Source organism: Dama dama, chromosome 12 (assembly GCF_033118175.1).
Source record: "Dama dama isolate Ldn47 chromosome 12, ASM3311817v1, whole genome shotgun sequence".
NCBI classification, from domain to species: Eukaryota; Metazoa; Chordata; class Mammalia; order Artiodactyla; family Cervidae; genus Dama; species Dama dama.
The window spans coordinates 79,051,887-79,123,975 of NC_083692.1; the positions used below are offsets into that span (position 1 = coordinate 79,051,887).

At 38.3% G+C, this 72,089-nt stretch overlaps 3 gene segments (V, D, J or C); all 3 read left to right on the forward strand.

The window, feature by feature from the left end:
- The first annotated feature begins 12,141 nt into the window (after window positions 1-12,141).
- LOC133066552 (T cell receptor alpha variable 22-like) lies at window positions 12,142-15,630 on the forward strand. The segment is given in 2 exon segments: window positions 12,142-12,296; window positions 12,495-15,630. Coding segments are annotated over 2 exon segments (459 nt in total).
- Window positions 15,631-27,014: 11,384 nt separating this feature from the next.
- LOC133067093 (T cell receptor delta variable 1-like) lies at window positions 27,015-27,741 on the forward strand. The segment is given in 2 exon segments: window positions 27,015-27,136; window positions 27,353-27,741. Coding segments are annotated over 2 exon segments (438 nt in total).
- Window positions 27,742-48,993: 21,252 nt separating this feature from the next.
- On the forward strand, window positions 48,994-49,701 carry LOC133067095 (T cell receptor alpha variable 22-like). The segment is given in 2 exon segments: window positions 48,994-49,134; window positions 49,364-49,701. Coding segments are annotated over 2 exon segments (390 nt in total).
- The last annotated feature ends 22,388 nt before the right edge of the window (window positions 49,702-72,089 follow it).

Here is a 72,089-nt window from a genome sequence, read left to right on the forward strand (position 1 = left end):
AATATTCAAGCTTTCTTATCTTAGAAAAAATATTTAATATTCCTCCAAACCCCATACATGCCTCTCCTGCAACCAATCTATCTTTTACTCTCTGGCTATTGTTTAAAAGCCCTAATCCTATAACTGCTTACACTCTGTCACCTCTTTTTCACTCCATACACTTCTCTGTTTTTTCTCCCAATACTTTCTAAAATCTGTTTTCTTAAAAATCACCAATGATCTCTTTATTGTTAAATCCAAAAGACGTTTTTAAATTCCTTCATCTAGACAAGTATTTCTCAAATTTTTATGTGCACAGGAATATTATTAAAATGCAGATTCTGACATAGGAATTTTGGGTTGGGCCTGAGATTCTGAAGTCAGAGTAGCTCCCTGGTGACGCAAATGCTACCCACCTACAGACCACATTCAAGCAGCCACTCTCTGCAGTGCTTGCCACTCCTTTTGGGGACCTTTGTGTTCCTGGCACACAGTAACCCAACTTTAAACTTTAACTTCTGGGAGATCCTTTGCAAGATCTCCTATTCTTCTTTACCCATCCCACATCAAGAGCATTCCTACTGCTTAGGGCCTCTTTCCTCTCAATCTGTATACTATTCTTTGAAAATTTCATCTGCTCATATTGCTTCAGTTATCATGGAAACAGTCTTAGTGGAGTGCACATAAGACTGGTCTCTGGAGTTAGATCTAGATTCTAATTGCTACCCTGTCACTTAAAAATACTGCAATCCTGTGTAATTTAAATTCTTTGAAGCTAGGTTTACCATTTGTAAAATGGAGGGTAAAAATGAGTAACCCAAGATATTGTTGTATTAAATAAGATATTTCTTATAAAGCTCAGACAGTAAAGAATCTGCCTACAATGCAGGAGACCTGGGTTCAATCCCTGGGTCAGGAAGATACCTTGAGGAGGGAATGGCAACCCACTCCAGTATTCTTGCTTGGAGAATCCCATGGACAGAGAAGCCTGGTAGGCTACAGGTCATGGGGTCACAAAGAGTCAAACACCACTGAGCAACTAACACTTTTAGTATTTCATTTTAAAATAAAGCTTAAGCTTTGGTGCCCCTTACTTAAACACATTTCCAAGATGTGTAGGGCCCTAGCCATATTTTATAAATGTTTCAAAAAATAAGATATCTTAACGAGTTAAGATCCTTGCCAGTTAAACCTCAACTTCCACTCTACTATAATTCGTCTGTCAGGTGGTGACAGAGTGAGCCACAGGCTTATTTAGCATCTGCAAGAGTGAATTTGAATTAAGAATGCATATAATTTTGACCTAGTGGAATTTATTTATGCAGCTCACAGTCACTTCAGTATATAAGTGTTTGTCATCAAGATCTCACAGGCTAAGCATCAGAGACAGATTTAAACAAAAATCTGTTTGACACTAATGCTAATTACCCTACATTACACTGTACTGCTGTTCCTTTGGTAATGATTCATTAACAAGTCTTTGTTTCCAAAAGGCATGATAGTCTATTGCCAGAACTTTCAGTGTTTGAAAGCATGCAACACTTCCCTAACTGGTTCCAATATGTTTTTATCATTTCCTTGCACACTGTTGCATTCCACTCTGTGGAATATCTGTGCATTCCACTCTATACATTGGAAAATGAGTTTGCTTATGTTCTTCCTTTGGTATGGAAATGGCCTTGTCCAATCATATTTATAGTTGTTCACATTAACTTCTTGCTGACTGGTCACAATTTTCTACATTTATGAGAATAAAGTGAAACTCATAGTGTGCCAGTCCAATGAGGGCATTAACAACTATGGTAGGTAGATGATACCAAGGTCCCCCAGGTAGTGCAGTGGTGAAGAATCTGCCTGCTGATGCAAGAGATGCAGGTTTGATCCCAGGATTGGAAAGCTCCCTTGGAGGAGGAAATGGCAACCCACTTCAGTATTCTTGCCTGGAGAATCCCAGGGACAGGGGAGCCTGGTGGACTACAGTCCATGGGGTTGCAAAGAGCCTGAGGGACTGAGCACACACACATACACACACACACACACACACACACACACACGAAATTTGCAGACGGGATTAAAGTCTCTAATCAGTATGACCTTGAATGAATCAAAAGGAGATTGTCCTAGGTGGGCTTAATCTAATCAGGTGAGCTCTTTAAAAAAGAGCTCAAACTTTTCCTGAGATCAGAGATATCCTCCTTGTCTTGAGGAAACAAGTTGCCATGAGTGCTACAGCTACAAGAAAATGAATTCTACCAGCAACCACTGAGTTTGGAAAAGGACCCCATGCCCCAGACAGTCTTAGCTGACTCCTTGACTGCAACCTTGTGAGATTCAGCTTAATTTGTGCTGATTTCTGACTTACAGAACCTGTGATATAAACAGATGTTGTTCCATCACAAAAGTTCTTGGTAATTTGTCACACATCAATAGGAAACTAACATAGACAATAAACTCATTAATTGGTGTGATCAGTCAATAATATTTAGGATTTGTTATGACATAAGAAAATTTGGAATGTAACGAAATCTTGTAGCACATAGTACTGTGATAGACAGTTTCCAAATTTTGACCATAATCCTATAAATTTTCATCCATTATCAAAATGCACTTTGCATTTGTCAGGGAATGTTTGACGGGAGGATTCTTACATGCTGTCTCTCATTGAGTCCTTTGTCCCTCTTCAAGCAGAACAGCACGCTGCTCCCAGGGACTGAGGTCATTGTGTGAGGCAGGCTTGAGTCTCCTTTAGTAAACATTCTCTTTAGGACAAAACTGCTTAGTCTCGTTCCCCTTTCTTGAGATATGGATTGTCTCCTGACCTTGTGACTAACATTACCCCTTGTTCCCTTGGTAATGGTTGCTGTACGTTTGGTTTTCCGATCTCTATCATTCCCAAAAGAAGTTTCTTGTACCACAGCCTATATATACTCATAGAAAAATCATTAAAGCACCTTTGCTCCATCAGAGCTTAGGTCCCCGGGTCTTTTTTTGTCTCTCTCTCTCTTTCTCTCTTTTACTTTCTTATCATCGACTCCATACCACCAGGTTCTGGTCCATTAAAGGACCCCAACAAATGGCGCCCGAACAGGGACACTGGTATATGTGGCATATCCGGTGGAGTGACTCAGGGACCTATTGAGGTCGGTAAGTACTAAGGCATGGGTCAAACGGCTGGCCAGCCCCATTATTTTTCTACTTTACTTCACCGTTTGTTTAGATTTCAGGGACTTCTGGTTTCACACCAATGAATAGAGGCTTGCCTTCAAACAGTAGTTGAACATAATCCTTAGTTTCCTGATAAATGCAATTTTCATTTAGAAATTTGGCTCAAGGTCAAAGAAAACGTTAAATGAGCAGCCAAACAAGGAAAAAATATTCCAATTGATCTCTAGCCCCTATGGGCTCTTATTAAAGCTGTAGTTCTGCCATTTCAAGATACATTCTAGCCCTTCCAATATTCAGCAACAGACAGAACACTTATTACATAAATATAAATTAAATGATTAAACTTTACAAAAGGCCCAATTAAAACAATACAAAATATCTCAAAATTTTCTTACTAGCACTGCCCTGGCTGCTCCAAATTCTTCTCCTCTGCCAACAGTCACAACTCCAAAAGTCTCTCCTTTATTGGAACCTAATGAAAAGTTATGCTAATTTTTAAGCTAGATTAGAAGCTGCTATTTCCCATACTGTAATCAGAGAAGAAACCAAAAAACAGCTAGAGAAATTACTTGCTTATGAGAATGCAAATCAGAAATGTCAAAGAGCTATAGCTGCAATTTGTGAGACTAGGACTATTATTGATTATTTGAAGGCTTGTCACAATCTAGGATCAAAAACTCAAAAGATGCAAATACTAGTTAAAACAATGGCTACTACCTTTAAAAAGGGAAATAAAGGATGCTTTACCTGTGGAGATAAAAACCATTTAAAAAGGGACTGCCCTAAGAAGGCTAATAAAAAACCTCCAAAAATTTGCCCTTGCTGCCGTAGAGAAATGCATTGGGCCAAAGATAGTAAATTTAAATTTGATATTGAAGGAAAACCTATTCCAAAAAACTCCAAACAGGGGACCTCCCAGGTCCCGTACAACAAAAACCAGGGGCAAATTCTATCTTTTCCCTCAAACCCTCAACGTCCAGCAGTGCTGCCATTAATATACCAGCCCTAAATGATTTTCCTTTACTCTTAAGCAGCCCCTTTTAGAATACCTACTAGACTTTTTGGACCCCTGCCCCCACAAACCTTCGGTCTTTTACTTGGCTGATCTAATTTGGCTTCTAAAAGAATTACTGTTCACCCTAGAATAATTGATTCAAATTATAAAAGAGAAATTCAAATTATGATGTCAGCTCAGATTCTATGGCAATTCAAAAGGGGGGACAAAATTGCTCAATTACTTCTTTTGCCTTACATTTCTGTTAACTCCTCTAATAATGTACGGACAGGCAGATTTGGCAATACAGATCAAAAACAATCCTTATGGACATCATTGGTATTTAAATATGTCTGACCAAATGTAAATATCAAAATTAATGGTAAAAGATTTTCTGGTCTCCTTGGCACTAAATCTAATATTATTTTTTCCAAACATTTGTGGCCCAAATCCTGACCTATACAAAAGGTCTCTTGCCAAATTGCAGGAATTTCTCAAACCAAAGTACAAGCAATTTATCAAAATATTCAAATCTACCCATATGATAGACCAAAAGGCCAATCTACAACATTAAGACCTTATGGGATAGATGCACCCCTTAATCTAATAGGAAGAGACTTACTAATGCAATGACAAACTCAGATATACATTCCACATTTTTCCTAGGGGCCACTGCTCATTTAACAAACAAAACAATTATTAAAATAACTAAAAAAAATAATGAGCCTATTTAGACAAAACAATGGCCCCTTAGGAAAGAAAAATTACAAGCTACTAAAGAACTTATAAACACACAATTAAAATTGAAACATATTGAGGAATCTTGCTCTTTTTAGAACACTCCTATTTTTGTTATAAAAAGGAAATATAACAAATGGTATCTCTTAACAGAGTTTAAAAAAGTTAATTCTTTTATGAAATCTATGGGTACATTGCAACCAGAGATCCCATCACCTATTACTATTCCTCAAAATTGGCACATTATTGTTACTGATTCACAAGATTGCTTTTTTAATATACCTTTACACCTTTTAGACCAGGAGAGATTCACTTTCTCTCTCTCTTATCCTAATCATATCGGGCCTCATAAAAGATTTCAATAGACTATGTTACCTCAAGGTATGCTTAAAAGTCCTGCTACTGCTGCTGCTAAGTCACTTCACTCATGTCCTACTCTATGCGACCCTATAGATGTCAGCCCACCAGGCTCCACCATCCCTGGGATTCTCCAGGCAAGAGTACTAAAATAGGGTGCCATTGCCTTCTCCATAACAGTCCTAGTATTTGTCAAAATTTTGTAGCCAAGGCTTTACTTCCTATGTGACAGCAATTCCCTCATGCATGTATCATTAATAATATATTATAGCTACAAAAAAGAAAAATGATATTTTTGACACTGAATGGCTATGATATTCTTTAGACTCTGGAGAAAACTGATTAAAATAAAATCTTTTTTAAAATTACAAAACCGGTTCTTCTTGCACGTGCATTTAGGAAAAGGTTAACTTGTTAAAATATTTTTTTGGAGCTCCAGTTCTGCCCGAAAAACAAAAATAGGCCTAAGAAAAAACCTTAACTCTTATCATGTCCTTGGGATACACAGCCCACTTTATCTAGGACTCCAGCCATTAACAAATTGGTGGAGCTCAAAATAAATAAATAAAACAAAAAGATATTTTAAATTTCAAACAGAGAACTATGCCTATGTATCTAAAATTATCTATGTCTCAATGTATGTCTTTGTTTTTAGATAATATAAAGTTAATAAGCTCTATTTAAATTCAACTTCACATAAACTGAAAAGTATTCAATATTAAATATAATGTTTATTTAAATATAAATATAATTTAAATATAATTATTTGTTAATCTAATTAAGACGTCTTAAGTCATCAACATTATATAATACTTTTATTATGCCTTGGTTTAAGGTAAACTAAGTTTGTCAACAAAAAGGTAACTCTTTATATATATATATACAAATATATAAATGAGATGAAAACTTTTAGATAAGCTTTATTAGAAATAATTATATTTTTAATAAAATAATCTATAATATATCATCTAAAACAATCTCTTAAGATCGGAGTGACTTAGGTTTCTGGAGTTGTACTAAACTAAATCATGAAAGTTTCTTGAATGGCTGGGTCATTTCCAAATGAAGTAGGATTTTAAAGCATTAATTGCTGAACATTGGCTTACTCTTACAAGGGGTTTTTCTTGCAGAAGAGCTAAAGAGATTTTGAGCTATTAATGAATATAAATATATATTTATATAAGAATGGATATATATATAATATAATATGATTTGATAAATATATTCAACAGTCTATAAAATACTAACATACAAGACATTTCATAGTTGCTATAGAAAAGTAAAATATATGCTTTTAATAAAAAGATATAAAAAATGGCAAATAAAATGATGAATACAAAAATATTTTTTTTAATTGTTGAAACATTTATTATAAAATAAAATAGTATTTACATAAGCTTTACTAAACTAGTTTTTCATTGTTGTTCTAGCTACAGCAAATGTTCTTTCTCCAAATTAAACCAAATGAAAAACAAAAAAAAAATTCTGAGAAAACAACATTTAACAGAATTAACTTTAGTCAACAGATACATTCAGACTACAAAAATATTGAAAAATACAGTTAAAATACTTAGCTAGATTACAATGAAAACCACAAAGTATGATGTGTTTATTTGAAATAAACATTACATTTGTTTATTGTGCTATCATATTTTGTTTTGGCCTTTTAACTTTTAAAGATATTTAGTGCTAGAATTTTAAAAAGGCTTATGACAAATGAAAAAAAAATTTTATGGCAAATAAATGTAACTCATTGTCCTAAACTTTCTTCCTCTTCCTTCTTACATGTCTTGATCAATACAAATTCTTCTTTTCTAGGGGCAACACCTCTCTAAGGTAAAACTACACAACATGTTATAACCCACCTATCAACTTACTTCGCTATAATGAAAACACCTAATTCTATAAAAACAGACAATGGCTCTGCCTATATTTCTAAACAGTTCAAACAATTTTTACATTCATTCTCTATTAAACAGATTACAGACATTCCTTATAATCCACAAACACAAGACATAATTAAACAAACACATTACACACTGTAACTGCAAATAAAAAATTAAATAAGAAAAAATACACAGGAACACTTTTATCTTCCTTATCCAAAACAAACTTTACTAGATTCTAATGTAATATAGTCTTTAAGCCTATAACTATTATTAATATGACTTTGTTTCTGTTTCCAATCTATAAGATTCTTAAAATGAAAACAACATAAAAAAAGACACCATTTCCTGAATAAATTATTTGTTCCTAAAAATATCAAAAATGTAAAATATTCACCTTCTTTTCAGGTCTGTCTTAAAAGTATAATCATCTTCTTTAACACACTGAACAGTGAGATTCAACAGTTGCTAAGCTACATTTCTTTTTCAAGGACAAGGTCAAATATATTTAGATGTGAACAACATTTCATTTGTCAAGTTGTTCTACATCACCTTTTCAATAATTTCACTTAGGAAAAAATATTTAAATGGTTACTCCTAATCCTTTGCCCCAGATAACACAAACCACAGCCAAATACCAGTCCCAAACAGATTTCTAAATGATTTTTTCTTTTAGACTGAAATATTTCCTAAGAATGTTTTCATCACTATCGCTTTCCTTTCTTTTTATAACTATTGTTAATATAGCCTTATTTGTTTTAAACTTTTAAACTTACCACAAAGAGATGTTTTGACAAAAACAACAAACAAAAAACAAACAAAAAAAGAAGTTTTGAAACATTAAAAGACACCTCCTTTCCTTTGCCCATTTGATATCAAGACGGGTTAACTAATCAATGGAAATCTAAAAAACTAATCTTACAGAGAAAGGGGTATGCTTCTATTTCTCCAGATGGATCCAACGAGTTCACATGACTTCCTCTTCAAAAGATTCAACCTAAGGGGGCCCCCAGCATTCAGACTAGAGATAAAACAACAAAATACCCAAGAAAAAAAAATTCCAGTACAAGCCATGGCGACATTAAAAATTTCCAAAAAACGCCGCACTCGACGTCATCGACCTTATGATCTCCCTACTTGGAGACAGTTAAAAACCCTTACTAATCAAACTGAAAATCTGATTTCTCAACAGGAAATGCCTCAAAATCCTGAAAATATTTTTCTTCGCTATGCTTGCTTTGCTTGCTTTTGCTTCCCCCGCTCAGGCTGACTTGATTGATCACACTTACTGAGCTTATATACCTAACCCCCCTTTTTTATTGTAGGTTATAAAATGGACAGATATAGGACCAATCATATCCACTAACGTGTCAACACATATGCCCCCTCCTTAGAACTTGGAGGGGCCCTCTCATCCTGAAGAAAAAAAAAAAAACTAATTAATATCTTTCTAGGTTATGAAATCCTTCCTTTGTGTATGGACACAACAGAATTATGCATAAATGTTAGCCGACAAACTTGGGCCTTCCCCTGCCTCCAAAAGAAGACTTTCTGATGCTTCTTGAATTACTTACTGCCCTTTCTTTGTCCATAAATCATGTTTATACTACTAAAACTTTAAGAAAAGAATTTAAAAAGAAAACAAAAAACACTATGCAAAGGGTTTACTAATAAGAACTTTAAATATATTCCTGTTCATTAAGACAAATGTCAGGCCAAATCAAAAAAATTAATGTTTATAGCTAATCATACAATTGTCAATTGGGGACCCCATAGTATGTGGTTATTGAACTGCTCAGATGATATTAACAATACTATGTATGATTATATTACTCAAGTAACATAAAAGGTTACTAATACTACAATAAAACATTACCATGACAGAAGACTTCTTGCCTAGCTTGACGACAAAATGGCCCCCACCTCGTCCTCGAATCATCCTTGATAAACAGATTGGGCCTAAACAATGAGACATCTGAAAACTTGCTACAAACACCAAAGAACTTGAGACTGGGACCAGACATTTCACAGGGACCAATCATAGCTATAACAATTATTTCTTTCACTATAATCAATCATATTTTATACAAGCCTATGTTCCACTTCCTTTTGTTATAGCTATAAAAAATTTACAATTCAATAAGACTTTACATTCTGTAACTTACATAAATTGTAAATTATACACTTGTCTTAACTCCTCTATTTCCTTAAAAAATGACACCTTTTTGATTCTTCGATCTCGACATAATCTATGTCGAGATCATTATTTATTTATTTATTATTTATTTATTTATTATTTATTACCAATAAATCTCCAATGGCCCTGGAAAAATGGTCCCAAGGCTAGACTTGCTTCCCAGTTATTTACTAAATTGCTCTAGTAATCTAAATGATTCATTAGATGGCTGATTTTTGACATTATAAGATTAATAACTATTTACACCACTGCTGCCATCACTAACATTACTTTACAAACCTCAATTCAAACACATAATTTTATCCAAAATTAGACTAAAGATGCTCATACTATGTGGGCCACTCAGGCTCAAAGAGATGAAGATATTAAAAAAAAAAAAAATACAAGAACTGAAAACAGCCATCAAATGGGTTGGAGATCAATGAACAGATGTACAAAAACAGATGATGCTAAAATGTGATTGAAATTCTACTCAATTTCATGTTACTCCTGTTCATTTCTATAATAGTGACTACAACTAGAAACAAATCAAGTTTTATTTACAAAATATATATGATAATGCCTTTCTGAATGTACAGTTATTACAAAAAAAATATGTAAAACCTTTTCTAATAATCTACCCTCTTCCACTAGTATGGGAACTTTAGCTAAACAATTAGCTGATCAATTATCTGGGCTAGACCCACATAGATGATTTCAAAGCCTTACTCATAACATTGGGTCTAGAACTATAATTTTGGTGATTATCTTAACAATTTTATTTGTTGTCTACTGTTGCCTTCATACAAAGATTGTCAAAACTGAACAAACTCTGATGGTCAGAACTCTTTTTACAAATATTATAAATAAATAAGGGGGAATTGTCAGGGAATGTCTGACGGGAGGATTCTTATGTGCTGTCTCTCATTGAGTCCTTTGTCCCTCTTCAAGCGGAACAGCATGCTGCTCCCAGGGACTGAGGTCATTGTGTGAGGCAGGCTTGAGTCTCCTTTAGTAAACATTCTCTTTAGGACAAAACTGCTTAGTCTCGTTCCCCTTTCTTGAGATATGGATTGTCTCCTGACCTTGTGACTAACATTACCCCTTGTTCCCTTGGTAATGGTTGCTGTACGTTTGGTTTTCTGATCTCTATCATTCCCAAAAGAAGTTTCTTGTACCACAGCCTATGTATACTCATAGAAAAATCATTAAAGCACCTTTGCTCCATCAGAGCTTAGGTCCCCGGGTCTTTTTTTGTCTCTCTCTCTCTCTTTCTCTCTTTTACTTTCTTATCATCGACTCCATACCACCAGGTTCTGGTCCATTAAAAGACCCCAACAGCATTTTTTAAGAAAGCAAATTTCAATCAGTGATTATCTTTCTTTTCTCTGTATTGGAAGTTTTTACAAATTTATTGTCATATGAAGAAAAAAGTAAAAAGTATGAAGACAAAAAGCATAGAAACAAAAAGTATTATGGCAGTGTGTCTTGGAAATAAGTACTAAAATATGACTCAATTTTCTAGATTTATGCTGTCTGTGAAATTTGATTTCTGAAATTTATAATTCACTATGATTTTATTTCTCATTCTAAACATTATTTTGTATTTAACTTTTACCCATAATTTTGTGTTGTTTTAGAAAGTGCAATTTTGTAAGTTTCAAAGTCTACAAAACATAAATTCTCCTCCTTACATAATTATAATGCTTTAAAATTCAACCCTACAAAGCCAGCAAGGGGGTGAACAAAAATTGTGAACCTCATTTTATTTCTCTATCTGACCCCTGGAAGGCACTGTTGTGAAAACTAGAAAGGATCAGAATAAGCTAAAAAAAAAACTTCGTTCCTTACAATTTAAAGAGATATCCTGACAACATTTTTTACACAATGACATGTAAAGCATCTCAGACACTAGAGACAGGGAGTTTTAAGACAGCCTCTCTTCTTAGGCCAGTCTACAGTCTCCATCAGAAGAAGAAATCTCTATCACCTGTCATTGCTCCTCAACCTCAGAGCAACTTGGATTCAAGTCCCCCAGTCATGAGACTTCTGTCTGTGGGGAATCACCCAGAAAGCAGCTCACTGCCTCTTCACTGCTCCACCGAGACCTTGGTGTTCACCTTGATGCTTGAGGCACTCCTGCTGCTGAGGGAGTACTGTCCCATTTTACTCTCTTGTCCACACATGGAACATTGTTCTGGTTTGACTTTGAATAGAGACTTGTTTAGCTGAGTTCACTGACTCAGTAGTAATGTTTCAGGAGCCCAGTCAGTGACCCAGCCCGATGGCCACATCACTCTCTGAAGGAGCCCCTCTGGAGCTGAGGTGCAACTACTCATTTTCCCTTCAACCAAATCTCTGCTGATATGTGCAGCACCCCAACCAAGGACTCCAGCTTCTCCTCAAGTACATGTCTGGAAACAACCTTGTTTCAGCCATCAAAGGTTTTGCGTCTGAATTTAGGAAGAGTGAGACTTCCTTTCACCTGAGGGAAAAGCCCACTGAAGTAATGTGACCAAGTACCTCTATGCTCTGAGTGACATGGTGACTAGGACCGTAGGGGGAGCTATCTGCAAACCCCTGAGGTCTGGGAGCTTAAAGGACTTACAGCTTCAGCCTGCGTTATTTTCAGGAAGTAGGCATGTTGCTGTGAAGGCAAACAGTAGAGAGAATATAGAGTATTGCAAGTGTTTCATTCCTATGAGCATCTTAGATTTTTCTTTTCTTTTTTTCAGTTTGCAAAGGAAAGATTTATTTTCTCCAGTTCCGTGTTCTCAGGGGAGCTGACTGTTCGGCGGGCTTCCTGTCAGAGTGTCACCTGAGCGGGGTTTGCTGGGGGAGCTGATTGGTTGCAGGAGCAGGAAATTTCCAGACAAGAAATGACATACCACTTATGGGTTTCGCTGTGTATTTTAAGGTGAAAATTTCTCAGCAGCAAGTCAAGGCATCATGAAGAGGCTAGCGGGCACTGTGCTGGGGCTTTTGTTTGCCCGGGTTTGCTGTGAGTTGGGGCGGCCCTGTAGGGGAATCTGAAGAAATGAGCAGCTGCTGTATTGCTGAGGGAGGGAGTAGAAAGGGTTGGCAAGTCCTGCACACGTCCTATCCTTCTCAACGTCTGTGGGAGCTGGAGGGACACGCTCGGGGTCTTTTCAGAGTTACAGTGAGCCTCACCTGTGACTGTTTGTCTCTTTCTCATCAGGTGTCAGAGGGGTGGACGTGGAGCAGAGTCCCCCAGCCCTGACTCCACAGGAGGGAGCCAGCTCTACGCTGTGGTGTAATTTCTCCACCTTGGCAGAGAGTGTGCAGTGGTACCTTCAGAGCCCTGGGGGCCACCTCATCCACCTCATTTACATTCCTTCAGGAACAAAGCAGGAAGGAAGATTAAAGGCCACGACAGTCCCTAGAGAACGCCGCAGCTCACTGCACATTTCCTTTTCGCAGACCACAGACTCAGGCACTTACTACTGTGCTGCGCAGCACGGTGCTCCCCGGGCTCCTGCGGCCTCGACACGAACCCTCCCGGGGCTCAGCCCCTCCTCCAGCCACAGTCACACCGTGGGCCCCACAGGACATTTGCAGTGCTTCTTACTGGCCTTCCAGATTTGAGGAAGGAATTTCCTCTCAATCTGTATCTTCTTCTGCACTAGAGTCTCAAACTTGTAGGTAGGAGAGTATCTATTAATAGATGTGAAAGTGAAAGGAGCTCAGTCGGGTCCGACTCTTTGAGACTCCATGGACTACACAGCCCATGGAGTTCTCCAGGCCAGAATACTGAAGTGGGTCGCCTTTCCCTTCTCCAGGGGATCTTTATTACCAGCTGAACCACAAGGGAAGCCCAAGAATACTGGAGTGGTTAGCCTAACCCTTCTCCAGCAGATCTTGCCAACCCACGAATGGAACCGAGGTCTCCCGCATTACAGGCGGATTCTTTACCAACTGATCTATGAGGGAAGCCTTATCAAAATAAATATTTAGCTACAATATGCTCTACTCCAAAATGGTAAGAAGTGAAAGGAACTAAAAGAATAGAAAAGTGACTCCAAGAAGATGTTATTCAGCTAACGGCTGTCTCAAGAATGTCCATCCAAACCCGCCACCATGATGTGTCCCAACAGACAATTGCAGATACATCTCATCCTACTACTGCAGCACAGCAAACGAAAAATACTTATATGCTCAATGGTTCATATGAACTTGGTCATTTAATTAAAACAAATTTATCCTCTTTCAATTCTGGATGCAAGAAGTCTGAAATCAGTTTCACTGGCTACAGTTAAGGTATTGGCAGGGTCAATTCCTTTCCTTCCTGCATGTTACATAATTTTATTTATAATATGGAAAAATACACATAATTTTTGTACCTCTTAATCCCCTTCACCTATTTCACTCCTACACCCACCCCTTTCCCCTCTAGTAACCAGTAGCTCATTCCCTATATCTCTGAGTCTGTTTCTGTTCTATTTGTTAGTTTTGCAATTTATAATCCATATATAAGTGAAAACATATAGTATTTGTCTTTCTCTGTCTGACTTATTTTGCTAAGTATAATACCCTCCAGGTTTTTCATGTTGTCTCATGTGATGAGATTTTATCCTTTTATGATTAAGTAATATTTCATTGTGTGTGTGTGTGTGTGTGTGTGTGTGTGTGTGTGTGTGTGTGTATATTCATATGGATGAATACTGATTGCTTCCATATCTTGGCTATTAGAAATAATGCTCCTGTGAATATTGGGGTACATATACATTTTCAAATTAGTGTTTTTGTTTTCTTCTGATAGATATCCAGGAATGGAATTGCTGGATGATATAGTATTTATATTTTTAATTTTTGAAGAACCTTTATGCTGTTTTAAATAGTGGCTGCACCAGTTTACTTTCCCGGCAAGGGGGCACAAAGTGTCCCTTTTCTTCACAGCCTCAGCAATACTCATTACTTCTTGGCTTTTTGATGATAGTATTCTGATTGGGGTGAGGTGAGATCTCACTGGGTTTTGATTTGCATTTACCTGATGATTAGAGATGTTGAATGTCTTTTCATGTGTCTGCTGCCCATCTATTTGTTTCTTTGGGAAAATGTCTATTTAGGTCCTCTGCCTTTTAAAAAATCAGATTATTTATAGTTTTGATACTGCATATAAATTTCTTTATATATTTTGGACGTTAACCCCTTATTGACTAATGGTTTGCTAGTATCTTTTTCTGTTTGATAGGCTTTTTGCATTTTAATAGTTTTATTCCAATTTGGATGCCTTCTATTTCTTTTTCCTACATGACTGCTATGACAAGGACTTCAGGTACTATGTTAAATGGAAATGGTGAGAGTAGGCATCCTCGTCTTGTTCCTCATCTTAGAGAAAAGATTTCAGGTTTTACCATCAAATATGATATTAATTGTGTATTTGTTGTAAATGGCCTTTGTTATTTTGAAGTGTGTTCCCATTATACCAAGTTTATTAAGAGTTTTTAACATGACTGTATGCTGAATTTTGTCAAATGCTTTTTCTTTGTCTGTTGAGATAATTATATAAGTTTTTATCCTTCATGCTATTAATGTATATCATGTTGATTGATTTGCAAATATTGAACCATCCTTGTATACCTAGACTATATCCCACTTGGCATTGATATATGATTCTTTCATAAATTGTTGAATTAAGTTTTCTAACTTTATTCAGTCCTAAAGGAATTTAGTCTTGAATATTCATTGGAAGGACTAATGCTGAAGCTGAAACTCCAATACTTGGGCCACCTGATGCAAAGAACTGATTCATTAGAAAAGACCCTGCTGCTGGGAAAGGCTGAAGGCAGGAAGAGAGGGGACAACAGAGGATGAGATCATTGGATGGCATCACTGACTTGATGGAAATGAGTTTGAGCAAGCTCCAGGAGTTGGTGATGGACAGGGAAGCCTGGCGTGCTTCAGTCCTTGGGGTCACAAAGAGTCAGGCATGACTGAGCAGCTGAACTGACTGAATTGAAGTTTGCTAATATTTTGTTGCAGATTTTTTAATCTATGTTCATTCAGGAAACTGACTTTTTTTGTAGTTTTGTTGTCTAGTTTTGGCATCAGGGTAATGAAGGCTTCATTGAATGAGTTTGGTAATATTTTCTTACCTTCAATTTTATGGAAAAATTTGAGAAGGATGGGACCTAACTATTCTTTAAATGTTTGGAGAATTACCCTGTGAAGCCATAGAGTCCTCTACATCAGGAATCAACAAAATATGGCCCATGGACCAGTCCATTCAGCCATTTACTTTGTAAATAAATTTTGTTGGAACATAAGAAATCTTGTTTATCTATGTATTATCAATAAATTATTTCATGAAACAATGGCAGAGTTCAGTAGTTGCATCAGAATGAATGGCCTACAAAGACAAAAATATTTACTATTCTACCCTTTATTGAAGAAGTTTGTAATCCCCTCTTCTACATCATTAGTCATCATGGAAATGCAAGTTAATGCCACAGTGAGATCTCTATACACCCATTAATGGCAACCCACTCCAGTATTCTTGCCTAGAGAATCCCGTGGACAGAGAAACCTGGTGGGCTGCCGTCTATGGGGTCGCACAGAGTTGGACATGACTGAAGCAGCATACACCCGTTATTTTGGTTAAAAATAAAAAGACAGGCGTGTAATGGTACCTCATTGTGGTTTTGATTTGCATTTCTCTGACGATGAGTGATGTTGAGCATCTTTTCATGTGTTTGTTAGCCATCTGTATGTCTTCTTTGGAGAAATGTCTGTTTAGTTCTTTGGCCCATTTTTTGATTGGGTCATTTATTTTTCTGGAATTGAGCTTCAGGAGTTGCTTGTATATTTTTGAGATTAATCCTTTGTCTGTTGCTTCATTTGCTATTATTTTCTCCCAATCTGAGGGCTGTCTTTTCACCTTACTTATAGTTTCCTTTGTAGTGCAAAAGCTTTTAAGTTTCATTAGGTCCCATTTGTTTAGTTTTGCTTTTATTTCCAATATTCTGGGAGGTGGGTCATAGAGGATCTTGCTTTGATTTATGTCGGAGAGTGTTTTGCCTATGTTCTCCTCTAGGAGTTTTATAGTTTCTGGTCTTACATTTAGATCTTTAATACATTTTGAGTTTATTTTTGTGTATGGTGTTAGAAAGTGTTCTAGTTTCATTCTTTTACAAGTGGTTGACCAGTTTTCCCAGCACCACTTGTTAAAGAGGTTGTCTTTTTTCCATTGTATATCCTTGCCTCCTTTGTCAAAGATAAGGTGTCCATAGGTTCGTGGATTTATCTCTGGGCTTTCTATTCTGTTCCATTGATCTATATTTCTGTCTTTGTGCCAGTACCATACTGTCTTGATGACTGTGGCTTTGTAGTAGAGTCTGAAGTCAGGCAGGTTGATTCCTCCAGCTCCATTCTTCTTTCTCAAGATTACTTTGGCTATTCGAGGTTTTTTGTATTTCCATACAAATTGTGAAATTCTTTGGTCTAGTTCTGTGAAAAATACCATTGGTAGCTTGATAGGGATTGCATTGAATCTATAGACTGCTTTGGGTAGAATAGCCATTTTGACAATATTGATTCTTCCAATCCATGAACACGGTATGTTTCTCCATCTGTTTGTGTCCTCTTTGATTTCTTTCATCAGTGTTTTATAGTTTTCTATGTATAGGTCTTTTGTTTCTTTAGGTAGATATACTCCTAAGTATTTTATTCTTTTTGTTGCAATGGTGAATGGTATTGTTTCCTTAATTTCTCTGTTTGTTTTTTCATTGTTAGTATATAGGAATGCAAGGGATTTCTGTGTGTTAATTTTATATCCTGCAACTTTACTATATTCATTGATTAGCTCTAGTAATTTTCTGGTAGAGTCTTTAGGGTTTTCTATGTAGAGGATCATGTCATCTGCAAACAGTGAGAGTTTTACTTCTTCTTTTCCTATCTGGATTCCTTTTACTTCTTTTTCTGCTCTGATTGCTGTGGCCAGAACTTCCAACACTATGTTGAATAGTAGTGGTGAGAGTGGGCACCCTTGTCTTGTTCCTGATTTCAGGGGAAATGCCTTCAATTTTTCACCATTGAGGGTGATGCTTGCTGTGGGTTTGTCATATATAGCTTTTATTATGTTGAGGTATGTTCCTTCTATGCCTGCTTTTTGGAGAGTTTTAATCATAAATGAGTGTTGAATTTTGTCAAAGGCTTTCTCTGCATCTATTGAGATAATCATATGGTTTTTATCTTTCAATTTGTTAATGTGGTGTATTACATTGATTGATTTGTGGATATTAAAGAATCCTTGCATTCCTGGGATAAAGCCCACTTGGTCACGGTGTATGATTTTTTTAATATGTTGTTGGATTCTGTTTGCTAGAATTTTGTTAAGGATTTTTGCATCTATGTTCATCAGTGATATTGGCCTGTAGTTTTCTTTTTTTGTGGCATCTTTGTCTGGTTTTGGAATTAGGGTGATGGTGGCCTCATAGAATGAGTTTGGCAGCTTACCTTCATCTGCAATTTTCTGGAAGAGTTTGAGTAAGATAGGTGTTAGCTCTTCTCTAAATTTATGGTAGAATTCAGCTGTGAAGCCATCTGGTCCTGGGCTTTTGTTTGCTGGAAGATTTTTGATGACAGTTTCGATTTCCTTGCTTGTGATGGGTCTGTTAAGATCTTCTATTTCTTCCTGGTTCAGTTTTGGAAAGTTATACTTTTCTAAGAATTTGTCCATTTCATCCAAGTTGTCCATTTTATTGGCATAGAGCTGCTGGTAGTAGTCTCTTATGATCCTTTGTATTTCAGTGTTGTCTGTTGTGATCTCTCCATTTTCATTTCTAATTTTGTTAATTTGGTTTTTCTCTCTTTGTTTCTTAATGAGTCTTGCTAATGGTTTGTCAATTTTGTTTATTTTTTCAAAAAACCAGCTTTTAGCTTTGTTGATTTTTGCTATGGTCTCTTTAGTTTCTTTTGCATTTATTTCTGCCCTGATTTTTAAGATTTCTTTCCTTCTGCTAACTCTGGGGTTCTTCATTTCTTCCTTCTCTAATTGCTTTAGGTGTAGAGTTAGGTTATTTAATTGGTTTTTTTCCTGTTTCTTGATGTAAGCCTGTAATGCTATGAACCTTCCCCTTAGCACTGCTTTTACAGTGTCCCATAGGTTTTGGGTTGTTGTGTTTTCATTTTCATTCATTTCTATACATATTTTGATTTCTTTTTTGATTTCTTCTATGATTTGTTGTGAGGTACCATTACACGCCAGTCAGGATGGCTGCTATCCAAAAGTCTACAAGCAATAAATGCTGGAGAGGGTGTGGAGAAAAGGGAACCCTCTTACACTGTTGGTGGGAATGCAAACTAGTACAGCCGCTATGGAAAACAGTGTGGAGATTTCTTAAAACACTGGAAATAGAACTGCCATATGACCCAGCAATCCCACTTCTGGGCATACACACTGAGGAAACCAGATCTGAAAGAGACACATGCACCCCACTGTTCATCGCAGCACTGTTTATAATAGCCAGGACATGGAAGCAACCTAGATGCCCATCAGCAGATGAATGGATAAGGAAGCTGTGGTACATATACACCATGGAATATTACTCAGCCATTAAAAAGAATTCATTTGAACCAGTCCTAATGAGATGGATGAAGCTGGAGCCCATTATACAGAGTGAAGTAAGCCAGAAAGATAAAGAACATTACAGCATACTGACACATGTATATGGAATTTAGAAAGGTGATAACGATAACCCTATATGCAGAACAGAAAAAGAGACACAGAAATACAGAACAGACTTTTGAACTTTGTGGGAGAATGTGAGGGTGGGATATTTCAAAAGAACAGCATGTATGCTATCTATGGTGAAACAGATCACCAGCCCAGGTGGGATGCACGAGACAAGTGCTCCGGCCTGGTGCACTGGGAAGACCCAGAGGAATCGGGTGGAGAGGGAGGTGGGAGGGGGGATCGAGATTGGGAATACATGTAAATCCATGGCTGATTCATATCAATGTATGACAAAACCCACTGGGAAAAATAAAATAAAATAAAATGTTTCTTTAAGATAAAAAAAAAAATAAAAAGACAACCATATCAAGTGTTGTTAAAGATACAAAATAATTATCAGGTTTAGAATCTGTTTAGAGACATATTCTCTTCAGTGTGAAGCAATCTCCTTTATCTAACGTTGATCTTATGGGAGGAGAGACAGCCCCATGTAGTGACTTGGCCTGAGGGCCAGTTTTTGCCTTTGAAGGGATCCCAGGACAGATCAGGCCCTATCATGAGTATTTCGAGAGCCCTGCTTCCTCCTGGGGTGTCCAGCACCCAGGCCAAGGCTTCCAGACCCTCGTGAGACATGCCTCCATATGGAACAGAGAAGGTTTCATAGGGGACCTCAACATGAACAGAGATTTACTATTTGAAGAAATCCTTGACACAAGAAGAAGACTTGGCCACATATTTCAGTGTTCTGATAGATGCTCTAAAATATATATATTGCCAAAAATAGTTAAAGAAGAAATAGAAAAGCTAAATAAGTATATAATCATTAAAGTAATTTGACAATTAGAAATATAAATTTATAGAGAATTCCTAATAGATGGGAAGTTTTTAACCTGCAAGTGTGCCCCACCACATAATGAAAAATTGAATGCATAGTAGGATATATAGTAAACCATGTAACCAAGAAAATATTAGAAATTAAGTTTATATAGGGGGTTTCTACAAATAAATAAGAAAAACATTCAGAATGAAAAGAGATAATAAAGATAATTTGCATAAAGGCAATTTAAAGAAGAGGAAATAAACATGTGAACATATAAAACATCAACTTCTGCAGTAATCAGAGGAAATTAAAGTAAATTACTATCTCATTTCCGTCAGATAACCAGAAATGTGAAAGTCTGGTAGCATCAAGTTTTGACCCAAATACGAGGAAGACTACTAAACTTCTCCAGATGGAGAAAAGCAATCACATAGAGAACATTTATTTAACAACTTCAGAGAAAAATTGCCTGAACTATTTAATAAAGAAGGCAATGTATATATTTAAAAGTCAAGCAATTCCACTTCCTGTTATCTACATTCAAGTAATTCCAACATTTGAACAAGGAGGTATTTATAAGGATAGTCACACCAACCCTGTAAGCAGAAGTATAACCATTCAAGTACAGAATGAACGAACAATGAATTACATATGAAGTCAAAATACAATGAACTATTACAAGCAAAGAAACAGTTCTCTATATTCTTTTCTTAGCTAAATCTTACAAAAATAAAATGCTGAATATAAAAAGCATCAGAATGATATATGCTGCATGCACTACTTATGAGAACGTTCAGAATATAATCACAATATAATATATTGTTTTGTGATACTTAGCTATAACAGTAAAATTGAAAAGACATACATGGAATCTTCCCAATAGTAGTTATTACTTTAAAAATAAGAAAAGTATTAGGAGTTACTCTTTAGTTTTGTCTGTAATGTTTGGAGAGAGCTATAGAAAATATAGCAAAATTAAATATCTGTTTACCATCATTGCCATGGGAAAATGTGTCTGCACATAATTTTGTGTACTGTAAGAATTATTTAGTATTTTTTTTTAATTTTAAAAATTGGATGGTAGCAACCACAGCTTTTACTAGTTCAATCAATTCATGGAAGGAATAAGATAACTCCTATTACCTATAACTTTGACAGATGTACTTTTAACAGGCCACAAAATGCCAATAAAATGCCAGAGAAAAAACTTTTAATTTGTTTAAGCTCTAGAAATTATTCATCCGAAAATAAATGGCACAGAGACTTCCTGTCACAGTTAAAATATACACTTTTTGAGTACACGAAAAGAGAAAGTGAGAAGAAAATCAGATCACCTGGCTTAGCAGTGGGAGACATGCCCCCAAGATGTTAGTCTATGTTGTAACTAATACACAAATTCAGCAAAGTTGCAGGATACGAAACTAATCTGCATTCCAATAATGAACTATCTGGAAGAGATATTAAGAAAACAATTTTTCTTCCATCACATCAGAAAGAAAATACCTAAGAATAACTTTAAGCAAAGAAGTATAGACTTGTATATTGAAATCTGTAAGACTTTGATTATAGAAGTTGAAGACAAAAATTAATGGGAAGATACTTTGTTCTTACAGGCCAAAAAAAAATTCAATTGTTAAAGTATCCAAACTACCCAAATCAATCTACATATTCAATGAAAACTCTATCAAAATTCAATGACATTTTTCATGGAGATAGAATAAACAAACCCTAAGAACTGTATGAGAGACAATAGACTACCAATAGCCAAATCGAACTAGAGAAAGATCAGAACTGAAGGCATCACATGACCTTATTTCAAACTACATTACAAAACTATAGTAATAAAAAAAAGTGTGTGTGTGTGTTTTGGCATTGAACAAAGACACATAGATCAATGGAGCAGAATAGACAGCCCAGAAATAAACCCTTGTATACATGGTCAATTCATGGCAAAGAATCCAAGAATATACACTCAAGAAAGGAACATCTCTTCAATAAATGGTATTACGAGAAATGGAAAGCTACATGCAAAAGAATGAAATTGGACTCATCAAAATGGATTTTAGAATTGAATATAAGAACCACAACAATAAAGCTTAGAAGAAGTATAAGGGGTAAGTTCCTTGACATCAGTATTGGCCACAGGTTTTTTTTTTTGTTTTTTGTTTTTTGTTTTTTTTTGTATTTGACACTGAAAGCAAGGACAACAAGAGCGGGAAAAAAAAAAAAAAAAAGCAAAAAACAAGTGTGACTACATCAGACTAATAAGTTTATGTGTGGCAAAAGAAGCCATCAACAAAACAAAAAGGCAACCTACAGAATGAGAGCAAATATTGCCCAAACATATATCTGATAAGGGGCTAATACCCAAAATATATAAATATCTTGTATAATCATTAGAACAAAAGTCTGTTTTAAAAATAGGCTGATGATCTGAATAAACATTTTCCCAAAGAAGACATACTAATGACCAGAAGGTAAATCAGAAGATGCTCAGCATCACTAATCATCAGGGAAATAAAAATCAAAACCAAAAAGAGCTATCACTTTACATCTGCCAGAATGGCTACTATCAAAAAGACAGGGAATAAAAAATTTTGACAAGAATGTAGAAGAAAGGGAACCCTGCTCACTGTTGTTGGAAATATAAATTGGTGCAGCTTCCATGGCAAACAGTATGGAGGTTCCTCAAAAAATTAAAACTAGCTCTACTATGATATTCAGCATTTCCACTTCTGAGAATTCATCTGAAGAAAATGAAGTCACTATCTCAAAAAGATATCTGTACCCCACGTTTATTGTAGTTCATCTACAACAGCTGACACATGGTAACAACCCGTGTCCTTTGACAGATGAATGGATAAAGAAAACACGGTAAAAAAAGAAATTTTTTCATAAATTGACAACAACATGAATGAATCTTGACGGCAGAATGCTAAGTGAAATAATCAGGCAGACAAAGTCAAATACTGTATGAAATAATTTATATGTGGAATCTAAGACACAGATTCAGGAACACACACACACACACAGACATATAGACACACAGACACACACACACACAGACCTCATAGATACAGAGAATAGACTGGGGGTGTAGGGTGTGGAATAGGTGACTATGTTCAAAAGACAGAAACATCCAGTTATAAGAGAAATCAGTCCTGGGGATTCAATGTACAGCATGATGACTATAAAAAAATTTTTAATGGTGTCAGTATGTAAACCCTCTAAGCTCTCAAAGATTTTTTTTTAATTAAAAAAATATTTTTGGCCGCTCTGGGTCTTTGCTGCTGTACACGGGCTTTATCTAGTTGCACTAAGCTGGGGCTACCCTTGGTTGCAGTGCACAGGCTCACTGTCATGCCTTCTCTTGTGAAGCATAGGCTCTAGGAGCACAGGCTTCAGTAGTTGCAGCATGCGGGCTCTAGGGCACGTGGGCTTCAGTACTTGTGGCACACAGGCTCAGAAGTTGTGGCTCTTGGGCTCTAGAGCAAAAACGCCATAGATGTGGTGCTCGGGCTCAGTGGCGCCAGGGCATGTGGAACCTTCCTGGACCAGGGATTGAACCCATGTCCCCTGCATTGGCAGGTGACCTCCCATCCACTGTACCACCAGGGGAATCCTCTTGAAGTTTGTTTTGCCTTTTTTTTTTCCTAGTAGTTTGAACAGTTGAATAACAAGTTTGGAATAGGATGTACAACTACTGGAGTATCTTTCATTGGACTGAAATATGCAAAACTCAAAATAGGATGTAGTACCCAGATTGGAATGCAGGGTGAGCTTCAGAAGATAGTCACCAGAGATGTAAGAGGGAGGACTAGGGAAGATCTGGGAACCTCAGTAGTAATTCTGTGCCCTCATATGCTATGTGAGTCTGGGGATTCCTATGAAGGAACCAAGGATAATCCAAGGACAATCTATTATAAAATAACTCAGTTAGATTTTCCCTGGTGGCTCAGTAGTAAAGAATCTGCCTGTCAAGTCAGGAGACATTGGTTCAATCCCTGATACAGGAAGATCCCACATGTCACGGAGCAGCTAATCCTGTGCACCACGACTATTGAGTCTGTGCTCTAGAGCCCGTGCTCCACAGTCAGAGAAGCCACCGCAATGAGAAGTGTAGCTACAGAGTGATCCCCTCTCTCTGTAGCTAAAGAACAGCCTGTGTAGCAATGAAGACCCAAAACACTCTAAATTAATAAATAAATAAAACTATAAAAAGAATAAGTTATTCTTATTGGGGTTTCTTTATGAGGTGTTGAAACAAAAATAAAATGTTTGAAATTTGATTAATTTGATGTAAATGACTTCATTAGATGAAATTTCAGAATAAAATGAAATAGAATTTTCATTCCTTCAATGTCAAGAAAGGGAAATCTTTTTATTTTAGAAAACATATATAATGAGAATTATAAGATTGTACTAAAGAGTATAACTGCATCCACGACAGCAACATGGTCAAATATTTGAATTTAGAAGATCCATTGGTTCTTGCTTCCTAAACCTTTAATAAGCTAATCACAGAGTTACATCACAAATGAATATGATTTCACAGCCATTACCATTTGGTATTCCAATACACAACTGGAGAGATTACAGAAGTCAGAAGCCTATTCTGTGTTCATTTGTCTGTGTGATATTTGCTATTCTGAAGTTATGCACTAAAGTTACCAGTTCACATGGTTTGGTGGGTAAGTGGAAAGAAAAGGGAGTTCATGGCTTCTTGTTGGTCTTTTTTAGGGAAAAAAAAAAAAAGACCAACAAGAAGCCATGAACTCCCTTTTGGTTTAAGGAAACTAGGGAGCAGTTCAGAGAAGACAATGGCACCCCACTCCAGTACTCTTGCCTGGAAAATCCCTTGGACGGAGGAGCCTGGTAGGCTGCAGTCCATGGGGTCTCGAAGAGTCAGACATGACTGAGCGACTTCATTTTCACTTTTCACTTTTATGCATTGGAGAAGGAAATGGCAACCCACTCCAGTGTTCTTGCCTGGAGAATCCCAGGGATGGGGTCGCACAGAGTCGGACACGACTGAGGTGACTTAGCAGTAGCAGTAGCAGAAGCAGTAGCAATAGGGAGCAGTTAGTATAATTCATCTTATAATCAAAATCAGAAAGGCAAGAGAACAATCAGACCATGAATGAATATTCGCAATCCCAACATGATTCATAATCAATTTGTTTCAGATAAAGTCCCAGATTTTAGAAGAAATTAATTTACTACTAAATTTGGAAGTTTTAAGTAAAAAATCTCTTTCAGTTTTGTCCTTCAATATTAAACTCTGGCTTGTCCTTTACCAGGTATTATCATTTATTAGTAAGTCACAGGGAAAGGCAGAACAATGTTTAGGACAGTCTAAATCTTCCAACCTGAGTGTCATAGCACATTCAGACTTGATCCAGCCAGAAGGTGCATTTTTCAGAGTCTGACTCTATAATGCGGCTGAGGGAACATGCACCATTACTGTCAGGAACTCAGATCAAGGCCATATCAACACAGCGGAAAAACCACCTTCATACTGCTCCCCGCACTGTTGTGGGCATTTGTGGTGTTCTCGACTTAGTTACAAATAATTGGAAACCAGAACATCTGCTGCCTGCCAGCACCCAGAGGTGAAATGGAACAGACTAGATGTCTCAACTAAATATAAACTCTCCCTGCATCACTCATCAATGTGATATTTTAACTTTAAAATCTAAGAACCGGCACTGTTTTAGGCCTTTCTGTACTTTCTTTCCTACTTGTCTATTTGCCTCTGGTTCTTTTATATTAATTCAGCTGTTAAAACAATGAAATCAAATGGAAGATTGACAGTGACATTCTACATGATCATGTACAGTATACAAAACTTCAGTCACCAAATAGCATGGTGTCAACATTTGCTAAGTGTTTACAGATACCATATCTTGTAGGAGAGCACTGTAGCAGTGTCACAGAAAAGTTCAGCACGCTTAACTTGACTTTACAGAGAAAAATAACAAACCACTAAGAGGAGAGGCTGAACACTTTGGGGTAAAAAATATGACATGAGGACAATTTAAGGACACCTGAACTAATAAATACAATTCTACTTGTAAAGGCAGCAGGATTGAATATACTGACGCTCTTCAAAGTCTATTGAGTAAAACCCAATGTCAGATTTCAAAGATTAATATTTTTTCCTGTTAACCATTTCATAAAAAACACTCACAACTGAATAGATTCTGAAAGTCAGGAGTGATTTTTTATCATTTGATATTGAAGTAAGTAACTTTATTTATTGGAAAATATAAACAAAGACCTAGAACCAAGTGAGAAAAGAAAAAGATACGTTAATTATTTTGGAAAAGACTGCCTTTTGTCAAGAAAGCTGAAGGGCCTCCCAGGTTGAGCTAGTGTTAAAGAACCCATCTGCCAATGCAGGGGATGTAAGAGACGAGGGTTTGATCCCTGGGTTGGGGACCCACTCCAGTGTTCTTGCCTGCAGAACCCTCATGGACAGAGGAGCCTGGCAGGTTACAGTCCATGGGGTTGGACAGAGCTGCACATGGCTGAAGCAGCAGCACAGCACACACATGAGAAAGCTAAAGATCCGTGAGTTTGTTTTATTGTGTGTGTTTTTTAAAGAGTCATTCAATTCTGGATAAAGAAATGTAAGCATCGGCTAAATGGATGACCAGAATGACCAGTAAGTAGATTACAGGAAGGATTCCTAGTGTATACTACTATGTTTTGAATGGGCTGGCAAAATTATTATCAATGTGTGTCAACTTACTGAGTCTTCTGTTTCTCTCAGCTCAAACCCTTAACATGTGTGTCTGTTAGTCACCCAGTCGTGTCCAACTCTTTGGGACCCCATAGGCTGTAGCCACTAGACTCCTCTATCCATGGAATTCTCCAAGCAAGAACACTGGAGTGGGTTGCCATTCCCTTCTCCAGGGGATCTTCTTAACTCAGGGATCAAACCAGGGTCTCTTGAACTGTAGGCATATTCTTTATCATCTGAGCCATCAGGGAAACCCTCAAACATATAATATTAACTGCTTTTTCCATGACCCTTTCAGGATCTACCTAACGTAATAATCAGGGAAAGAAAATTAAACATCTGTGAGCCAAAAGCTTTTCCCATCTGTGAAAAAGACCATGTGATCTATGAACATGACAAACCCCACTTCCTGTCTGAAGGAGTCACACATAGTCACACAGGTACTATGTAAATGTGCCACCAGGCACACAGAGACACTGAACTCTCAGCTTGAGGCAGGACTGAGCACATTTGTGCAGCGGAATCCATGCCTCATGCAGCTCTCCAGCCTGCTCTGGGTGTTCCTGGCCTTCACCTTCTCTGGTAGGGATGCTTCCAAGCATGGGTGTGAGTGTTCAGGGTGAAAGGACCACACACAGACGTGTGATGCTTCACGGGGACTTGGTGGGGAAAGGAGGACTGGAGAAAATGAAGCATTTTATAATTCCAATTTGATTTGTCTCTGGGTCCTAAATTAGTCTAAATCCCACACTATTTTATTTACTACTTCATCTCTGTTTTCTAATTTTTCCCCCATAGGATCCAGTGTGGCCCAGAAAGTAACTCAAGTCCAGACAGCCATAACCAGTCAAGTGGGGCAGACAGTCACCCTGAATTGTCGATATGAAGTAAGTTGGACCACGGACTACTACTACATTTTTTGGTATAAACAGCTTCCCAGTGGAGAGGTGAATTTCCTTATTCATCAGTATTCAGAATACCTGAATGCAAGGAATGGCCGCTACTCTGTAAACTTCCAGAAAGCAGATAAATCCATCAGCCTCATCATTTCAGCCTTACAGCTCGAAGACTCTGCAAAGTACTTCTGTGCTCTCCGGGAGCTCACAGTGCTTGAAGTAATGGGAAAAGCTGAACAAAAACCCCAGAGCTTAATAAGAGAGAGCACACTGCTTCAGGACCTCAGTTGAAGTGCACACCTGCACATCCCAGAAGAGAAATGGTAGTCCTGTGGTTGCTTCATCTGTGGTCTGGATCAGAAGATTTAATTCTAAATAAAAGCTCCTCCTAGGTGGATCATCAGGCTACAGCTGGAACCAGGTGGGCCTGCCCCGCAGGAACTGGAGCCTGAAGAAGACAGGGAATCACTGTGGTTTCTGCCTCCCTTTGGTCCCAATTTCCCACCACTGCTTTGGGTCCCCCATTTGAGCAGGAGGCCAGTAGACGCTGGAACTGTGAAAGCACATCTTATCTCCTGCAACTCCTTTCTGGTGGATCTACTTCACAGCTCTTGCCTCCCCTTTCACTCAGAGTTTCCACTGACTGCCCAGGTCGATACAGGCTTTCAGCTCTTGCTAGTATCTTGATGCTTCCCATCTCTTCTTTGTTTTCATTAACCCTGTCTGCAAATCTATAAATATTCCCTTCATTAAACTTTGTAGTTAAATCTTCAAGTAAATCAAAGATCTTTCTAGGTTATTTGGAAGTAGGTGTCCACAGTAATTTTCTACTAATACATTCTTCTCTTGAGCTTTTGACTTTAAATCAATCATACAGAACATGTGTAAACTTGTCTAAAGCTATAAACTTGCTGCATAATAATTTAAAGTGACTGCTTCACTAAAATACACTCACATCACAAACCTGGGTATAGTTATCTGGAATCGTTATGAAAATCATTTCCTTAGTCCTTTCTTCTTAGACTTTGTGTCACTTAAGGTACAATCAGGGAAGCAGACCATCAGCAATGTTGAATAAGAGATTAGTTATATATAAAGATTAGAACTCAGGCAGTTGCTAGAGTTGATGAAGTAGTCTATACAAGCAGAAAAGATACAAGCACCCTAATGTTCATTGCAGCACTAATTACAGTAGCATGGACATGGAAGCAACCTAAATGTCCAACGATGGAATAATAGATAAAAAAGATACAGCATATATATATAATTGAATATTATTCAGCCATGAGAAAGAACAAAACAGTGCCATTTGCAGTGGCCTGGATGGACCTAAAGATTGTCATACTGAGTGAAGTAGGTCAGACAGAGAAAGACAAATGTCCTCTGATATCTCTTTTATCAGATGGAATTTTAAAAAGTGGTATTTACAAATGAAGGTGTTTACAAAACAAAAATAGAATCCAGGATGTAGAAAACTAATCATGGTTACCAAAGGGGGAAAGGGATATGAGGGATAAACTGGCAGACTGGGATTCACATATACACACTACTATATATAAAATAAATAACTAATGAGAATCTTCTGTATAACACAGGAAACTCTACTCAATATTCTATAATGACCTATACAGAGTACAATCTGAAAAAGAGAGGAGATATATATACATATAACTGATTTGCCATACAACAGAAACTAACATTGTAAAGCAACTATACTCCAATAAAAGTTAATTTAAAAAGTAGAGATAATAAATCTACTGGAAAAAATAAGAGCTATCAGAAGCTTGAAAAAACAGTGATACCTGACTTCTCATCCAGACCAACAGAAGTTACCAAGGGAAAGCATTTTTAAAGTGTTTAAGAAAATAAACAAGTGAAACTTTCAAGCTAACTTCTTATGAAAATGAAGATATATATTAAAATGTCTGTGTTGAATATCAATGCTAAGAGGGTGGAAAGTCAATGTGCAGACTTTTAAACTATATTTGCAATGCATATTTCTGAAAAAGGACTCAAATGAAAAATATATATAAAGCACATACAAATTAGTAAAGAAAACAGTTAAGAAGAATGGGACAATCTTGGAGATCCAATTCAGAAATTTGATATTTAATACCCAATACATTGGAGAAGGAAATGGCAACCCACTCCAGTATTCTTGCCTAGAAAATTCCATGGATGGAGGAGTCTGGTGGGCTACAGTCCATGGGGTCGCAAAGAGTCGGACACAACTGAGCGACTTCACTTTCTTTTCACTTTCAGTTTCACCTAATAAATATGCCAAAAATAATATTATTATTCATCAGGTAAATGAAAATAAAGCTTCCTCTGAATGCTCCATCTGTGTCCTTTCAGCACCCTGAATGTACTAATGTAGCTAGGAGAATATGACCCAAGAGGACAGGGAAAAATAATGACTGTCTCAAAGAAAATAAGTGAGTAAATAAATTTCCTATAGTTTCCCTCATCGAACCAACGTGAAGGAAAAAAAAAAGTAGTAACAAGTCACAGATTCTGGATATTGAAGAAAAGACAGGTTTCACTAGAAAAAAGAAAGATGGTGTTTTTTTAGCTTATTCTATGTCAGGCACTGTGGTATGCATTTCAGATTAATCATCTAATTTAAATATCAAAACCCTATGAGCTAGGTTTTATTGTTTTTCCTTCTTTTTTTTTTTTTTTAATCTTTGGGAAATGCGCCATAACTTTCCTAACTGTGAAATGCTTCTCTACCTTTTATTATCAGCCAGAGTGTAGCATTTTAGGGGGCTCCTGAGGAGCAAGGTCTGGACTATGGAGAAGCCCTTGGACTCAAAATAGGGTGGTTGGACATCTGAGTGATGGTGACATTACTGGTTTAAACTGGAACCTAAAGTGAACTAGAAGAGAAGATGCCAAACCTAGACACAAAGTCCCAGGATCAGTAGATGAGGAAATCATCCACTAATCAGTTAACAGTGCTGAATGCTTTAGCAAGTTTTTTATTTAATAGTATGCTGGGGAAACTGAGGGCTATGATGGGGTATTATTCTTTAAACACTCCTGTGGGGCTATCTTCCCAAACATCTACATGGTGTTATCTCTGAAGTTCCTTTACATCTTTACTCGTCTTTACTTAGTGAATTCTTTATTTAAATCTTTCTATTTTCCTTCCTTGAGAACCGGACTCTTTTGCACTGCATGTAGCAGGAGTAAACGCCGAAGCACTGCCACCTGCTGTCCTACTCGAACATTCTATGAGACTTACACGGGCTTCCTTGCTGCCCTCTGTGCTGAGTCTCTTCAGTCGTGTCCGACTCTGCGACCCCATGGACTGTAGCCCACCAGGCTCCTCTGTACGTGGGATTCTCCAGGCAAGAATACTCGAGTGGGGTTGCCATGCCCTCCTCCAGGGGATCTTCCCGACCCAGGGATCAAACCCACACCTCTTATATCTCCTACACCGACACTCCTACACTCCTTTACCACTAGCGCCACCTGGGAAGCACTCAATTGTGAGGAAGTGGGGCTTCCCTGGTGGCTCAGAGGTTAAAGCGTCTGCCTGCAATGCTGGAGACCTGGGTTTGATCCCTAGGTGGGGAAGATCCCCTGGAGAAGGAAATGGCAACCCACTCCAGTATTCTTGCCTGGAGAATCCCATGGACAGAGGAGCCTGGTGGGCTACACTCCACGGGGTTGCAAAGAGTCTGACACGACTGAGCAACTTCACTTTCACTTTCTAGTCAAGGTAGGGCCTGTGGTTGCTGAACCAGTCAGTAAACTCAATGCAGACATCTGGAGACAGAGAATTCAGGAGAACTGGCCTTTTTTTTTTGTTTGTTTTTTTCCTCTCCCTCTCTTTTGCCTGCCAGATAAAAAATGGATTGACTTCAAACAGGATGATTCTGGCTGGAGAGTAAGAGGCTACCTTGGAAAGAAAGCTCTAAATTACTTCACAAGGTGAGAGTTTCTTCCCTGATAAGTGAAATTGTGCTTACTGTTATGTCCTTTCTTGTAGTATAGAAATAGCCTGAGAAGTGGGAGCAAGAGTTAATAATGGGAAAAATAAACAACCATGGCAAATATTGCTTGATTATACTCATTACTTATTATAATATTCCACCCATTCTCTCAGTATAACACCTTATGAACTGATTTCCCATTGACAGTGAGAAACATGATAGACCATGGATACTTAGGATAATACATGTAATATGCTATATAAACTAATAAAATACACCTGAGAAAAATATTGAGATTTATCTTGTGGGTAGATTCCTCTGCAATTTCAAATTCTGTCTCCCAATCCCCTGCCCCAAGAATTTGTACATTGCCTGCAGCTGGTTGAGTGTTTATGACAGGATTTCTGCATCTCTTCTCTTGGGCAGGAAAGATAGAGGTTAGTCATTGAGATGGCTTCCAATTCTGTTCCACTTTTCAGAACACAATTTAAATTTGAGTATGTAGAAGGCACTGCTGTCTAGTTTTAGCACCTACTCTGTTTCCTTTGTTTATTTCAGTTGTTCACCGGAAAGAAGTTTATGTAATCAATTTATACTATCAATTTCCCAGAAGTAGATTTAGATTCTGAACAATCTTAATTAGTGCTATCTTGCACTATTAAATTTTCCCTGATTATGTTTTATTTTTCTGACAAGATTTTGAGCTTACAGAGAACAGAGAATATTGCCTTTATAACTTTTGGAGCTTAGAAATCATGGGCACAAAATCATTGTTTAAACAAATGGGTGCATGTTCAATGAAACTAACCTGATTAGTGAGCTGTGACACAGGCAAAATAGAGCATAAACCTTATTTACTTTAACCAACTCTATTAAGGTATAACTGACATTCCACAAAATTCATCCATTTTGCATCTACAGTTCAATGATTTTTGGTAAATTAGCTTAGTTATAAAATTATTTCCATAATCATAATCATTACCATGGCCCTTCCATGTGCTCTCTTTTAGTGGTCTCTCAGGGAAGCTGTTCATCTCACCCGATGCCTCACAAAAGCATAACCTGAGAAAGCGTCTTCATGTTTAGTCTCACTACTGCCACAATATTAACTTCGATGCATCTGTTTATTACAGTGAGTTACTAAGCCAGCACAGATGCAGTGTGCACGGGGTCTACACAAGGGCATGGATATCAGGAAGCAGGGATCATTGGAGGTATTTTGGGCTCAAATTTGTGATAATATGTTATGATAGAAGGAGGATTCTAACACAGTTCCTAAAAGTAACATTTCTAAATAGCTATAGCCAATCTTTGACTTTTACATTCATGGGAGAATGCATTTAAATTGGTCTTTGGCCTATGTTGAGTTCAAACTCTCAAGCATGAAAATACACACACTTATTTATCATTCAACAAATGCTTGAATGTTCACTGTTCACCAGGTATTCAAGTAGTTTCTGGGAACATGGTTGTGAACAGTAAACACATATTTATTTAGTGTATACCACATACCTGGGACTTTAATTTTCATATGAAAGACAAAATTTCTTGTTTTCATAGATCCTCCCTTCTAGAACATCACAGTCCAATAGAACTCTCAGAGGTGGTGGAAGTGTTCTCTGTCTGCACTGTCTAATAGCCCCTAGCCTAGTAGTATAAGTGTGGCCTGTAGCCCAGCAGGCTCTCCAGGCAAGATTCTCCAGGTATTCAAGAATACTGGAGTGGGTTGCCATGCTCTTCTCCAGGTATCTTCCTGACCCAGGGATAGAACCTGCATCTCTTATGTCTCCTGCATTGGCAGGAAGGTTCTTACCACTAGCACCGCCTAGGAAGCCCTGAAATGTGGCTAGTATGACTGAAATGCTAAAATTTAATTCTATTTAATTTTCAGTTCAGTTCAGTCACTCAGTCATGTCTGACACTTTGCAACCCTATGGACTGCAACATTTCAGGCCTCCCTGTCCATCACCACCAACTCCCGGAGTTTACTCAAACTCATGCCCATCGAGTCGGTGATGCCATCCAGCCATCTCATCCTCTGTCGTCCCCTTCTCCTCTTGCCTCCAATCCTTCCCAGCATCAGGGTCTTTTCCAACGAGTCAACTCTTCGCATCAGGTGGTCAAAGTACTGGAGTTTCAGCTTCAGCATCAGTCCTTCCAATGAACACCCAGGACTGATCTCCTTTAGGATGGACTGGTTGGATCTCCTTGCAGTCCAAGGGACTCTCAAAAGTCTTCTTCAACACCATAGTTCAAAAGCATCACTAGCCTAAATCCTTTCCATGAACTTCCCTAAACACTGCTTTCTCTATTTCTCTTCTCTGTTATCCCTTCCCTTCCCTAATCCTTATGCTCTTTTTCTTCCCTTCTCCAACTTTTTCTACCAGCCTCATCCACCTCCACCCTGTCCCATCTTGTTTGCTTTCCCTCCTGTCTTTTCTCCCTTCCTCAGCATCCTTAGTGTACCTACAAGCATAGGCATAGAGAATATGAGGATTAAGGACCACTGTTCAATGAAAATGAGGTGAACACCATCAGAGTCATCAGTTACTATATCAAGAACAGATGCATTGAGAAATTTCTACCTAGAGGGCAGTAGATGCTTGAATCCAGCCAGGGACCTTTATAGGGACTCTGAGCCTGAGCTCTAGTATGTTTAACTTTTAGTCTCAACATTAATTTTTCTTGCCCTCCCTGAGCACATCATTGCCTACTTTGGAAACTCACATACATTTTCTGGAATGTGGATAGGAATTTTCATCTCCTTACCATACAGTGCTCAGTTCAGTTTTCTAGGATTAATCAGTGCTTTCCCCAAGCTTCATGGGACATCAGAAAATTTCTTTAAAAACACAAATGGTGGAACAATGGTTGTGGATAGACACAATATTGTGTTTGGTGTTCCTCGTCCAGAGCCAGACTTTACACTTCACAGGGATGACAGTGTGCACCCTGTGAGCTGGGGAGACTCTCCTTCTTTTGGGGGCATGACTAAAACAGAGGAGGAAAACCGAGACAAGGAACTGCCCAATCATTGGCTGAGAAGGTCCTGGCAACAAGACAGTGGTACCTGCACTGGCTGCAATTCTCTACTAGCAGCAGTTGCTTCTGTTCTCTGGAACCTCTTTATCCAGGAGTAGACACAAGTCTGAGCTCTGAGCCCATGACCCTGGTTTGTCCTTGAAGTATGAGGCTGGTGACTGGGGTAACTGTGCTTCTGACCTTGGGTAAGTGTTCTGTGTCTGCAAAGGATGACCTGAAACTAAAGGACCATGAAGGGTCATTTGCTCTCTACTCCTCTCCCTGTGCTTTACCTAGCATTATAGTGGTGGGACTGAGAAATGATCTGTGGGTTTGTTAGGGAGCACAAACTTCTACTGGAGTATGAAATGGCAACCCACTCCAATATTCTTGCCCAGAGAATTCCATGGCCAGAGGAGCCTGGTGGGCTATACTTCATGGGGTCACAGAGTCAAATATGATTGAACGACTAATACACTTGCACACACAAACCTCTACATGACAGTCAAATTATCTATGATCCCAGAAGAGCACTTAGCAATAACTAGGTTATAAGAAATCTGTAGTTATTGAGCCAAGGACCCATGGAATAAAGCCTATGGAGTCTCTGATTCTTGCCATGTGTCTTTGGTCTCTATATAATAAGCATCAGTGATATGTTTGCAGGACAGAAATGAAAACACTGGAGTAGGGGATAGGTCCAGACAGTTATAGGAATGCTGTACACTTGATCCACAGAATTACACTGATTTGTGGTCAGGGGATAATTTTATTTTCTTGACTCTTTAGGGATTATGGTTGATACTGAGATCACCCAGCTCAGTTCCATGGATTGTGCTGAAGGTGAGGATGTAAACCTGCCTTGTAACCACTCTACCATTGATGCATTAGACTATATACATTGGTATCGGCAAAATCCCAATCAGAGTCCACAATATGTCATTTATGGCTTACGAGACACGGTGAACAACAGCAAGGCCTCTCTGACCATAGCTTCAGACAGAAAGTCCAGCACCTTGGCCCTGGCCCAGGTCACCCTGAGAGACACTGCTGTGTACTACTGCGTCCTGAGAGGGGCACACTGGGACAGATGGGACTGCACCTGTGCAGTATCTCTGGTGGGAAGAAGAGGGGACACAGTGGGGGAGCAGTCACGAGAGCAAATCTAGAGTCATCTAGAAGGAGAGTGAGAGAGCAGTAAGAGATGAGGAAAGTGAGGGGAGATGAAAGACGAGAAGATGCAAAACTAAAAGAAGAAAGAGAAGACAAGGAAGAAGGGCTTCATTGGTTCACATGGCTGAGACAAATTATGAGAATTACAAGAATTATGAAAATTATGTTAATTTTAACATAGAAATGAAGTGAAGAGGTATCAATCATTTATCATGGCTCCTCTTCATGTCAATAATATTGGTTTCAGTATATTAGCCTCCACATAAAAGGTGAGGAAAATACAAATTGTCCCAGAGACTTCTTTCCTTTGAGCCCAAGGCAAGTCCAGACTCTGAAAATCACATTATTATCATTGTTCCACTTAATAGAAACAAATTCTTGTCCTGAGAAAAATTTCAAATTTTTTTGCTGTTAGTCAACAACATGCATATATGTGATGAAGCTATTTTTTGGAAAGAAACAAAAATCAGGTGAGTATTAATTTATTTTTATTTATCTAGAAACCCCAGTCCTATAAAAGAGCTTTTATCTTTTTTTTATATTCCTTGAGTAACACATGGGGCTTCCCAGGTGGGCTCAGCAGTAAAGAATCCACCTGCAGTGCAGGAGCCACAGGAGACATGGGTTCTATCCTGGGTCAGGAAGATCCCTTGGAGGAGGGAATGGCAACCCAATCCAGTGTTCTTGCCTGAGAATCCCATGATGGAGGAGTCTGTTGGGCTACAGTCCATAGCATTGCAAAGAGTAGGACATGACTGAAGTGACTTACCAAGCAAGCAAGCAACAACACATGGGCTTCCCAAGTGGTTCATTGGTAAAGAATCTGCCTGCCAAAGCAGGAGACACAGGGGATTTTATCCTTGGGTCAGAAAGATCCCCTGGAGGAGGAAATGGCAGCCAACTCCAATATTCTTCTCAGAAAAATTCCATGGACAGAGGTGCCTGGCGGACTACGGTTCGTGGGGTCACAAAGAATCTGACACTGATAGCTTACGGTGAACAGTATGGGATTCATGAAGTATGGGATTCAAAGAAGAAAATTTAGCATCAGGATCAGGGCCCAGGCTTGACCACTCAGGGCTCTTGTGTGGCAGAAATTTTACTACAGTGAAAAAGGATAGAAAAACTTCTGACATAGACATCAGAAGGGGGCAGAGAGTGCCCCCCTCACTACTCTTATCAAGGAAGCTATATACTTTTCAATTGATTATTACAGTAAATCAAAAGACTATAAAGGTTTTACCAGACCCACCCCCAGAATTTACATTTTAAGATAATGGGATTAGAATTAACAATAGAAAGATCATACCAGACCATTCCCATAATAAACATTTTAAGATAACAGGATTAGTCAGAAGATTCTTAAGGAGAAACACTCCTCCAGCAGGATACATTGTCCTTTTTTTGTTTTTTTACTTTAAAATATTGTATTGGTTTTGCCATACATTGACTTGAATCCTCCATGGGTATACATGTGTTCCCCATCTTGAACCCCCCTCCCACCTCCCTCCCCATCCCATTCCTCTGGGTCATCCCAGTGCACCAGGCCCGAGCACCCTGTATCATGCATCAAACCTGGACTGGTGATTCGTTTCACATATGATAATTTACATGTTTCAATGCCATTCTTCCATATCATCCTGCCCTCGCCTTCTCCCACAGAGCCCAAAAGACTGTTCAATATATCTGTGTCTCTTTTGCTGTCTCGCATACAAGGTTATTGTTACCATCTTTCTAAATTCCATGCATTAGTATACTGTATTTGTGTTTTTCTTTCTTGCTTACTTCACTCTGTATAATGGGCTCCAGTTTCATCCACCTCATTAGAACTGATTCAAATGCATTCTTTCTAATGGCTGAGTAATATTCCATTGTGTATATGTACCACAGCTTTCTTATCCATTCATCTGCTGATGGGCATCTAGGTTGCTTCCATGTCCTGGCTATTATGAATAGTGCTGCGATGAACATTAGGGTATACGTGTCTCTTTCAATTCTGGTTTTCTCAGTGTGTATGCTCAGGAGTGAGATTGCTGAGTCACATGGCAGTTCTATTTCCATGTTTTTAAGAAATCTCCACACTGTTCTCCATAGTGGCTGTACTAGTTTGCATTCCCACCAACAGTGTAAGAGGGTTCCCTTTTCTCCACACCCTCTCCAGCATTTATTGCTTGTAGACTTTTGGATAGCAGCCATTCTGACTGGCGTGTAATGGTACCTCATTGTGGTTTTGATTTGCATTTCTCTGATAATGAGTGATGTTGAGCACCTTTTCATGTGTTTGTAAGCCATCTGTATGTCTTCCTTGGAGAAATGCCTGTTTAGTTTTTTGGCCCACTTTTTGATTGGGTCTTTTATTTTTCTGGAATTGAGCTGCAGGAGTTGCTTGTATATTTTTGAGATTAATTCTTTGTCTGCTGCTTCATTTTCTATTATTTTCTCCCATTCTGAAGGCTGTCTTTTCACCTTGCTTATAGTTTGCTTTGTTGTGCAGATGCTTTTAATTTTAATTGGTGCAATTTGTTTATTTTGCTTTTATTTCCAATATTCTGGGAGGTGGGTCATAGAGAATCCTGCTATGGTTTATGTTGGAGAGTGTTTTGTCTGTTTTCCTCTACGAGTTTTATAGTTTCTGGTCTTACATTTAGATCTTTAATCCATTTCGAGTTTATTTTTGTGTATGGTGTTAGAATGTGTTCTAGTTTCATTCTTTTACAAGTGGTTGACCAGTTTTCCCAGCACCACTGTTAAAGAGTTTATCTTTTTTCCATTGTATATTCTTGCCTCCTTTGTCAAAGATAAGGTGTACACAGGTGCATGGATCTATCTCTGGGCTTTCTATTTTGTTCCATTGGTCTATATTTCTGTCTTTGTGCCAGTACCATACTGTCTTGATGACGGTGGCTTTGTATTAGAGCCTGAAGTCAAGCAGGTTGATTCCTCCAGTTCCATTCTTCTTTCTCAAGATTGTTTTGGCTATTTGAGGTTTTCTTGTATTTCCATACAAATTGTAAAATTATTTGTTCTAGTTCTCTGAAAAATAACCGTTGGTAGCTGGATGGGGATTGTATTGAATCTATAGATTGCTTTGGGTAGTATACTCAGTTTCACTATATTGATTCTTCTGATCCATGGACACATTATATTTCTCCATCTATTTGTGTCCTCTTTGATTTCTTTCACCAGTGTTTTATAGTTTTCTATATATAGGTCTTTTGTTTCTTTAGGTAGTTATATTCCTAGGTATTTTATTCTTTTTGTTCCAATGGTGAATGGAATTGTTTCCTTAATTTCTCTTTCTGTTTTCTCATTGTTAGTGTATAGGAATGCAAGGGATTTCTGTGTGTTAATTTTATATCCTACAACTATATTCATTGATTAGCTCTAGTAATTTTCTGGTGGACTCTTTAGGGTTTTCTATGTAGAGGATCATTTCATCTGCAAACAGTGAGTTTTACTTCTTCTTTTCCAATCTGGATTCCTTTTATTTCTTTTCCTGCTCTGATTGCTATGGCCAAAACTTCCAAAACTATGTTGAATAGTAATGGTGAGAGTGGGCACCTTTGTCTTCTTCCTGACTTTAGGGGAAATGCTTTCAATTTTTCACCATTGAGGATAATGTTTGCTGTGGGTTTGTCATATATAGCTTTTATTATGTTGAGGTATGTTCCTTCTATTCCTGCTTTCTGGAGGGTTTTTTTATCATAAATGGATGTTGAACTTTGTCAAAGTCTTTCTCTGCATCTAATGAGATAATCATATGTTCTTATATAATTATTGGTACAGAGTTTAAGGAAAAACATATCCTTGAGCAAGATGAGCTGTTTTGTTGTATAATCATTCAGTTCAGTTTAGTTCAGTCACTCAGTCGGGTCCAACTCTTTGCAATCCTATGAACCGCAGCATGCCAGGCCTTCCTGTCCATCACCAAGTCCCGGAGTTTGCTCAAACTCATGTCCATTGAGTTGGTGATGCCATCCAACCATCTCATCCTCTGTCATCCCCTTCTCCTCTCGCCTTCAATCTTTCCCAGCATCAGGGTCTTTTCAAATGAGTCAGCTCTTCACATCAGGTGGCCAAAGTATTGGAGTTTCTCCTTCAACATCAGTCCTTCCAATGAACATTCAGTACTGATTTCCTTTAGGATTGACTGGTTTGATCTCCTTGCTGTCCAAGGGACTCTCAAGAGTCTTCTCCAACACCACAGTTCAAAAGCATCAATTCTTCTGTGCTCAGCTTTCCTTATAGTCCAACTCTCACATCCATACATGACTTCTGGAAAAACCATAGCTTTGTCTAGATGGACCTTTGTTGGCAAAGTAATTACTCTGCTTTTTAGTATGCTGTCTAGGTTGGTCATAACTTTTCTTCTCTGCTATATAATCATTAGCTCTCGGCTTAAAGAAAAAAAGCAAAAACAAAAACGTTTTATGTGACTAAGACTGAGGAATAAAGGAAAAAGTTGTTTGTCCTTTTCTCCTCCCTTTCTCCTCATTAGGAACCAGACTTCTTATCAACCTACCTAAGAATTAACTCTCTCAACACGATTGAGTCAACTGAGTAAGCACACACACAGAGAGAAGCAACAGATAGATCCATCTCATCATGCAGACCAAAAGTGAAAGCCCATGGGTCATTCCACCACAGCTCCAATTGTCCTCTGAGAAAACCAGTTCTGATAGTTTGGAATACCAGCCCATTCTGTTTCAATTAAGTATGTCTTTGTAGATCATTTTATGCAACCACATATACATTAACAGGGCTTCCCTGGTAGTTCAGTGGGTAAAGAGTCTATCTGCAGTGCAGGAGAACCGTGTTCAATCCCTGGCTTAGGAAGATACCCTGGACAAGGAAATGGCAACTCACTCCAGTATTCTTGCCTGGAAAATTCCATGGACAGAAGAGCCTGGTGGGCTACAGACCATGAGGTCGCAAAGAGTCAGACACAACTGAGTGATTAACACTATACATTAACACACACATGCACTCATATATGTGTACACATACATGGACACAGAATTTGCCATGTAAGCTGGATTATTTTAATTTTTCCAACTTGCCTTTTTATTTTCATTTAATAGTGTCATGGAGATATTTCTATAATTGAAAAATGTAAAGAGGTGTGCTTTATCCTTTTTGATACTGATTTAGTACTTTGAAACATCTCATTATTTAATTAACTATTCTCCTATTAATGCATATATGTTTCTGTTTCTTTGCTGTTTAGAGAATGTTATCTTATACATCTATATACATATAATTTTTATGTATGTAGAAGTGTCTATTTAATGAAATTTATGAAATTGTAATTGCTATGAAAGTGAAAGAAAGTCACTTTTTTTCTAAAGAAGTGAAAGTGAAAGTTGCTTAGTCATATCCGACTCTTTGTGACCCCATGGACCGTAGCCCACTAGGATCTACTGTCCATGGGATTATCCAGGAAAGAATACTGGAGTCGGTTGCCATTCCCTTCTCCAGGGGATCTTCCTGACCCAGGGATCAAACCTAGGTCTCCTGCATTGCAGGCAGATTCTTTATGTTTTGAGCTACCAAAGAACCCTAAAGAAAAGCACATGTAAATGAAGACAGTGACCATTTGCTTTCCAAATGGTTTAAACAATTATACTTCAGTTAACAGTGAATGAGTAGGTATATTTTGCATTCTCTACAAATTGGAAATTACTGGTGTTTTTTATTTCAACAATCCAAACACACTTTACCTACATACATTTTTTTGAACCCTAGTGCTTTTGAGCCACTTTTTCTCTATCAATTGGCACTCTGTTATTTAACACTGGTCTTATCCTTATTTCTATTTTTTGATCATTTTTCTTTAAGGTTTTCTCTTTTTATTTGTAGAAATTACTTCTATATCTTAGTATTTTGATTTTATATTTTCATACATTTTATTCTAACATACAAGCTTTTATTTTGCTTATGTATTAATGTGGCTGTCCTTAATTCTTACATTGTAAAGTCAAGTATTTATTCCACTTTGACTTCAAAGTAAAGAATCTGCCTGCAGCGCAGGAGGCAAAAAAGACCAGGCTTGATCCCAAGATCAGGAAGATCGCCTGGAGGAGGAAATGGAAACCAACTCCAGTATTCTTGCCTGAAAAATCCCTTGGACAGAGGAACCTCGCAGGCCACAGTCCTTGGGGTTGCTGTTTGCAACTCTTTGTTGGACATGACTGAGAGACTTTCACTGCTGCTTACTGGCCCATGCCATATGACTCAGAAAATATGATACAATTTCATAAACAACACACCACACACTCACCCACAAATGCAGTTTACACAGACACTTCACTGCTCAACATGCTTGTTAAGGATACCAGAAATGATAAGATGATATGTTCTTTATCTTCTGTTATCTTGGCTAAAAATGGTAAATTTTAAAGGTCATATTTTCATGTCTGACCAGGTCACCAGACTTATTTAAATCTTGATGCTTGTGCATACCAAATGAAATTGGGAGAAACAGAAGCATCATTGAAAGTAAGCCCCTTTTCAGTAAGGAAATTCTGACATTTCCATTCCCTGCTGCAGGTTTCTTAGCCTAGAGAAGGTGAAAACATGACTTCCTCACATTTTAAGTAGACTTAGAATGAAAGAGAAATTAACCCTGTGACATTAGGCTACTCTTATAGTTTTTACTATCTGAAAGTGACTAGAAAAGCCCTGGAGTCTGCCAACATTTTAATTAGGGTCAAGGAAGAGCAACTCAACAGGGCAGGTTTCAAGGGACAATGGTGGAAAAGAAAAAATGTATTCTCTACTTGTACTCTACTGGGTTCAGTCTGTTAGACTGTCAATAAGAAGAATAAAAAGAAAGTAAATCACTTTTCTACCTCTCCACAGGAGGGCAGTATTTCAAAAGGCAAAGTCCTTCCCAGAATCAAAGTAAGAGTTTGAGGTTGGATGAAACGGGAGTGGGGGTGGAGGGTGAATGATTCAATTGGCTAACACACAGAGGTCTGTACCTTTTTAACTGAGATCAAAGTGGGGAGCAAGTGTTGCTATAGCCCAGAAAAGCCTCTTTCAGGAGGGAATCTTTCAAGGACAACTAAAATCAGGGACTGTAGCCACCAAATGATAAAAAGAAAAGATGCTCCAGAAACTCTTGGTGTTGGTCTTTTGGATTCAACTGGCATGTGAGTTTGAGAAGTTACCGACTACATGAACAGAAAATCCTCAGCAGATGAAAAATAACCTTAAAGGCAGGTTATTTTATGATAAAGAGTGAAAGGAAGTATTAGGAAGGAAAGAAGAAAGGGAGAGAGCAAGAGAGGAACAAGGGAGAAAATAATCATTTTGGACTGGGAAGGAGGCCCTAATTCCCTTCCCTGCTGCATTCTGTTTTGCTTCTAAACAGGGGAGAGCACCCAGCAGCTGGAGCAGAATCCGCAGTTTCTATGTATCCAGGAGGGAGGAAATGTCACCGTGCACTGAAGCTCCTCAAGCACCTTTACCTTCTTTCAGTGGTACAGACAGGAGCCCGAGGAAGGGCCTGTCCTTTTGATGACATTAACGAAACCTAAAGAAATGAAGGAGCAGAAGAGAATAAGGACTCAGTTTGGTGAGGCAAGAAAGGACAGCTCGCTGCCCATCACTGCAGCCCAGCCTGGGGATGCAGGCACCTACCTCTGTGCAGGGGCACGGTGCTCCAGGGTCTCCTGCTGCCTGCAGACAAACCCTGCTGCAGGCCCCCAGCCTCGCAGCTGCCTCAGTCCTCCAGCTCCACCTCACACATCTTTTCTCATGGAGGAGAACCATTTCTGCTGCGTTTCCAGAACATTTCCCACATACGCTGGAGTCCAAGATTCATCTGTTCTAAGACAAGCTTCTGGAAATGAAACTCAGTACTCAAGTGAGTGGGCTTCCCAGTGGTAAAGAATCTGCCTGCCAATGCAGGAGATGTAAGAGACGCAGGTTTGATACCTGGGTCTGGAAGATCCCCTAGAGTAGGAAATGGCAGCCCACTCCAGTATTCTTGTCTGGAGAATCCCATGGACAGAGGATCATGACAGGCTATAGTCCATGGGGTAGCAAAGAGTCAGACACGACTGAGCACATGGGCATGCACGCACTTAAGTGAGTAAAAATAAAGGTTTACAAAATATCATATACTAATGCATATACATAGAATCTAGAAAGATGGTACTGAGGATCCTACATTAATTACAGCAAAGGAGACAAACATAAAGAACAGACTTTGGGACTCAGTGGGAGAAGGAGAGGGTGGGATGATTTGAGAGAATAGCACTGAAACATATACATTGCCATATGCAAAATAGACAGCCAGTGGGAGTTTGATGTATGACACAGGGACCCAAAGCTGATGCTCTGTAACAACCTGGAAGGATGAGGTGGGGAGGGAGGTGGGAGGGTGCTTAGAAGGGAGAGGACAGATGTATGCCTATGACTGATTCATGTTGATATATGGCAAAATCCATCATAATATTGTAAAGTAATTGTCTTCCTATTAAAATAAATTAATTAACTTAAAAATATTTACAGCTTCTCAGGGTAGGCAGTAGGGGTGAGAAGAAAGTCAGTATGGAGGATATCAGACACAGTACATCCCAAAGACCATGGCAAGGAATGGTCAGTACAAGGAGACAGAAATGAATGATTTTGCAGCTTTATGCAGTTAATGAAGCTTCTTCATCCCCAGTCTGCTAAACCAGAGTAAAAGGCAGAAGTACAGTAAAAATTAACTAGAAGAAGAAAGTTCCTACTTTTTGACAGAAAATGACCCAAATGTACTCCAGTAATATCCAACTGTGTTCCCAAAGCAACATTCCCACCAGATGGTCCTGAAACCACTTAAGCATTAACTGCAGTAGCCTGTATTTGCTCAGAATTTGCTTGGGGATTACAGTTTGCATAACAGACATCAATAGCTTCAAGTTTTCAAGGCCGGAAGAAACTGGAAGCTGACAACTTCCTCCATCTGGCAAGACCTCCACTGGCCCACTTTTATACCTGAAGCATTCCTGGTTGTTCTTAAAGCAAGATGATATAATACGAAGCACACAGGTTTTGAAGTCACAATATACCAGGTTTGAACCCGGGTCTTTGAATCCTGTCTTTGCGATTGTCTAGTTCTGTGTTCTCGGGCAATTATTCATCCTCATCTAAGCTTCCTTGTAAACACAGGTTAATAAGAACACCTATCTTGGTAAGTTGTTATGAATTAAATGAGATAACATTTTAAAAATGATATGAAGTCTCATGTGCAATATGTACTCAATAAATGTACCTGTAAATGATATTGTTATTAATTTTTCTAAATAAATACTATTTCTACTGTGAAATTTTAGCTGACTTCTCAAGGAGGAATAAGCTAACCTCTGCCAAATATTCTGAATTCTCATTTTAGTAGTCAGGGAGGCAGACACTCTGAGTTGCCTACCTAATCACCATTCTCTTCTGCTTCCTTCTTAACAGAGCTTTCAATTTTGATTTGCACAATGATATCCCCAACTTAAAAAAAAAATAACCACTACATTTCACATCTTTTCTTACAATGAGGTGTCACATATAGAATAGTTCTGACCAATGAGTCAAACCCAGAAACATGCTAGGGATTCTCTGTAATGTTTTTGCTCTTCTGGTACAGGCACCATAACTTCCTGTCCCCTTTCCAGTGATTTTCTTCCTGAAACATGAAAGTGATAACTCTACCATGAAGGAAGGCACAATCATAAATTCCCTCCCTAATCCCATGCCTGATCACCTTTTAGATACCAGATCAAATCCCTCCCCCAGATTTGTTTGTATAGGAAAATTTTTAATAAACAAGTTTTTGGTTGAATTTCTTTGCTACTTATGGCTAAACATAATCCTAACTGTAGTTGGATGACATAAGATGGCTTTGTGATTTTGTGTGCATTGAAAGAATGATACAAATAAGTACTATATTTTTACAAAGGAGGGACCTGTATTTATGCTGATCATATTTATTTCTTGAAGAGTTAATGTTCCTATAAATTTGTATTAAGAAAAAATTTATCTTCCATTTATTTTAAAATTTCTGTCAATCTCCTACACTCATGGGAGACTAAGCCATAGACAATATCAATTTCCACATAAATATTAACAAATAATAAGAGTAGCATTACATTTTTCACATCTGAGTCCAAATATTATTTATTTTTATTGATTTATAGCTTCATATTACCCCAGAAACATACTCGAAAGACACCCCCTTGAACAAATACATTCATTTTGAAGATTGCAAGGGCAAATATACGTTAAAAATAAGAAAAACACATTTCAATTCTGCCTCATATAAAAAGGGAAAGGCTTCACTCCCTCCCTTTTCTTAGAGTATTTACTTTAGAAAATTTGTAATTATGAATTTTTTCTTTATCACTTTGATGTGTGCAAACCTTTTAAAAAGCTAAATAAGCCTCTTGCCAGTTTTACAATCCAGAAATATTTGTCAAGCACCTGGGAGCCATCTCTTTGAAATGGACTCATCAAGGAGGACACCCTCACCTCGCAGTGTCTGAGGAGGGCAGGAGTCTAACCTCGGCTGGCACCTTGCTCTAAGTTGTAAACTTTCCTCCTGTCAAAGAAACAAGCCATTTTTCCTTCAGGTAAAGGAAATCAGCAAGCATACATGGCTAACCCCAATGACCAAGTAAAGGTCAGAAGGAACTCTTGGCAAATGGTGCTGTCAAGTCCTCTTACCTGAGAACTAGTTATTGTTTATCTTGAGAAATGCATCAGATGGGTTCTATTTGTTTGGCTACATAAAGGGATAGAAAATTTTTTACATCTTTGTAGTATCTTTAACGGATAGACCAGGAAAACCACTATATTCTGATTTAATGTTTATTCAATAATAAAACTGTTTCCTTTCTTTTTTTATCCTCATAGAAAGGTGTTCTGGATTGGCAGGAAATTTTGTTTTTGTTTTCCCATGAAGATGGCTCATGTCTTTCCATAATCACTGCTCTTACCTGTAAAAGTTGACATGACACTCTGAGAAGAGCGTGGGATATCCATGGCTCTGCCACTTACTGGCTGTGGGGCATTATATGCCAATGTTGTGACCATCAGTTTCCTCATAAGTACTTTGGAAGTAAACAAGTAGCACTTACTTTACAGTGTTATTATGAGAATTAACAGTGTTTTGTGAATTGCCCAGCACAATGGATTAAAAAAATTAAGTTTGCAAGGCAGAATGACAGATTCAATAAGATACATTAAAAACTTCATCTGGGTCCTGATATTCTGTGCAGTAAATGTGTAAAGAACACAGTTTCCACATTCAAGGAACTCGTTCTTGTGATGATGGAGAGCCAGTGACTAGTTCCCAAAGCCATTGATCTCCATGGACCACAACTTAAGAATCTACTCACCTACAACCTCCATTCAGAGAAATAACTTTTAAGAACAACTCAGACACTCTCCATGATCCTGAAGCAATCTGTGCCTTCATGAAAACACACTGTGATGCTGAAGGCCACAATCAAAAACCCTGGTTTGGGTATGGACTTCCCTGGAGGCTCAAATGGTAATGAATCTGCCTGCAGTGTGGGAGACCTGGGTTTGATCTCTGCGTTGAGAAGGTCCCCTGAAGAACAGAACGGCAGCCCACTCCAGTACTGTTGCCTAGAGAATTCCATGGACAGAGGAACCAGGTGAGCCACAGTCCACGGGGCTGCAAACACTACTGAGCGACACACACACACACACACACACACACACACACACACACCCCTCTGTATACAAAATGGTGTCAGTGCTGGGTTTTAGTCCAGATGGAGGCACTCTTAAGTGTCTTTAGGCTTTCAGGATTAACTGTTGAAGGAAGAATGAAGATCTCTGAAACAGGAAGGGGACTAATAATTAAGGCCAGGGCAGAGGACGGGGAGCAAGAGAATTTCTGGACAAGAAAATTGTTCATAATGCACTTGGTCCTGCTTTCTTATCACCAATTCTTATCTCCAAGCCTCAAAATGAAGCTTGAGATTAAAACAAGACAATTTGTTTCATACTTCTCTAATTTTATGGTTTCATGAATCCATATTTTTAGGTACCAGGAACCAATATGAGCTTTTATTAATTTGTCCAGAAATTCTTTTCAACCTGATTGTTTTTCTCTTCCAAACCATAGTGATACCTCATATAAGAAGAGAAACACAAAGATAAGAAAAATAAAAGCAAAGATAGAAGCAAGTAAAGAAAAGGTAAATTATATATGGAAAGAAGAGGGTGGAGACATACGGAGTAAGAGAAAATGGCAGAAGACTGTTTAAACTGGAAGCCATTGTCTATATGTTTCTCACAGCAGCATTATTAACACTTGGGGCCAGGTGACTTTTTTGGGGGAAGGGGTTTCCTGTGCATTGGAGGATATTTAGCAGCATCCCAGGCCTCTGCTCACTAGATGCAGGTGACACCCTCTCCTTTCCCCAGTTGTGAAAACCAAAAATGCCTTCAGACGCCGTCAAGTGTCCCCTGGGGGCAACTGGCTGTAAACCAATGGTTTATATGTTAAATTTATTGAGTAGAAACTTCTACGAGATGATAGAGTGATAAGTAACAAATGTACATTGATAGGGGATAGATGATAGATGGACGGATAGACACAGTAGAGCTGGATATTTTATACAGATATTTCATCATGTATACTCATAATATATATAGCCTCAAAGATTCTACTCTCTCAATTTAACATATGGATCATCTAACATTTACTTCTTCAGTTCATTTTGTGTGTAATATTTCACATTTTATAGGTATATACTACCAATACATGTTTTTCTAATGTATATATACAGATGCGAAAAAGACTGAGAAACTAAATACTTTCCTTTCTCCTATTATGATTAACTAATTTTTATTTCAAGTGGCTATTTTTTTCTAGACTTCTACTGTGTCATTTGACATTGATACATTCAAAAAGTAAAATACATGGAGTGTAAAAATGCAAATGAGTCATGTGTATTTGCATTATTCATATATATTTGCATAATATATAATGTGTATGTTTTATATATGTAGATATAGTTATATATCATCACAACCCAAAAAACTCTAAATTGGATCATATCTGACATTTTAGCTTGGTCAATATCTCTTATCTATGGTTCTTTATAGATAAGAAACCATTTCTTTATTCTCCCTGTAAGGTATGGTCTCCCTATTCTCTACATGAATTATTCTATATATACTAAGAGTTTACAGAAATAGATTCCTAAACACTGAAAAGACAATCTTTCCATTACCCCCAACATTATAACAGACCCACACACACTCCCACAGACCACAGTGTGTAGAAGGACTAAGTCAGAGATGGGTGGAGCTCCCACTACACAGCTGAGTGATGACACTTGGGGTTGGCTTTTGTTGAATCTCTCATGAAAACAATCAGACACACAGGAACAGAATCAGTCCCATAATCAAGATATCATGAATACCAATATTTAAAGGAGCTTGACATCAAGGTGTGTCCCTGTAGCAGAAGAGTAAAGAATCATGAAGACACAAAGAAGAGTCTTGCTGAGTCTCCTATGGATACAGACTTGCTGTGAGTTAAGAAGATCCCAGGGGGAACCTGAAGGAACATCAACATCACAACTAAATTTGGAAAGGAAAAAGGTGGGAGGGGATAATGGAGGAAGAGAGAGAACACGGGTCTCTTGGGCTGTATCCACCGTGAGGATGGAAATAAGAGGAAAATGCCCTCCACTTGGAAACAGACAGTCAGTCATTGTTCAGGGACCCTCACCTGTGCCTTTTTCTCTGTTTCTCAACAGGGCTCAGAGTGCAGATGAAGGTGGAGCAGAGTCCTGGGGTTCTGACCCTCCAAGAGGGCAGAAATTCTTCTCTGATATGCAATTATTCTATCTCCATAAGAAACGTGCAGTGGTTCCAGCAAAATCCTGATGGACGCCTCATCTTCTTGTTTTACATAGCTTCAGGAACGCAGCAGAAAGGAAGACTGAAATCCACCATCAATAACAAGGAGCGTTACAGTCAACTCTACATCAGAGACTCCCAGCCTGAGGACTCAGCCACTTACTTCTGTGCTGTGGAGACACAGTGCTCTGCAGACACCTGCAGCCTGTATGCAAAACCAGAGTTGAGGACTTAACCCAACCCCCTGAGTGGGAGCAGATGCCCAATGGGATTAGAATTGAAATCTCATTGTTGTACATCTCCTGATTCCTGCAGAAAGCATTTCTGTAGAACTACAACTTGACACTGCAGAGTAGGCACATAAGCAGGTCTTCTGGAGATCTCTGTAACTAGGTAAAATCTATACATTGATCAACTCTTTCCTATCTGATTTTGTCTTTCTGGACAGAAGTGAGCAGCTGGTTCAGTGTAGAGCAGAACCCTTGATCCCTCCATCTCTAAGGGCATGGAAGCACCAGTCCCACCCTCTCTTCAACATCTTTTTATAGCTTACACTGGTACAGACAGAACCCTGAGAAAAGCTCTCTTTTTCTTTTTAAACACACTTAAATGGGAATAAAAGGAGCAGAAGAAACTAAGAGCCACAATTAGTATGAAGGCTGGGCAGAACTTTCTGCACACCAGACCAGAGACTCAGCCACGTATCTTCTGTTGCAGAGACACAGGGCTTCCCAGGCACCTGAAGTCTGAACCCAGATGTGTGTCTGCAGTCCCCAAACCCAACATGAGGTAGAGGTGTCTGAATGTTTTTACTCACACCTAACATGGTATTAAGAAGTGACTCTGGATAAATCAAAGTGATCTCACTTTCAAAAAAAATTCGAGGTGCTAATGAATATTCAACCTAGTAACTATCTCTTTCATTTCCTAAATAGAACTATCCCTAACCTCCTAATCCCTAAATCAAAGAATCAGTGATTCAGTAATTCCAGTTAGCAAATCTTTCAAACCTAATTTTAAGACTCTGTGTAAAAATGGGTATATTCAGCCTGAATGCTGTTTATTCATAACCCATATTATTCTCACACATGAAGGGAAATCATAGAAAGTCAAACCTTAAAGTGTCAAAGAAAGACAGTGCTATGCTCTGTAATCCTTCACTTAGTTTTGTTTCAACTTCTTACGGTGCATTTAATTGTTAATTTTGTTCATGTTTAATAGTATTTGCTTATATCATTTGTATCATTATCCTTTTTGTTATGTTTTGGAAGACCATTGGAGAAAAGCTAATTTCCAGTCATGAGAATGCTATTTCATCTTGAGAAAATGAGTCACAATTTTTGTACTTCATTCAAGAATCCTCAGTTGAGGACATATTTTCAACCCACCATTATTCACAGGGTTCGTATATTCAATCATTCAACAAATATGCATTTAATACCTGTCAGGTACTGGATAAGGAGGTTTCAGTAAATAAAGAGTTCTTTCTCTTGTTGAATATGTAGCCCTGTGGCAAACAGATTTTTGTTATCTTACAGTTCTTATAAAGTAAAAAAGGATGAAATTTGGTATTATAGAGACAAATAGATGTCAGTCAGAGAGAGCTTCCTGGATTGTGTGATGCCTCAGTTTGAAGCCTAGTAGTTTAACAGGAGTTAATCAGGCTAAAGACAAAAGAGAGTGGGAGAAAAGTGCTCCAATTTGAGGAAAACCATATACATGTGGGAAGCAAGACAGATGATGGCTAATTTAAGACCAAAATATGATAAAAAAAAAACACTTCATGCTGTGAGGGACTTAAAATAAACACTAACAGTTCCTGGAGTGAGCAGCCTTAATACTGTGACGTGATGCAGTAAAGGATGGAGGACCAACAGTCCCCAGGCTCACCCGCACACTCGGGGTGCACAGGCAGGAACAGCTGCTCTGAGGACCAGGGAAAGAGTCAGAAATCATTACTGATGAGAAAGAAATGTTAGTGCTCTAGAGTCCCCATTCCTTTTAAATGCAAAGCACAGTCTGAAATAAGCTGTGCAAGATATCATAAATACAGTAGATATGCATGAAACATTTTGACTACTGAATAAAAAATGACAGGTGCTTTTAAAACAGTAGAAACAGTGAAATAACTAAGACAGAAAGATAAATGCTTTATGATTTCATTTATATGTGAAATCTTAAATAAAAAAAAAAAGCATGCCAAATGAACAAAGATAACAAAACAGAAACAGAGTCATGGATGAAGAGAACAAACAGGCAGTGCCAAAGTGAAACAAGGCGCGAGGAGGAGGAAAGAAAGCGGTGAGAGAGATTAAGAGGCACAAACTTCCAGCAGCAAAATAAGTGAGGCACAGATGTGAGCTGTACAGTGGAGGAAACACAGTCAATGGTTATGTGACATCTTAGTCTGGTGAAAGACAGTGACTAGACTTTTTGTGGTGAGTATCTTGAAATTCTGAATCACTATGTTGTTTAAAGGAACTAACAGTATTGTAGGTCAATTATACTCACAAATAAACAATCAAACTCATAGAAAAAAAGATCAGATTTGTGGTTACCATGGCCAGGAGGCAGGGGGAGATGGAATTGGATGAAGGCAGTCAAAAGGTACAAAGTGTCAGTCATAAGATAACTAAGGATTATGAACATAATGCACAACATAATAAATATAATTAACACTGCTGGATTTTTACGTAAAAGTTGAGAGTAAATCCCAAGAGTTCTCACCACAAGGAAAAACATTGTTTTCTATTTATTTAATTTTGTATCTATATGAGATGATGGATGTTCACTAAACCTTCTGTGGTAATCATTTCCTGATGTATATGTCATTATGCTGGACAGCGTAAACTTACACAGATCTGTCAAGTTTATCTCAATAAAACCAGAAGGAAAAAAACAAAAGAGAGGAAATATGTTAAAAAAAAAAAAAAAGGGGGGGGTGGCTATCTTAAGAGAACAAAAGATTTTCTGGCTATCCCAGTATAGCTGATATGGAATTATCTTCTAACTGTAAACCACTCCAAAACTGGGAAAACATATGAAGCAACAATTTCCAAGAAGTGCAGAAAGTGAAAGTTTGCCATCTGTGGAAGAAAGAAAGCCTGCAGAACGACCCCCACAGTCACTAGACATCTCCCAGGGGATTTTCTAACCTTCAGCACAAGGACCTGGAGCCCCGCAGAGCAGCAGCTTGTTGTATGCAAGAAACAGAGGTCAGAATTAGGGCTGGTGATATCACTGGGATTTGAGGGGAAAGGTGTTGGAGAGAAGTGAACTTCATAAAAAGGACCTTAAAATCTGTCAAGGGAGTTTTTTGAACCTACACAAGAGCTACACATGCACACACAGAGAGAGAGACAGGGAAAGCTAGCAGAAAACAGCTTTTGAGGGTTCAAAAACTCCAAGGAGATTTCAGAGACTTTGCTGTGTTGGGAAGACATAGGAGCTCTGGTTTTTCTAGAGCAAAGAATTTTGGTTAAAATGCCTTGCTCAATTGAGTCATCAGAATAAAAACCACGGGCCAAAAGTAAAGGCTAAGTCCTGGTACAAAAAAAAATTAATAAATAAGGAATAAAAAACTTCCCCTAACAGATATTAAAGTAAACCTCAACAGACTTTAAGTGATAATTTAACAAAGTTAATATATTTTTGACAAAGACAAAATAATCGAGCTATGCCTCTTGTTTTTTTCAACTTTTTGTTTTGTATTTTATTTGATTAACCATGTTGTGATAGTTTCAGTTGTACTACAAAGTGACTCAGTTATGTATACACCTGTATCTATTCTTCCCTGGTGACTCAGATGGTAAAGAATCCACCAGCAATGCAGAAGACCTGGGTTCAATCCCTGGGTTGAGAAGATCCCCTAGAGGAGGGCATGACAACCCACTCCAGTATTCTTGCCTGGAGAATCCCCATGTAGAGAGGAGCCTGGCAGGCTACAGCCCATGGGGTCGTAAAGTGTTGGACACAACTGAGTGACTAAGAACAGCACAGCACATTCTATTTCAAAATCTTTTCCCATTTAGGTTGTTATAGTACATGATATCGAGCAGAGTTCTCTGTGCTATACAGTAGGTCTTTGCTGATTATCCATTTTAAATATAGCAGTGTGTATATTCAGTCCCTATCCTTTCCCCTCACCCTTTCCCTCGGTAACATAGAGATACCATACTGACTGAACTTAAATCGGACCATGAAAGAGAAATATCCTATGATATCGCTTATATGTGGAATCTAAAAAGAAATGATACAAATGAACTTATTTACTAAACAGAAATGGACTCACAGACTTAGACAAGGAATTTATGGTTACCAGAGTTCTACTTCCATCTTAGAGCACACAATAAAAGAAATATTTCAGCATTTATTCTTATCTACAATCATTAATTGCCCAACTGATTTAATATTGAAACCACAATAGATTCTTCTTGCCTCTTATTGGATTAAGCTATGGAGGCATATTAGATGTGAATCAAGAGTGAACACAAAAAAGCATGCTGCCTTTTTGGCATCTTCTAGTACCTTTCAATGTTATAGACTCATTCTGTCTATAGACTTTACAGGATGATGTAATTTTTTTCTCATTTGAGAATATGGAACATGTTAAATGATCTCATCTAAATTCTAAGAGAGGTAATTCAGCTCAGAGGTTGGTTTAATACAGAGGATAAACTTTAGTGTTCTCATTTGAGTTTTTAAGAGAAGTGTCTAGAATTTATATCAGATTGAATTACCTGTGGCATTTATTTGCCACAGAACAAATACTGCACCACTGAAGACCGTGTAGAATGCAACTACATTGATTCCAAACTCCGCATGTTCTAAGTTTGAAATTGTTATGTTAAATGGAACATAATACCTTTATGTGTCGCCGATGACACCAATTCTTCTTGGTACATTTAAATAAAGTGTTTGTCTAAGCATACCAGTTGACAAAGTGCCTCTCATTTGATCTTACATAATTCTCTATATTCTTGGTTATCAGTTATCATTTTTACTTACTTTCTGTCTAAATATATATGCATACATTCCAAAAAGCTTATAAGATCGTACAGAAAAACTGGAATGAAATTTTTGGCCCACCCAATAAAATTACGTGATCTCTGAAAACATTTTTTTTCTCTTAAAACCTCTGATTTTAACATTTTTAATGAGTAAAGGATTGCAAACTGGTCTTTAGGAAATATAGAAATGCATTTTCAGAAATTTTCTACATGTGAACTAAAGGGGGCAATGCTTCCCTTCATAAACATGAGTAACTGGTTAAAAACAGGGCTGTTTACATGTGAAACAGAAGGCACTGTGGAAGGAAATGAATCAAGTGGAGGAAGTGCAGTCAGATTTATGTTTGCTTGGGCAGGAGAGAGGAAGACCTGAGTCTTTGCAGGAGAAATGAGCAAGCTCTTGGGAGCATCACTGTTGATTCTGTGGCTCCAGTCTGACTGTGAGTTGTGGGAGAGAGGTTTAAATATAGTAGAAAAACGCCAAGAACAATGCAAGGCTGGGAGCTGAGACAATTGGGGACTTTTATTTCAATAGGTTTTCTGGATCATAATGATTTTCTGTGGAAATTTTAAGAATAAAATTTGAAATCTGTTACTCCATTTTCAAACAGGGGTGAAGAGTCAACAGAAGAACAGTGCTCAGCAGCAGGTTAAACAAAGTCCTCCATCCCTGAGTATGACGGAAGGAGGGGTTTCTATTCTGAACTGTGACTATGATAATACTATGCTTGATTATTCCCAATGGTACAGAAAATACCCAGCGAAAAGTCCCACATTCTTGATATCAATAAGTTCCGTTTTGGAGAAAAATGAGGATGGAAGGTTCACAGTCTTCCACAACAGAAGTGCCAAACACCTCTCTCTGCACATCTCGGCCTCCCAGCCTGGAGACTCAGCCTTGTACCTCTGCGCAGCCAGCACACGGTGCTCCCCAGACACCTGCAGCCTGTACGCAAACGTGCTCTGGGGACTCAGACTCAGACACACACTCTTGCTTCCCGTTACACATGGCAGCATGAGAAGCTGTGCCTTAAAGTGGGTCAGGCAGCTGATCTTTCCCTTCTCCAGGGGATCTTCCCAACCCAGGAATCAAAGCAGGGTCTCCTGCATTGCAGGCAGATTCTTTACCAACTCAGCTAACAAGGAAGCCCAGCTGAACTTCAAAGAAGACCAATAGGTGGCAAGTCCTACATTCCCTGGGCTCCAGGGTTTCCAGGAATCTAGCCTTTTTACTTTCAGAGGGAGGCTGCTGGGTCAGCTACGCTCCAATCACTGATGATGTTTTGTTGCCACTTGCTCCTGGAATGAGGTAGCCTGTTTCCCCTGTATTCCAAAGAAAAGAGGCGTTCAGGATAGGGAATCAGATCTCACTGCAAGTTTTACAGTGAACGCTGGTGCGCTTTTGAATATCACAGCCATGTGCTTCAGTTTTATATAAAATAGGTAATATAATACATTATTTTTTTCTGGCTAAATGTGCCTTTCCATTTAATGCATTTGAGGTTGTGTATGCTGTAAACCATATTCATTTACATGTTTCTTAATTTATAAGTACTTCTGGTAATGCTTTAGCAAATCACTTACTGTGTATTCTTTCCCAGGATGGCATTCAATTATTTGACACATTGTCATCAGTAAAAGACACTGTCTTACTTTTGTTCAGTCACTCAGTGTGTCCAGTTCTTTGAGACCCCATGGACTGCAGCACACCAGGCTTCCCTGTGTTTCAATATCTCCAAGAGTTTGCTCAAACTTGTGTCCATCAAGTCAGTAATGCCATCTAATCATCTCTTCCTCTGTTGCCTCCTTCTCCTGCTCTCAAACTTTCCTAGCATCAGGGTCTTTTCCAATGAGTCAACTCTTCACATCAGGTGGCCAAAGTATTGGAGCCTTAGCTTCAGCATCAGTCCTTCCAATGAATATGCAGGACTGATTTCCTTTAGGATGGACTGGTTGGATCTCCTTGCAGTCCAAGGGACTCTCAAGAGTCCTCCAACACCACAGTTCAAAAACATCAGTTCTTCGGCACTCAGCTTTCTTTATAGTCCAACTCTCACATCCATACGTGACTACCGGAAAAACCATAGCTTTAACTATTCAGACTTTTGTTGGCAAAGTGATGTCTCTGTTTTTTATTATGCTGTCTATGTTCGTCATGGCATTCCTTCCAAGGAGCAAGAGTCTTTTAATTTTAAGGTTGTAGTCACTGTCTGCAGTGGTTTTGGAGCCCAAGGAAATAAACTCTGTCACTGCTTCCACTTTTCCCCTTCTATTTGCAATGAAGTGATGGACCAGATGCCATAATCTTAGTTTTTTGGATGTTGAGTTTTAAGTCAGCTTTTTCACTCTCCTTTTTCACCCTCATCAAGAGGCTGTTTTGTTTCTGTTCACTTTATGCTATTAGAATGGTATCATCATTAAGCTTTAGTGGGAGTTAATCAGGTTGAAAGACAGCCCAGGTAGGAAAAGTGACCTTACAAGTAGGAATAGCACACACAGGGCAATAGGGATTATAGTGAATTTCAGGACTTTGAAAGTCAAGGTTATGTTATGAATAAAATCACACAAATACAAAATTTTTAAACCACCAACACTGCAAAGTCGCTATAATCTCAATTTTACAAAAGAGCAAACATAATCTTCATGAAGTTACCAAAAGTATTCTCTGTTTACTTGATATTCTTCTAATCATTCATTCATTTGGCATGTGATGTGTCCTAGATCCAAATACATATTGTGCCTGCACTCAGGAAGCATGTAATATTGGAAAGTCCATTGCAAAACAGTGCAATCAAAGCTACCACAAGGGAAAAGTAAAATATGGTCACTAACAGAGGCATCCAAGTTGGAAAAAGAGTATAAGGGAATACTACCTAAGGTAAGTGGTGTCTATGTCAAGACTTTTAAAAGAATTCATCAAAGATGGAGTCAGGTAAAGAGTATTACAGAAAAAGAGAAATAGAATGTGCAAAGGTAAAGTCAATATGTTGTTTAGGAGGATGACATTAACTCAGAATGGCTGGAGCACACAACTCCAAACAGGCAACAACAAATATAAAACTAAAACAATAAGCAGAAGCCACCTTGTGAAAATAATTATGAGCCATTATGAGATGCTGTATATTATCTGGAAGGCATTGAGAAGCACTGAAAGGGATCTGCACAGTAAATGTTACACTGAAATGTTAGTATCTGAAATATGATTTTCGTATAGTCATATGTACTTATATATATGTAACTGTGTGTGTATATATATATATATATACACACTAATATTTACCTTGATTTTTCTTTTTCTGTTAATCTTGGAGCAATTCTCTCTCTAACACTGGCATTGATAGACCTAACCTTGTAGAAGAAAAAAGTAAAAGACACATCTTGGATGTAAACTTATTCAAGAAGTCAAACTTCACTTTTCAATGAGCATTTCTCAGTCTGACCACAGGGAGCACTGTTTTCGAGGACTCTAGACAGGCACAGAGTTCCCTGTGAACCATGAAAGTGATTGGTTATCCCCAACTAAAAGTTAACATCCTAGCACCACCATACCATGTTGATCACCTCCTACAGTTTTATTTAGAGAACCTAGGGTCACTTGAAATGACCACTTTTGTTTAATAATAAAAATATTACCTACACTTCACTGAACACTTAGCATGTTCTAGGAACTTCCTGCAGGAAATCTTACTTAATCCTTGCCTGGTGGGAAGGGTGAAACTCTTGAGAGGTTATTCTTCCCCACTCCCATCCTTTCTATTATACAGAAGGGAGAATGAGGCTAAGATACTCATCCAAAGTCAGAGTTAGTAAATGGAGGATCTGGGATTTAATTTAAGGGGTTACATTTAATCACAATCATCTACTACCTCTGAGAGTAGATGCACAGTGATACCCAGGCCTCCACAGTCTGTGCCTGACCCTGAACCTGGACCACAGATGCTCTCCAGACAGGACTTCTGCGGGGCACTGACCAGAAGGGTCATTCAGGAAGAAAGAGAGACCCAAGGGAAACTCAGCTGCTTCAATATGAAATGCAAAAGGGGGCTTTGCTCTTAAGATGATATATAGTTTAACATTATTTTCTTGGTCATTATATAATTTCTGGTTAGATAATTATGTAACTGCATAGTAGGTATTGTATAATAAATAGAGAACCACACAAATTTCAGTTTAAAAAAACCAAAGTGAATCACCATATTACTGAACTACACATGTGAACTACATTGTTGTCTGTAAATGAAATGGAACATCTCTTTCTTCTGCTAGATATTCACAGCTTCTTATTATTAAAAAAAAAAAAATACCAAACAACTAAGCAATAGTGTATAGAGGTTCAGGATTTTTACTTTTATGGGGGCAGTATGACAGGCTGAAGGTAAGTAAAGATAAAAAATAATTTCTCCTCATCTCACAGATGTCTAGCAACCTGGAATCAAGGAAATAATCTGTCATCATAGGAGTGATCTTCTATTATAACTGAGCCCAAGACAAATAACATTGAATAGAATGGAAATTTTCCTTTGTCCTAGTGAAATAGCTACCTGGATCACCATCAGAAGTCTGAGATAATCTGAAAAGGGAGCAGACTTTAAAGGGAAGTGTTTGAAAACATGATTTGAGAAAGAAAAGGGTGGCAGGGAAGAATACCTGGGTTGTGAAATTTCTACTTTGAAATTTTGTGTGTAATAATATATAACTATCCCTTACAAGGACACAAAACCATATCTGCAGTTTAATTTAAAATATTCTTTCTTCAATTGAGAAGGAAAACACAGACATTGTATTTTTAAATGTCAATCTAAATTTAAGGATACATTCACATGGCCCCCAAATTTCTGGAGAATATATGAACAACTTTTTCAGGAGGAAAGAGGCTATTTTAAATGCATTTGGTGGTTCAACTTATTCTATGCAAGGATGCACAGGATATGATCTGACAGGTCATCCTACCAACCAAACCAATGTCTGCTCTGAGAGAGCTGTATCGCTCATGGCCAACAATTCTAGGGATAGCTTTACACAAAGCCAAATAAGACTGAGCAGGCTCAGAGCAGGAGATGACTTCTTAAAACACAGGTGCCAACATGACTCTTGTCAGCATATTATGGGCATGATGGCCTCTGACTTCATTGGTAGGAGGAGTTGCTAATAGGAAGGCTGAGGACAGTGTTGGATTGTGGGGAGACAGTGGGAAGGAGCAGAGAGGGTGAACAATGGCCAAACGTAACAAATACTCAGGAAAATAAGAAGGAAGGAGAAAGGAATCCATAATTTACTCCCTTAGTCTTAACTGAAGATTTAACTCGTGCCCTTGAAGTTTTTGGCCAGTTCCTTATTTGTCAGCACCAAGGATCAAGCTTTTTATTTCTTCTGTTTACAGGATCCAGATTGTCCCAGGTCATTCAGTTCTAACCAACAACAGTTAGTCAGGAGAGCAAGATTGAGGAACTGGACTGTTCCTATGAAATCAGACTTGTATGTTTTGTACTGTATTGTACAAAAGTCCTCCCAGTGAGGAGATGACTTCCCCCAAACTCAGCACACAGTGCAGAAGCCAATGCAACAGAGGGTCAAAATTTTGTGAAATTCCAGAAAGCTACAAAAATGATCAGGCTCATCATATTATCATCACAACTAGAAGATTCTGCAATATACTTTTGCTGTCTCAGAGAAATGACTACCAAAAAAAAAAAAAATACACATGGATAAAAGAACTTTACAAAAACCTCATAACTCAGCTGGAGCAATTGCCTGTTCCCATATTCGCAGAGAAGACATACAAATCTTACCCAGACATTTTTTTAGAAGCTGATGGGTAACGGGAGTAAGATAAGATTTGTAAAGGAAGTCATTGAATTCATTCTAGGAAGAACTCCCTCACAGCTGGCTCAGAGACCATACTGCATGCCATACAGAAGCAACATATGAAGGACAGTGTTTAGAAATTATACATGATTCTTGCAGTTTTTACACCTGTTCAACTCAAACTTTTCAAGGAAAATAGTCTTTTCAGGGGTCCTGGACCCAACTTCCACATGTACATGGGTGGGGAGTTTACCACACAACACCAAGCACTTCTCTGGACACCAGCTGCATCCCTCTATTCAACTCAACTCTGCCATCCTCTACCTGGAAATAACATAATTTCCCAAAGGTTAGGGCTCAGTTCTACCAGACAGCCTCCTCTATCCCATCCCTCACTGAAACTGGAGGTTCAAATAATTTACTCCAGGGCTTCCTGGGTAGTGCTAGTGGTAAAGAATGTGCCTGCCAATGAAGGAGACACAAGAGATGCCAGTTCAATCCCTAGTTTGGAAGATCCCCTGGAGTAGCAAATAACAACCCACTCCAGTACTCTTGCCTGGAAAATCCCATGGATAGAGAAGCTTGGCAGGCTACAGTCCATTGAGCTGCAAAGAGTCAGACATGACTGAGCAACTGAATACAATAACTTACTCCATCTCAGGGTGCCAAACACAAGCCTAGGTTATTATCTATACTTCTACATGACTACCTATAGACCAGATGTTCCTGTGACCCCATTCTCAGTTTCAGTGAATTTGGTAGAGCAGCTCACAGAACTCAGAGAAACATTTTACTCACTAGTGTGCTGTGCATGCTAATTCACTTCAGTAGTATCCAACTCTTTGTGACCTTATGGACTGTAGCCCTCCAGGCTCCTCTGACCATGGGATTCTTCCAGGCAAGCATACTGGAATAGGTTGCCATGCCCTCCTTCAGGGGATCTTCCCAACCCAGGGATTGAACCTGCATCTCTTATGTCTACTGCATTGGCAGGTGAGTTCTTTACCACTAGCACCAGCTGGGAAGCTCTTTACTCACTACATCACTGGTTTATTATAAAAGGATATAAGTCAGGAACAGCCAGATGGAGAGATGCACAGGACGAGGTATGTAGAACCTCCAAGCCCTCTTCGGGTGACCTCTCCCAGCACCTCCATGAGTTCACCAACCCAGAACCTCTCAAACCGTGTTGTGAGTTTTAGGGAGTCTTCTTTGGATCACCATGACTGATTTACATCATTAGCCATTGTGGATCAATTCAACCTCCAGCCCGTCCCCTCTCCCCTGTGTGGTCAGGAGAAGGTTTCAACCATCCAATCAGTTGGTTGATAGTGAATAGCTTTTAATGCAAATTATGATTTTTGAATAGATAATAAATACATGTGGCATAAGACTTAACAAGTATTCAAAGGATATATGTAGTGCATGTAGTGTATATAAGAAAGTAACACTGTCTCTCACCCACATCCCCACTGTCCTCAGTATCCTAGTAAAAATACTATTAAAATTAAAATTTTCCTTGAGTTATTTGTATTTTAGTTGCTGAGTTGTAACTGTTCTTTGTGTATTCTGAATACTCAGTCCTTAACAAATGCAATTTGTAAATAGTTATTCCCATTCCATGGGCTGCGTTTTTCACTTTCCTGATAGCATCTTTTGAAACAAAAGCTATTTAATTGTGATGAAGACTGATTTATCTATTTTTCTTTACTTACTTGTGCTTTGATTGCATACCTTAACAACCATTGCCTAATCCAAAGTCACAAAGATTTACGTCAATGATTTCTTCTAAGAGTTTCATAGTTTGAATTTTTACATTGAGGTCATTGATCCATTTCAGACTAATTCTTCAATCTGGTGGAAGGTAGAGAGATATAACTTCTTTCCTTTGCATATGGCTAATGAGACATTTGGAGTTCCTGACCAAAAGAAAACTGAGTAGATATAGCAAATAAAGTGGACATTAAAATGGGAATTGTTGCTAGGAATACAGAGCAGCTCTTCAGAATGATTAAGTGCACAATTAACCAGGAATATAGAATAATCCTATTTTATATGCACTGAATAATATACCTTCAAACTATATCCAACATAAATCAGTAGAGTTAATCAGCAGAATTAAACTAGTAGAATTTGTTGATTTAAAAATAGTCACTAAGCAAATATACAACTCTGCTGCTAATCGTTAACATCTATCTCTCATTAGAAACACAGAGAAAATATTCTCTACTTATACAATTACTAAATTGTATTTTTTACCTAATTTACATATATAGAACACTGTACCCCAAAACAACAGAATACAGATTATTTTCAAATGCACTTGTAATATTTATCAAACTTGTTCATACTCTGGATCGTAAAGCAAGGCTTAATCAATTTCAGAGGATTTAAATCATTCAGAACATAGTCTCTGATCACCATGATATTAAATAAGAATTCAATAACAAAAAGATAATGAAACTTTATTCCTGTACTTGCTAGATAAAATAGCCATTTTTCAAAGGCTGATGTTTTAGAGAAACATCAAGGCAAAACAGTGGTTGGGGTGGGGTAGATGTTTCAGTCCCTGAATGGTATGGCCTCCTTATGAACATTACTTCCTGTTTGGGACAGAAACATCTAAAACCCACAAGAACTCTGCACTCAGCTACTCAGAGAAGGGCTGGTCTCTGCTACGATAAGAACAAGAGAAATTTAGAGAAGTATGTCTGTCAAGCTCTGCCCTGGCCTGCTGTGGGTGTTCACGGCCACCTTTGGCTTCCGTACATGAGGCCCTAAACACGGGGCCTCAGTTTCCTCTTAGAGCTCAATGGTGGCCCCACGCAAGCTGTGATTTAGAGGATTAGAGGGAAGAGAGATGGAGAAATGAACAACTAGGTAACCCTTTCCTCGGTCCTTATGTCATAACCTCGTCTAGACCTCATGACTCCTGAGACATTTCAGAGGACCAACTCTGTCTTCTCCTTTTCCCACGGGATCCAGCATGGCTGACCAAGTCACCCAAGCTCAGAACACAGTGGCAGCACAGGAAGAAGACCGTGGACTACATGTATGAAACCACTTTGGGGAGGTATATTTTGTACTGGTACAGAGAGCTTCCTGGTGGAGGGATGGAATTCCTTATTTATCATGATGATAATTCCACTCTGTGGAATTTCATCAGGAAAAAAATTCATAAGCCTCACCATCTCTTCCTTGCAACTAGCTGACTCAGCAAGGTATTTCTCTGTTCTCTTGGAACACCACACTGATAGAAATGACAGTAGAGATAATCAAAAACCTTAGAGCTGTATAAAGGCAGTCACCTGCTTAGAGTCTTAGGAAAATCCCATGAACCACAGTCAGGAAGAAGGAAGACACTGTGGTAGTGCAGTTTAGACATTCTAATGTAAACTTTTCTTCTATAAAACATGTCCTTTTTTTATTTCAGTGTATGAAACAGCATTGTTCCCTGAGATTCTCAGCTATTATGTTTGTATCTTGGATTAATATAAATCCCAAAGTGATTTTCAAATTTTTCCTAAATAGCTACATTGAAGAACCCACTTATTTCAGGAAAATTAGAAGCAATTCAATTCTTGAATTGCTGGATTTTCAGACCTGAAATTGTAGGAGAAACCATTCATTTTCTCTTCTATTATCATGCTGATTTTAGTAATTCTTACTATTAAATAATGCATTTTATTTATTTGTATATTTTATAAAAACAAATTTTGTAAATACATAGATATACAACATTAACATGATTCAAATAAATAAGAACAAATTTTTGGAAAAATCTGAATCATTAAAAACAGCTTTGACTAAAACAAACTATGATCATTAGAGATTCAAAATACAGTTGAACTTTGAACAAACCTCATGGGTTTGAATGTGAGGGTCCATTCAAACACGGACTATTTTAAAAAGTAAAAACACTACTACATGATTCTCAGTTGGTTGATTGCAGGTGCAAAACCTCAGATAGGGAGGAATTGCATGTAAGGAGAACCAAGTATAAGTTCTATGCAGATTTTCAACTGTTGGCCCCCCAAACTCCTGCACTGTTGGAGAGCCAACTGTACTTCAACTCTTAACAAACCCAGGCAGACAAAATCTGTTTACAACATCTGAAGCCATAGTCCTCCAGATGTGGCTGAAGAATATAATGAAAGAAGAATATCCCTGAGGGCTAAGTCATAGAACGGCTCCTTGCTTAAGACACAATCAGAGTCTCATCAAAACAGAGTAAGAAATGCCACAGGCAATGCCTCCTGGGGCCCCAGACTTGTTTGAGACCAACACTGTGCATCTTTCTTCTCTTTTCCAAGAGAACCTTGCATGATATAATCCAATGTCTATTCCATAATGGTATATTTAATGTGTGGAGCTTACTTGTTTCCTTAATTTTTTCTTTTCTGCTTATTTATTTCTTCATTGATTTTCAGACCCAAAAGAGCCTGATGAAGACTATAGAATCACAATCAGAGACTCTGCCTTTGTTCAGGAGTGACTGAACAGGGATCCTAAGTTGTCTTCCTTGAAGAAGTACCTGTCTCCTACATGGGGAGAAGACAGGAAATGAGTTCTCAGTTACAACTGGGAACGCTGACTATGGAAAACACAATGGCTATTCATAAATACTGACCCAGTTTCCTCTCCTCCAGCCATGCTGGAGAATTGTGTGTCTCCTGAAAATCGACATGGCCATAACATTTGCTTTGGCCAAGGAAGTATGAGTAGAAATGGTATGTGTCACTTCATGATAAAGGAATTTAACTCTCTAGATTACCTTTCAACCTCTGTTTTCTCAGACTGTGGTAACTACTGAATCTTGTATTGGTACAATATTAATGGAAGTTCAAATACCAAAACATTAGTCCTCAGATGTATTATAGCTGACCTGGAGAATCATCTTCATTCAAAATGGATGACATATGTGCAAACAACTCTTTCTTTGAGGCACTGATATTTTGGAGTTGATTATTACCACAGCATAACCTATCTTAACGGTGTACCAAACTTACTTAACAACAGAAAAAAGGAGGAAACACTGTACAAGGGTGGCTTAATTTTGACACTAAAACTTGAATGAAGAAAATTTTTTAAAGGAATACGATAGGGTCATTCAATGAACATAAGTTAAAACTTTTAAATGAAATACTAGCAAAAAGAATTTGCATTTCATATAAAAGCATAATATATGACAGTCATGTTGGGTTTCATGTATCTTTATTCAACATTTTAAAGCAATCAAAGGAGGAGAGGAGCTAAGATGGTGGAGGAATAGGATGGGGAGACCACTTTCTCCCCTACAAATTCATCAAAAGAACATTTGAACACTGAGCAAACTCCACAAAACAACTTCTGATTACTAGCAGTGGACATTAGGTGCCCAGAAAAGCAGCCCATTGTCTTTGAAAGGAAGTAGGACAAAACATAAAAGATAAAAAGAGAGACAAAAGAGCTAGAGACAGAGACCCGTCCCGGGAAGGGAGTCATAATAGAGGAAGTTTCCAAACACCAGGAAACCCTCTTGCTGGCGGGTCTCAGGGAAGTTTTCAAATCTCAGAGGGCAACCTAACTGGGAGGAAAAATAAATAAAACCCACAGATTACATGTCTAAAAGCAACTCCCAGCAGAAAAGTACCCCAGAAGCTCGCACCCACCACCAACAAGTGGGGGCTGAACGGAGAGGAGCTGGCAGCATTGCTTAGGGTAAGGACCGGGCCTGAATGCCCTGAGGGCAATCGGAAGGAGCTAAAGTGAGATAGCAACTTAAACTGTGGGATAGCAAGAGAGAGAAAGAGAAAATCAACCAGCGAAAAGCGCTAACCGAACACACTGCCGGCCCATTCACAGAACAAAGAAAGGACTGAGCACTTCCAGAGAAGAGCTAGTGAGTGGCGGACCGGCCCATCCCCAACCTGAGGCAGGAGGCAGGAGGCAGGGGGGAGGGGAAAGGGGCAAATTCAGCGCCAGAGACAGCACACCCTACCAAACAGCAAATAGGCTTCCAGCTTCTAACCAAAGACTTCCTGAAATTCTGGATGGTTGACATCCGCTGGGAGGGTCGCGGCTAGAGACCAGCTCCCCAGAACAGACACAAGGCTCACCCGACCATCGCATGAGGAAACTGAGGCTGGGACCGCGGAGGGGATAAGGCGCACCGCACCCACAGGAGAGTGCACCCATCAAGCTCCTGGCTGCCTGAGATGCTCCGACTGGGGAAGGCACAAAACGCAGGCCCAACCGAGTCTGCGCTTTTGTGGAGTACCCGAAAACTGGAACTGCATGCAACTCAGGGCCCGCTCCCTATAGAGCAGCCTGGAGCCTGAGCAGTGTAGATGGGGAAAGCACACATGCCGTGAGCGGGGGCAAACCCAGTGTGGCCGGAACACTGCAAGTGCTCCCCACACACGCCAGTGACTTTTGTCTGCAGTGCCCCTCCCTTCCCTCAGCACGACTGAACAAGCGAACCCAAACAAGAGACCACCTCTGCCTGCTTGTGTCAGGGTGGAAATTAGACACTGAAGAGACCAGCAAACAGAAGCCAAATAAACAAAGGGAACCGCTTCAGAAGTGACAGGTGCAACAGATTAAAATACCTGTAGTTAACACCGACTACACTGGAAGGGGCCTATAGATATCGAGAAGTGTAAGCTGGAACAAAGAGCTATCTGAAACTGAGCCGAACCCACACTGCCCAAAACAGCTCCAGAGAAATTCCTAGATATATTTTTGCTATTTTTTTAATTAAATTTTTTTCTTTTTTCTTTTCTTTTTTTAATTTTTTCTTTTATTTTCTTTTAAAATTCCCTATTACTCCTCTATTACTCCTTAATTTTCATTTTCTTTTATTTTATTTTAAAGTCCTTTATTACTCCTTAATTTTCATTTTCATATATTTTTACTATTTTTTTAATTAAAAATTTTTTTTTCTTTTTTTCTTTTATTTTCTTTTAAAGTCCTCTATTACTACTCTATTAGTGCTTAATTTTCATTTTCACTTCACTATAAGCTTGCAAAAAAAAAAAAAAAGACCCTATTTTTAAAGTGAACTTCATATATATTTCTTAAATTTTTTGTGTTTTTGTTTTTAATATTGTATTTTTAAGAGTCTAACCCTTACTCTAGATTTTTTAATTATTTTTCAGTAATTGATGTCAATTTTGGACATTTAAAAATCCAATATTCAATACCCATTTTTATTCAGGAGTGTGATGATTACTCTCTCCCCCTTTTGACTCTCCTATTTCTCCCCCAGATCACCTCTATTTCCTCCCTCCCCCTTCTCTTCTCAATTCAATTCTGTGAATCTCTGTGGGTGTTCTGGGCTACAGAGAACACTTAGGGAACAGAGTACTGCGTAGATCTCTCTCTCTACTCTTGAGTCCCCCTTTTTCTCCTCCTGCTCATCTCTATCTCCCTCCTCCCTCTCCTCTTCTTCATGTAACTCTGGGAACCTCTCTGGGTGTCCCTCATTGTGGAGAATATTTTCACCATTAACCTAGAAGTTTTATTATCAGTGCTGTATAGTTGGAGAAGTCTTGAGGCTACTAGAATAATAAGACTGAAATCCAGAGGCAGGAGACTTAAGCCCAAAACCTGAGAACACCAGAAAACTCCTGACTACAGGGAACATTAAGTAATAAGAGATCATCCAAAAGCCTCTATACCTACACTGAAACCAACCACCACCCAAGAGCCAATAAATTCCAGAGCAAGACGTACCACACAAATTCTCCAGCAGGAACATATGCAGGAACATAGCCCTGAGACTCAATATACAGGCTGCCCAAAGTCACACCAAACACATAGACCCATCACAAAACTCACTACTGGACACTCCATTGCACTCCAGAGAGAAGAAATCCAGTTCCATGCACCAGAACATTGATGCAAGCTTCCCTAACCCAGAAACCTTGACAAGCCAATCGACCAACCCCACCCACTGGGAGAAACCTCCACAATAAAAAGGAACCACAGACCACCAGAATACAGAAAGGCCACTCCAAACACAACAATCTAAACAAGATGAAAAGGCAGAGAAATACCCAGCAGGTAAAGGAACATGAAAAATGCCACCAAGCCAAACAAAAGAGAAGGAGATAGGGAAGCTACCTGAAAAAGAATTTAGAATAATTACAATAAAAATGATCCAAAATCTTGAAAACAAAATGGAGTTACAGATAAATAGCCTGGAGACAAGGATTGAGAAGATGCAAGAAATGTTTAATAAAGACCTAGAAGAAATAAAAAAGAGTCAATTAAAAATGAATAATGCAATAAATGAGATCAAAAACACTCTGGAGAGAACCAACAGTAGAATAACGGAGGCAGAAGATAGGATAAGTGAGGTAGAAGATAAAATGGTGGAAATAGATGAAGTGGAGAGGAAAAAAGAAAACAGAATCAAAAGAAATGAGGACAACCTCAGGGACCTCTGGGACAATGTGAAACACCCCAACATTCGAATCATAGGAGTCCCAGAAGAAAAAGACAAAAAGAAAGGCCATGAAAAAATACTCGAGGAGATAATAGCTGAAAACTTCCCTAAAATGGGGAAGGAAATAGCCACCCAAGTCCAAGAAACCCAGAGAGTCCCAAACAGGATAAACCCAAGGCAAAACACCCCAAGACACATATTAATCAAATTAACAAAGATCAAACACAAGGAACAAATATTAAAAGCAGCAAGGGAGAAACAACAAATAACACACAAAGGGATTCCCATAAGGATAACAGCTGATCTATCAATAGAAACTCTTCAGGCCAGAAGGGAATGGCAGGACATATTTAAAGTAATTAAAGAGAATAACCTACAATCCAGATTACTGTACCCAGCAAGGATCTCATTCAGATATGAAGGAGAATTCAAAAGCTTTACAGACAAGCAAAAGCTGAGAGAGCTCAGCACCACCAAACCAGCTCTTCAACAAATGCTAAAGGATCTTCTCTAGACAGGAAATGCAGAAAGGTTGTATTAACATGAACACAAAACAACAAAGTAAATGGCAACGGGACCACACCTATCAATAATTACCTTAAATGTAAATAGGTTGAATGCCCCAACCAAAAGACAAAGACTGACTGAATGGATACAAAAACAAGACCCCTATATATGCTGTCTACAAGAGACCCACCTCAACACAAGGGACACATACAGACTGAAACTGAAGGGTTGGAAAAAAATATTTCACGCAAATGGAGACCAAAAGAAAGCAGGAGTCACAAAACCCATATAAGATAAAATAGACTTTAAAATAAAGGCTGTGAAAAGAGACAAAGAAGGACACTACATAATGATCAAAGGATCAATCCAAGAAGAAGATATAACAATTATAAATATATATGCACCCAACATAGAAGCACCACAATATGTAAGGCAAACGCTAATGAGTATGAAAGGGGAAATCAACATTAACACAATAATAGTGGGAGACTTTTAATACCCCACTCACAACTATGGATAGATGAACTAAACAGAAAATTAACAAGGAAACACAAACTTTAAATGACACAGTGGTCCAGCTAGACCTAATTCATCTCTATAGGACATTTCACCCCAAAACAATCAATTTCACCTTTTCCTTAAGTGCACACGGAACTTTCTCCAGTATAGATCACATCCTGGGCCATAAAACTAGCCTTGGTAAATTCAAAAAATTGAAATCACTCCAGTCATCTTTCTGACCACAATGCAGTAAGATTAGATCTTAATGACAGGAAAAAAAAAAAAAAACTATTAAAAATTCCACCATATGGAGGCTAAATAACATGCTTCTGAATAACCAAGAAATCACAGAAGAAATCAAAAAATAAATCAAAATATGCATAGAAATGAATGAAAATGAAAACACAACAACCCCAAACCTATGGGACACTGTAAAAGCAGTGCTAAGGGGAAGGTTCATAACATTACAGGCTTACCTCAAGAAACAAGAAAAAAGTCAAATAAATAACCTAACTCTACACCTAAAGCAACTAGAGAAGAAGAAATTAAGAACCCCAGGGTTAGTAGAAGGAAAGAAATCTTAAAAATTAGGGCAGAAATAAATGCAAAAGAAACAAAAGAGACCATAGCAAAAATCAACAAAGGTAAAAGCTAGTTTTCTGAAAAGATAAAAAAAAATTGACAAACCGTTAGCAAGACTCAATAAGAAACAAAGAGAGAAGAATGAAATTAACAAAATTAGAAATGAACATGGAGAGATCACAACAGACAACACTGAAATACAAAGGATCATAAGAGACTACTCCCAGCAGCTCTATGCCAATAAAATAAACAACTTGGAAGAAATGGACAAATTCTTAGAAAAGCATAACTTTCCAAAACTGAACCAGGAAGAAATAGAAGATCTTAACAGACCCATCACAAGCAAGGAAATCAAAACTGTAATCAGAAATCTTCCAGCAAACAAAAGCCCAGGACCAGATGGCTTCACAGCTGAAGTCTACCAAAACTTTAGAGAAGAGCTAACACCTATCTTACTCAAACTCTTCCAGAAAATTGCAGAGGAAGGCAAACTTCTAAACTCATTCTATGAGGCCACCATCACACTAATACCAAAACCAGACAAGGATGCCACAAAAAAAGAAAACTATAGGCCAATATCACTGATGAACATAGATGCAAAAATCCTTAACAAAATTCTAACAAACAGAATCCAGCAACATATTAAAAAGATCATACATCATGACCAAGTGGGCTTTAACCCAGGAATGCAAGGATTCTTTAATATCTACAAATCAATCAATGTAATACACCACATTAACAAATTGAAAGATAAAAACCATATGATTATCTCAATAGATGCAGAAAAAGCCTTTGACAAAATTCAACATCCATTTATGATAAAAACTCTCCAGAAAGCAGGCATAGAAGGAACATACCTCAACATAATAAAAGCTGTATATGACAAACCCACAGCAAACATTATCCTCAATGGTGAAAAATTGAAAGCATTTCCCCTAAAATCAGGAACAAGACAAGGGTGCCCACTCTCACCACTACTATTCAACATAGTGTTGGAAATTCTGGCCACAGTAATCAGAGCAGAAAAAGAAATAAAAGGAATCCAGATAGGAAAAGAAGAAGTGAAACTCTCACTGTTTGCAGATGACATGATCCTCTACATAGAAAACCCTTTAAGACTCTACCAGAAAATTGCTGGAGCTAATCAATGAATATAGCAAAGTTGCAGGATATAAAATTAACACACAGAAATCCGTTGCATTCCTGTACACTACCAATGAGAAAACAGAAAGAGAAATTAAGGAAACAATACCATTCACCATTGCAATGAAAAGAATAAAATACTTAGGAGTATATCTACCTAAAGAAACAAAAGACCTATGCATAGAAAACAATAAAACCTGATGAAAGAAATCACAGAGGACACAAATAGATGGAGAAACATACCATGTTCATGGATTGGAAGAATCAATATTGTGAAAATGAGTATACTACACAAAGCAATCTATAGATTCAATGCAATCCCTATCAAGCTACCAACGGTATTCTTCACAACTAGAACAAATAATTTCACAATTTGTATGGAAATACAAAAACCTCGAATAGCCAAAGCAATCTTGAGAAAGAAGAGTGAAACTGGAGGAATCAACCTGCCTGACTTCAGACTCTGCTACAAAGCCACAGTCATCAAGACAGTATGGTACTGGCACAAAGACAGAAATATAGATCAATGGAACAAAATAGAAAGCCCAGAGATAAATCCATGCACCTATGGACACCTTATCTTCGACAAAGAAGGCAAGAATATACAATGGAAAAAGAAAACCTCTTTAACAAGTAGTGCTGGGG